This window comes from Cannabis sativa, chromosome 5 (assembly GCF_029168945.1).
Source record: "Cannabis sativa cultivar Pink pepper isolate KNU-18-1 chromosome 5, ASM2916894v1, whole genome shotgun sequence".
Classification (NCBI taxonomy): domain Eukaryota; kingdom Viridiplantae; phylum Streptophyta; class Magnoliopsida; order Rosales; family Cannabaceae; genus Cannabis; species Cannabis sativa.
In genome coordinates this window covers 56,837,895-56,909,983 of record NC_083605.1, presented here as the reverse complement: position 1 = coordinate 56,909,983, position 72,089 = coordinate 56,837,895, and the positions used below count along the sequence as shown (strand labels likewise).

At 32.8% G+C, this 72,089-nt stretch overlaps 1 protein-coding gene and 1 pseudogene across 1 annotated transcript; both read left to right on the top strand.

Annotated features, from left to right (window-relative positions):
* The first annotated feature begins 30,920 nt into the window (after window positions 1-30,920).
* On the top strand, window positions 30,921-36,974 carry LOC115716314 (DEAD-box ATP-dependent RNA helicase 5). Its single transcript, XM_030645074.2, has 13 exons — window positions 30,921-31,592; window positions 31,672-31,796; window positions 32,439-32,546; window positions 33,022-33,102; window positions 33,883-33,961; window positions 34,474-34,559; window positions 34,637-34,693; window positions 34,782-34,849; window positions 35,176-35,244; window positions 35,370-35,463; window positions 36,044-36,208; window positions 36,363-36,455; window positions 36,622-36,974. The coding sequence occupies exons 1-13, from the start codon at window positions 31,070-31,072 to the stop codon at window positions 36,715-36,717; spliced, it is 1,644 nt and encodes a 547-aa protein (XP_030500934.2). The 5' UTR covers window positions 30,921-31,069; the 3' UTR covers window positions 36,718-36,974.
* An 8,637-nt stretch (window positions 36,975-45,611) lies between these two features.
* LOC115717865 (disease resistance protein RPM1-like) lies at window positions 45,612-48,750 on the top strand (annotated as a pseudogene).
* The last annotated feature ends 23,339 nt before the right edge of the window (window positions 48,751-72,089 follow it).

Genomic DNA, 72,089 nt, shown 5'->3' with positions numbered 1-72,089 from the left:
TACTTACAGACTCAGTCAATTGATTTTAATTAATCAACTATAATTCTAAAATTAGACTATGTCTTATTTAAGAATTTTCACTAAGTAAGGGCTTAATTGTGAGGAAAAGAGGTTTTGGGGTCAATTTGTTAATTGAGAGACTTTGCATGGTCTAATTAATAAATTACATAAATGGAAATTTTATTTAGTAATTAATTATAATTATTAAATAAATAGTTTTGGCATTTATAAGATTGAATCGGAAAATATGGTATTATTAAAAAGAAGAATAAGTGGTTGAAATAAAGTAGCAAAATTGTAACTAGAAATTGGTCCACTTATTGTATACGGCCAAGAGGTATTTTTTGCCCAATATTTTATTCTTTTTTAATCCATATAATTCAACCCTAAGCCCTAGTTGAAACACTATAAAAGGAACATGATGCTCTCATCTCATCCACTTTTGACACTTTGTCAAACTTTTGTCAACTTGACTATTCAACCAAACCTAGATAAGAGAGTTCCTTCCTTAGTGATTCAAACCTCCTTCATTGTTCTTCACTTATTCGAACCCTTAGTGATGAGTGCCATGCCCACACATAGCAAGTCAAGTACTCAATCATAGTGAGTAAGACGGTGGTAACCAAACCCGAAGGAGAGAAAGAGATCTAGGTTCAGATCTTGATAATGCTCTGCTACAGAAAGGAATCAAGGGCTTGAGATCTTGAACGGAAGGAGTCATATTATTCAACTGCAATCAATGTAAGGTTTTCTTAAACCCTTATGTGTTTAATTTCATTGTTTTAGAGAATTCATATTTAGGATGTTAATTTAACATACTTGTTAGTAAATCTAGATCCTGTAAAATATTTCTCAATCTTATAAATGCCAAAACTATTTATTTAACACTACTAGAAAAACCCCTTTTTAAGTCCATCAATATTGGACTAGATAAATTTTTTGAGTCCTTTTTGACATAAAAGGAGTACTTTTCTAGTTCAATAATATTAGACTAGGAAAATATTTCTAGTCAACCAATGTTGGACTAGAAATGTTTTTCTAGTTGGAAAATATTTCTAGTCTAACATTAATGGCCTTAAAAAGCGGTCACCCAACATGAAACTTATTATTGGACTAGAAAAATATTTCTAGTTCAGCAATATTGGACTTGAAAAGCGATCCCACGCTGGGAACTCCTTTCTAGTCCAGCTAAGTTGGACTTGAAACTAATTTTTTTCTCTAAATTAAATGCTATAAAATTAATTTCATTTCTTTATTTTCATATTAAATTATAATTAATTAATTAATTATATTATATAATATAATATATATATATATTTCCAATAAATTATTTATAATTATCTTAACTCGATTAATACACATAAAAAAAGAATAGAAATTTTAAATTATTATAGATATCTTAAAGTTTACAATATTTGATAAAATATATATATATACATAACAAAATTAACAAACAGGACAAAGTACTCTTACAGTAATTAACTTCCATGGCTGCCTCCTTGTTAATTTCACAGACAGGACAAAGTATTCTTACAGTATTTGACACCAACCAATAGCTGAATCAACACTATTTATCATTATTTCAAGAAAAAAAGAATACCTTGTCAAAGATCAACAAAACCAATACAGATATTTACAATATATGAAAGAGAGATTGAGAAATAGAGAAACTCCCTTTAATCAAATACAAGTAAAAATGTAAAAAAATCTCACTCAAGCATCATCCCACGCTTGAAATTCACAATTAACTTCAATTATACATTTTGATGCTAATGAATCATAGTAAATGATTTACAGAATCCACTTTTTAGGATTCAAAATCACATAAAGATTGTTAAATAATAAAATTAAAACTTACCAAATTTGGGTGCAACGAAATCAAACTCTAGGCAGTTTGAGGAGAGAGTTTGATGGGCAAGAATGAATTACTTAAACCATAGGATGAGGAATGATTTGGGCTTGCTCTCTTTGTGAAAGAATGGCGACTTTATCTCTGCTCCGAGGTCGTGAAAGGAAAAATGAATAGAATAACTCTAGGGACTTAGAGAGACATAAGGGATTTCTGAACAATAGAGAAATAAAGGAAAAAAACATAATAAAAAAAAAAAGTAGTTTAAAACAAAGGAACATTAAAATAAAAAATAAAATAAAAAGAAGCAAAAAGAGACAAAGTGAAAAATATAGCGCCAAAAATTTGGCGGCTAAACCACTTGAACTTTACGGTTTGTAACACTTAACCACAAAAACTGAATTTTTGGCGGCTAAACTACCTAAACCTTGGTTCTGTTTTGCTCTGCACACCTCCGTCCAAAAATCACAGTTAAGTGCCACGGTGGACTGTCCACATGTACACACTTGTACACGTGGCAAATTTTTAGTGGTCCACGTAATATTAGTTTTAAAAAATAATTATAAATATTTAAAAAAAATTAAAAAATCAATTTTTTTTTCTTTTTTACTTTTTTTAATTTAAAAAAATTAAAAAATTAATTTTTTTTCTTTTTTTTCTTCTTCTTCTTCTTCTTCTTCTTTCTTCTTTCTTCTTCTTTTTCTGCCGACCCTCAGCTCCCCACCATCAAAATCCACCACCCACCCTCTCCTCGTGACCACTCCTCTGGAGGTCTGGCTGCCACCCAACTCCCACCGCTAGCGCCTACCGTCGAATCGGCGCTCTCGTCGGAGAGATCAACAGCAATGCCAATTTGGCAAATTTTACCTTTTTAAGGCTACCTCTAACTTCTTATATACTGTTACGAAAATTGTAAATAGTACACAAGCGCACGTAATCAAGTAGTAAACTCACACAGGTGAGGTCGAACCATAGAGAATTGGGGAGTACCACTAGACTAAATTTATGTTTCTGTTTGGAAAACAATAACTTTTATGATTAAAAACAGAACAATAATTTAAAGAAACTAAAATAGACAGATAAAGATTAATCAAGATGAGAAAATAGGGAAGAGAATCTTGTTGATTGGTTTACCCAATTGTTAATGCCTAACTGTTATCCTTTTTCTTGATGTGAATGACAGATATACAATTTAACGTAACTCTTTCCAAATCATTTAAGTTCTAAATCACATATTCTCTAATTAATCTCTTAATTAGAATCACATGTAATCAGCATTAAGCAATAATCTAATTGTCACATAGGTCACGCAAATACTTTCCTTTGACATAAAACCTAGATTATCCAATTTTAGCATTCTCAATTCTCACTTTTCAGATTTTGAATTGAGATCATAGAATATGTAAAAGGTAATCAAGCTTAAACATGGAATTAAAAACAAATATAGATAATTTCACAAATTAAGATAAAAGGAATGGCAATTGACATTAACTAGGGAAAACTTTAAACAACATTCATCATCTTCCCCAATTGAGAATTTAGTTCATGTTCAAATCCATAACAATCCTAAAGCATAATTTAACATAAAAGAAATAAAAGGGAAAGAAAAAAAAAACTGTTGGTGGAATGAATTCGGGTTGCCACTCTTCTCCTTCTGCCGTTTTTGACTGCTTTTAGGTCTAAAATTCACCTCCCCTCTTCTCTTTCTCGCAGTTTCCTTTATATTTTTTGTTCCAGATTTCAAAAGACGAAATTAGCCTCCAGTTGTACGGAACCTCGCCGCGGCCATGGGTTACCCCGCCGTGGCAAGTGTTGCTTTGGCCGCGGCGATGGAGTAGCTCGTCGCGGCTACTGGGCCAATCTCAAAAGCACCTTTCTACCAAATCTTGGCCGCGACCGTTAATAAATTCGCAGCGGCCAGAAGTGAACCAAATCTTGATTTTTCAATTTTTCTTGGCTCGACTTTGTCTTTTATTGTACTTTTGAAACCCCAAACGTCCACAGCTATGGAAAACTTGAAAACATAGAAAACAAGCGTAATTCTGTCCTAAAACATCGAAAAATGACTCTATTTGTGACCCAAAACATAGGCTAAAAATAGCCTAACAAATTCCCCCAAACTAAATCTTTACTCGCCCCCGAGTAAAACTAAAAACTGAAAAACAAAGAAACAACGACACAACAGAATATTGAGCCTCCAAATAATTGAACTACCACTACCACCTGTGCGACTTCAATCAATTGACTAAACCAGAATTTCAATTCAACCACTCTAGCAATTAACTCGGACGCAGAAGCTAGAAAATTTATTGTGTATAGATGCAAAACACTTCTTTGGAAAAATATATCACAATCAATCTACTCTTACCAACATTCTGCCAACCAATGTTCAATATGCTTGCATGACCTACCTCTCTCCACTAATGTCAACAACCCCTGCTCGGAATCACAAGGTCTTTTTCAGTTGAAATGTCATGGCTTAGGTGAAAGGTAGATAAAAAGTCATTTATGCTACATTATACCAGACGCACATTTTAACCCAACCAAGCACCCCCATAAACTCACATTATTTTTAACCCAAAGAAACTTGTAAGAGATGAGAATTTCCACTTTATGTGCCTACCATCATTTTTTCTCTTTTTGATATATTCTTCTTTTTTTTTTCGTTTTCTTTTTTTTTCTTTCTTTATTTATTTTTTTTAGAAGAATTTAGCAAATTTATTTATTTATTTATTTATTTAGAGAAGATAAAGACACTTCCTCATAACTTTCTAAAACTCCTATTTTCAAAATAATACCCACTCACTCTTCATTCTCCCCAAAACTTAATTAAAAGCATATGGCATAATAAGGTGTATTGGGAATGAAAGTAAGTAAAGGAAACAGATTAGGCTTAATTAAGTGGTTCAAATTTTGAAACAGGCTAAGGCTCAACCTGGGCTACACTAAGGACAAAATTTTTTCAGGTAAGCTTGAAAGGCTCAGTCGGTCCAAATAAAATTGCCTAAATCATTTTCCAAGGAACAATCATCAGGGATTTCACTTTAAGAGAGTAAGTCACACAAGTTCTATTCCATGTCAAGCAAACATTCCACAAACCCAAGTAGAACAAAAGTGATACTATCCAAAGATCAATAATTCACATCTATATGAAAGAAATTTTTTACAAGGCATCCATTTCAATCCAAATAATTTATGAATTAAGCACACGGTTTAAATTTCAATCCATTGCACAAATAAACAACATCAGTTCAATCAATATACCGGCTCAATTATCAACACATGAAAATTAAACAAAAACTAAACTAATCAATTAACTAAAAACAAAGACAGTAAAAATATAAACTTACCTGAACCCCCATCAGAAGGGGTTTGGTGGAGGTGGATGGTCATAAGGATAAAAATGGGGTGGATTCACCAAGTAATTAGGCTCCTCAATCCCGATATTCATCCTGGTGATAAGGGAATTCAGCTGCTGCACTTGATTCTCATCAAAGACACTCCTTTGCGCCATGTAAGTTTGCATGTGAATGTTTTGTTGAATAAGATAATTTAGTTGGTCATGTGTGTACTGCATGGCTGGATTAATAGGGCCAGTAATACGTTGTGGTAACTCTTCAACATGCTCGTCTTTGCGTTCGAGAGGACGTCTTAGGGCTTCTTGCTGTGGTGGAGTAGGTAGTTGGCCATGTGGATGTGGAGCTTTAAGTCTAAGCACCGTTCCAGCATCAATCATGCGCTGTGGAGGAACCTTCGTATCATAGGAATATTGCGGCACCCCATATGCCTCACACAAATCAGTGATAATATCAGCTAGACCAAGCCCACCCCCAGAGGCTCCTTGAATCATCAAGTTAAAGCTATGTCTAGTGATATCCCCCACATTCACATTAAATCCCTTCATAATGGCATAGACATATTTTAGTCTATCCAATTGAGCATCAAAAAAGTGCTTGTTGGGCACCAACCTAGCACTCACAAAATACAACCAAGCTTTAGCCACCGAGTTCAACTCACACGAGTACAACCGATAGGGTTTCTCATTATACTCATGAAACCTTGATAACTCTATGGTATAGAGTTATTTTTTTATGCTTTTAAACTGAAAATATTGTGAGGAGAGTAGTAAAAATGTGCTTAGTTGTTTAATTTTAAGTAGTTTTAGTTTAATTTCTAGTTAGGAAGCTAACTTTTGAGTCTTGTAAAAATTATTGTGTTAATTGTGTTTTTTTTTAATTAAATGTTGCTTATTTGTTGTGGGAAAGAAGAATTAATTTGCTAGGAAAAAGGAAGTGAAGCAAAGGAAAAGTTTGAACAAAAGCTGAAAACTGGGCAGAAATGCTGAAGCAATGCTATAGCATTCTGGGCAGTTTGGGAAGAAACGTGGAAAAAGTCTAAAAAACGACTTTCACTTATCCACATCAGCAAATTCGTCCAAGTCACTTAAAATGCACCAGCTGGCTGCTGTGGAAGAAAAAAGACAAAACCTAGTGGGCCAAAGTGGAAAAAGATTGGGCTTCTATTTTTAGGGCATCATTTTGTACCCTAAGGACCCAACAACAAAAAGAGGAGAAAAGGAAGTACATCAACATCTTCTCCATTACGTGAGCTGCCATTTTTTGAAGAAGAGCTTTAATTGCAGAAAGTACAAAGAGAAGAAAGGATAAGGGGGACCCAAGTGCAAAAGAAGAGAACGACACAAGCTTTATTTTGTTTGCATTTCTCTTCCCTTTCCTTTTATATTTTGTTCTTTTCTTTCTTATCTTTGAATATCAAAAACTTGATAAGTTGTAAAAAGGGCAGCAACCATGGATGAGAAATTTCGAATTTGGATTGTAATTTTTGTGTTGAACATGAGCTAATTTTCTTAAGGCTTGAGTAGCTATGAACTCCTATGTTGGGTATGATTAATTTTTAAGCTTACTTTAGCATTTTTTTTGCTTTTTTCATTCAAGTGAGTTTCATTGAATTTGAGTTGTTATTCCTTGGCCATGAATAACAATTTGCTAAGCTAAATCTTGTACCGGAAGGGCTAGATCTAGTAGTTCAACTTGAATGGAGCAAGTGAAAAACTTAGATTTAGGTTTTTCTTTGTAAGTGGAATAGGAATATTTCATTTACCTTGCATAACTTATAAAATTAATGTTTGAATAGTGTTCTGCTTGCTGGTTTGATATGGGAATATATTGAGCTAAATGGTAGAATTAAATTTGTGAGTGTTGGAAAATTCTCACAAGCCTAGAGGAATTTTTTGTTATCTCTGTGCAGAATGCTAGAGTAATGCTGAACCGATGCTATAACACCTGGGAAAAAAACCCGACTAGAAGGAAATAGCTATTCAAGCCATTTTTACCATATTACACTTTTTATCTTGCAATCAATTTTTCTAGCAGCAGTAGTTTTAATTTTAGCAAGTTTAATTCATGTCATTTTTAATTTTGAATCATTACTCAACCATTTGCTTGTTATTTCCTTTTACTTTAAGTTGAAATTAGTTGGTTTTACATCAAACTTTGTTTGCAATCCCTGTGGATACGATCTTACTTATCACTTTATTACTTTTGTGACTGCGTATACTTGCGTATATAATTTTCACAACAAGTTTTTGGCGCCGTTGCCGGGGATTGATTTAGTGAAATTTTGTTTGTGGAACTTAATTACTATCAATTTGGTATTTTTTTTATTTTATTTGTTTAGTTTTATTTTCTTGTTCTATTTTACGTTTTGTTTGTCTTGTTTTGGTTTCTTTTGCAAGGTACTTGAGATGTCTCATCGACAAGTCCTTACGAATTTTGTTCAACATGACTTGGAGCCCTTGTATGAAGCATGGTGGAGATACAAGGTATTTCTAGTGAGGTTTCCATATCATGGGTTGTCCAAAGAGTGTCAATTAGAAATCTTCCTAAATGGGTTGAATCCAAGCACAAGGGAATGTAGAAAGAGGAGATGGTACCACCAATTTCTACCAATTATCAATCAATGAAGCCTACTGGATGTTGGAAGACATGGCGGAGTACAACAAATGGTGTTGTAATTGTCTAAACAATAACCATATTTGGGAGGACAACTACTATAATTTGGACCTAAATTTTGACACTTACACTCAAGGGCCAAATGATGAGATTTTGGAAGATTTACAAGAGTTCAACATAGATGAAGATCCTCACCAAATGACTCAACCAAGCTCATTTGAGGTATTGATGATGGAGTTCATGGCGAAAAATGATGCCTTAATTCAAAGCCAAGCCTCATCCTTGAGGAAATTGGAGAACCAAATTGAGCTTTTGGTCGATGAGTTGCGTGATAAATCCCGTGAAACTTTGGGTATTGATATGGAAATTTCAATGGAAGAAGAAGAAAGTGAAAATGTCATTTTGAGGAGTGGTAATGAGTTGGAGATACTTGAGGAAAATTTTGAGCAATTACAAGAGCTCACTTCAATCCAAAGTAGTGAAAAAAAAGATAAGGAAGCAAGCATTCCAAGTTGGTCAACATTTATTGCTGCTCATAATGTTGTAGCATTATCACAGCAAAACTGCCCAGTTTTTGAAAAAATTCAGCAAGAGCATTTTTGCATTCCTCAAGTCAAAGAGCTCATGGTAATGGAATATTATGTTTATGAAGATCCTTTTTGGCCACCACCTCCTCCTCCACCATTGGCATGGTACCTTGGCATCCATCATGTGCATTCATCGAATTCAAGTCCAGTTGAGCATTTTGCCTTTTCAATTCCATATCTCGCCAAGCTTGAGGGCATCCACGACAAAGACCCATTTGTGAGGGCATATGCCACTCTCTATGGGCGAAAGCCGCTCTTTGATGAGTGCTTCTCAAAAAGTCAAGCTGACGACTTTAAATCAAGCGCTTCTTGGGAGGCAACCCAAGCTTTCTAAACTTTGTCTTTATTTTGTTTCAAATTCAATAAACATGCAATGTTAAATGGCTTTGACAATTGCATTGTAGTTTTTTCTCTCTCTTTCTTTTCTTTTTCTCTCTTGTAGGTGCAAGCATAAAGTCAAGTGGAATTAGACGCACTTATGGAGGTTGACACAAGCAAGTTTGCAATCATTGACTAGGGGAGTTCTTCTTTCACTCTTATTTATTTATTTTTAAACTTGCTTACACATATTTGAGAATTTGGTGCTTAAACATGTTTTGGGAAACTAAATATTTTTTTTCTTTTCTTTTAATTTGCTTGTTTGAAACAAAAAAAAAAAAATTGAGGCATATGTGCTTTGGTTTGGTGATTTTTCACATTCTAATACATGATTGATAGTGTGCATAGCTTGTTGAAAAATGTGAATATTGTTTGAGCTTGTGACTAGTTCTTGTGTTAGTTTCATTTTGATTGAGACATGTCCAATTTTGAGCACAAATGCCTTAATCATTTAATTGTGTGTGATTTGGTGAAAGTTTGTGTAAATATAAGATTTTGTGATCTCACAAGTCTTAGAATTTGTTTAATTCTCTCTTGAGGCGAAATCCTAGACTACACTAAACCAAGGACATGATTTAGGCTATTTTTTAAACCGTTTGAGCCTTTCTAGCCAACCATGGTCTTATTTTATCCCTAGTCACCCTCTTTGAGCATAATTAATCCCTTTAGTTTTTTTTTTACCACATGTAAGCCTAGCCAAATATAAAATTTTCCACCATATACCTGTTGGGTTTTATGCCCTAAATAAAACTCATTTCATATAATCAAATTTACTTATTAATAAAGATCATAAATAACATTTTATGTTGCATGGTTCACATGATTTATTTCATGATTATATGTGTATATAATGTATGAATTCTTTTTAAGTCCAGAACATATGAGTTGGTTAAAGATTATAGTGTTGTCAGCACAGTGGAATATAATCTTTATTATATGTTCAAAAGTTGATTCCCTGATTTGTCAGAACACTGAATTTAGACTGACATGGTATAATCAGCGATAGGTATTCTTACACCTTGGAAAAGTGTTATGTCCTTTCCAGGACATTGGCAAAGTTTACCAGTATCGGATGTATGGAGTATACATTGGAATGGACCGATATTGAACTTTGAATTAGATTTTGAAACTTACCGTAAATATCTATTCAATTCAATATCATAAGTTGATCCTAGATCACATGATCGAAATCCTGATATGGTTAGGCTCAATTTCAAGAGTGTTACTCGTGTTCTTTGATTTGTTAGTTAAGCCCAGTTTTGTATCAGGGTAATACGTACATTTTGGGAACACGGTAATACAATTGAGTGGGGGAGCGCTAACATAAATATGGAATCTATAGCTTCTATTTGGCAAATAGAAGTAAAGGATGATTTCCTTCGAGCTTAACCAAACGAAGATAAATGGTGGAGATCTCATTTCACTTAGGTGAAATATCATTTATACAGGGTTAAGTGTTTTAAGGATAAAATACATTGTAGGGTGTTACGGTAATTTAATCCTGTACAGTGTAAATCATCTATATAGAGGATCATTGATCACATTCGGGTTATAACAATGGATAACTAATGACGTGTCTATATCGTGGAACATATAGAGCGTTTCTATATGACTGAGAGTGCAATTCCAAGTTCTAAGTGTGGATTCAATGAGGAATTAATAAGTTAGGGAATTTACTTGGTAAATTCGGTTCGACTTATTGGAAGCTCGGTTATATAGACCCATGGTCCCCATACTAGTTGAGGCCATACTGCTTGTAAGACTCAGTTAATTGATTTTAGTTAATCAATTATAATTCTAAAAGTTAGACTATGTCTACTTTATGAATTCTCACAGTTTAAGGATGAAATCGTAAAGAAAAGGGTTTCTAGGTTTAATTATTAATTAAGAGACTTTGTATGTCTAATTAATAATTATTTTAAATGACAATATTATTTAATAATCTATTTTAGTTATTAAATAATTAGTTTTGGCATTTAAATGATTAGAATTGGAAAAATGGCATTTTTGGAGAAATTGAAATAAAATTGAGGAAACTGCAAAATCCAAGTGAGGCCCATATTCCCTCTATGGCCGAAGCACTCCCTTTGTGTTTCCCAATTATTATTTTATTTTTTAGTTGCCATGTAATTGCTAATCAAAGCCTAGCTATGATAGGAAAGTGGTGGATCACACTAAATAAGGCAGTTAATCAATTACACAGTAATTAAGGAAACTGTTTTATTTGGAAAGTTGTGCTCTCCCTTTTCCCTATATAAAGGAACCTTGCTCTCTTCTCTTGCACATCAATATATGAATGCTATCAGCCACGAAATTGAGAGAGAAAAATAGAGAGAAATTTCGAAATCCTTGTGAGATGAGTAGTGCCCACACACATCAAGTGGTATCTCAATCATAGTATGGAAGACTATGGAATTTCTGCATCAAAGAAGGAGAAAAGAAGATCCAGGTTCAGATCTTGGTGATGCTCTGCTACAGAAAGGAATCAAGGGCTAGAGATCTGAACGGAAGGAGTCATATTATTCCGCTGCACCCACTGTAAGGTTTTCTAACTTTATATGTGTTTATTTTCATTGTTTTAGAATTCATATTAGGTTGTTAATCCAACATACTTGTTAGTAAATCTAGATCCTGGTAAAATAATTCCCAACAATACCCTTTGAGCACCTTATTATTCTAAGATTTTGTTTGTTGTGTCATGAAGGGGATGGGAGGGGTGCAATTTTGGTAGAGTGGTAATTGGGTGAGTGTTTTCATTGTGGTACTTTATTATTCTCACCATTGGGGACAATATTGAATTTTAAGTTGAGGGAGAGTTAACATATTTTGTGTATATTGCCATTATTATATTTGTATTGTTAGTTATTCCAAAATATAAAAAAAGAAAAAAAAAAGAATGTTTAAAATTACACACCCCTTGCAAAAAAAGTGTGTTTAAAATTAAGTTTGGGGTGTGCCACCCCTTGCAAAAAAAAAAGAAAAGAGCAGGATTTTTTTTAGAAGCTTGAAGTCTCGGGTGTTATAGCATTGCTTCAGCATTCTGGAGCAGAGACACAGAAAAAAAATGCTATCCTAAGGCATTGCTATAACTCCTGGGAGCACGTTAATTTGAAAAATTTTGGGGCAATAAATAATGTCAATATTATATTCAAATTTTTTGTAGGATATTATTTGAGGAAGTAAGTGTGAAGTCTCATTTTAATCTTAGGAAAATTAAGGTGTTTTTAGGTGATTTGAGCCAAAAATGACTTCTCTTAACCACCTTCACCTAAGCCTTACATTACAAGTTTGAAAAAGTCCTTTTGATCTTTTGTTTTTATGTTTGTTTACATTAGTGGAAAGAGAGTTGAAAAACAAACCTATGAGACTTTGTCATTTTAGAGATTTTCTGCTTAATTCATATTTGCATAATTTGATCTAAATTGCAAGCAAACTTTTGAGAAAAGCCATTTCACACACACACACACACACTTGGAGTAATCAAAATTGGAATGAAACTTGTTCTTGATTTTTTCACAATCATTGGACAATCTTTATTTTATTTTTTCTCTAAGTTATGTTCATTAATCAATCTTTAAGGAAAATGAGAAGATCACCAACCTTAGTGTCATATTTGCCTCTTGTTTTATTTTGTTTATTTTTCTTTTTGCTTAAGGACAAGCAAAGTTTTAAGTTTGGGGTGTGATAACTCTATGAAAATAGAGTTATTTATATCTTTTTGGGCATTAAATTAGTTTTGTTCTCAAGTATTTTTAATTTATTTTAGTGATTTTATTTAATTTTACTTAGTTTTGTATAAATATAAGTTTTAGTATTTTTAGATTAATTTTAGCTAATTTTTGTAATATTTTATCAATTTTATTTAGTTTCCCATTTTAAAAATATTATTCTCAATATTGTGTATATTTGATAAGAGATCAAATGTAAAATTTAGACTTATTAAGTGTCGAAATGGTAAAATAGAGAACAATTTGAATTAGGTGGTTGATATAGTTGATTAAGTGTCAAATATCTTTTTCCAAGTCCATTTTATTTATTAATGGGCTAATATGCTTTTAGTGTGATTAAAGGTTTACAAGAAAAATACAAAGCAAAGAAAAGACAAATGAAAAAAATGGGCTTGATTATTGTTTTGTTTTGTAAAAGGGTTGCATTGGAGGGTTTCATTATCATTGCATATATATCTTTATATATTAAAAGTGCCTATCTAACGGCATTTCTTGCTTTAACAGAATATACTTAAAAATAAAAGAATATTCTCTTAAATTTAACGATTACGTTTGATCTCCCGTTAATAAATAAATCCAATAATTAAACCCAAAAAATTAAACAATCTTTTAAATATTAATAATCTCTTTTTAAATTAAAAAAATCATCTTACCCACATCTTTCTCTAACAAATTTATCTTGGAAGAATATTAATAATTTTTTTTATTTATCTTTTAAAAAAGAAAAATATGGATAAAATGTCTAGAAAAGATAATATAAATGTGAGACTGAGTATTTACCTTATATGTTTGTGCTTATTTTTAGTTTTATTTTTAATTTTACCACCAAGAGGAGAAGGTTGAAAAATATTAGAATATGAAAATATTATTGGTGCTTATTAGTAATTTGCAAAGAATGTGAAAGTCTATAAATATATAGTTGTGTAGCTATTATTAGATATGAAATGAGATAATAGAACTTTTTTCAATTAGAAGATTAATGTACATTTTACTATTAATAACATACATTATTATAACACAATTATCTTTTACTTACTAAATATACTGACACATATTTTATTTTTATAAAACAAATCATTCAAATAATTATACTATTTTAATTATTAATTAAAATAAAAAACTAAAATATTAAATAAAACTAACACTACGTGGCTTGACACGTAACAATCACCTAGTATATATATATATGCATAGATGAAAAAAAAAGAGAAGATTGAAGAGGCGGCTGGTCTACTCCAACAAAAAGAAGAAAATGAAGAAAATGAAGAAAAAAAAAAGAGAAAAAGATAGTTTTATTTAGGATTTTTATTTAGCATTTTTATTTTGGAGATTGGCAAAAATCAAGAGGAAGAAGAAGAGGATTTTGGCAAAGAAAGCTTGGAGTATTGTGACAACTCCAATATGGATTTTTCTTTTTATCCTTCTCTTATTTGGAATTTTGTAATTTTTGCACAATCTATTATGAGTTAATTTCTCTTTTTGCTAGAATTATTTTATTGACTTGAATTGTGATTTGATATTTTATTGCTATGTTTTAGTAAATTGGTTTTGTTCATTCAAGTGTGTTTATTGTGCAATTGCTTACTTTTGCTTGATCACCATTAGTAAGTAGTAGCTAATCTTGATTTTGGAAAAAATAGGGTTAGTGGAATTGCTTGAATGATGCATGAATATCACTTTAGAAAAATGTGGTTTGTAAATGGCATAGGAATATGTTATTTACCATGTATGACTTAAAGGAATTGTGCTTAAATTGGTATTCTTAAAATTAATTCGGCATAGAAATATGTTAATTAATTAGAGAATTAAATCATAAACACTTTGGAAAAAGGATTATGACATTTTAAATTCCTAGTTGACATTATCAATTTACAACAATACTCATTAGCATCATTATATCAACTTTGCATTTTTAGGCCAATTTAATAATTTTAGCTTGTTTTCTTCGTAGTTTGTGTTTGTTAATTTTTTTACATATTCTCATCACTTTATTTTATTTTTGTTGAAACCAATTTGTGAGTAATTAGTTTTATAAATTAATTTCTAATTTTCAATCCCTGTGGAGACGATACTCGATTTATCACTTTATTACTTGTTACGATTGCGTACACTTGCGTATACAATTTTTCACAACAAACCTTAATCCTAGAAAACCGAAAGTCTCAGTCATATCAACATAATCCAACTCCCCTTCTTCTTCAAGCATTTTTAGGCTTTGCTCTTCAAGGGTAAAAGTTTGTAGGTGAAAGATGGCATGGATAGCTCTAGTAGTGACTGAAACATCAACACCCCTAACCATTACTATGTCATTCTTCCTCTCGGGCCAGTTAGCAAAAAATTCTAGGGCTAAGGTTTGGTTGACTCTCTCATAAACAATCACAAATTGCACCCATCCCCGTTTTTCAACCTATTCCCTTATTTGCGCAAACATTGGATGACAAGGAGCTCTGGTGTCACCAATATCAATACCCCTATTATCAATTAATGCCCTTTTCTTCAATTCTAAATAGCGTTCTTGGGCTTCGGTACTTACGAACCTTGCCCTATCTACATTTGATCGCCCTGGTGACCTTTGAGGGTTGGATGATGAGGCAGCTTTCTCACTCACTCTTGATCTCTTAGGTCCCATTTTCAATCAATTCTCCTAACACTCAAGAAAAATTTCGCCAGCACTTCCCCTTAATTTTTCTCTTTCCCGGGTGAACACCCAATCAATAATCACTCAATTTTTTTTCAATCACAAACAATATCTCCACATCAATATGCAAGACAATAACAAAAATACACAAATCCTTGCAAGATTCTCAAAAATTCAAAATTATCTAAAAATTTAATAGATAATCATGAAAAATTACTTACATTGATGAGAATCTCCTTTACTCCACCTCCATTGATGAAGATGTTGGGTTTTGTGCCCTAAATAAAACCCATTTCAATATAATCAGATTTACTTATTAATAGAGATCAGAAATCATTCTATGTTGCATGGTTCATATGATTTATTTCATGATTATATTTAATGTATAAATTCTATTAAGTCCATAACATATGTATTTGTTCATGATTATAGTGTTGTCAACACATTGGAATATAATCGAGATTATATGTTCAAAAAGTTTAATTCCTTGATTTGTCAGTTCACTGGATTTAGACTGCATGATAATCAGCGATAGGTATACTTACACCTTGGATAAGTTTATGTCCTTTCCAAGGCATTGGCAAAGTTTACGAGTATCGGATGTATGGAGTATACATTGGAAGGGACCGATATTGAACTTGGATTAGATATGATAAATTTAATGTAAAATCTATTCAATTCAATATCACCTAGTTGATCCTGGATCAAATGATCTTAATCTTGACATGATTAGGTTCGATCAAGAGTGTTATTCGTGTTCTTTGATTTGTTAGTTAAGCCTACTTTTTGGCCAGGGTGATACGTACATTTTGAGAACATGATAGTACAATTGAGTGGGAGCGCTAAACATGTATGGAATTTATAGCTTCTATAGGTATTTAGAAGTGAAACGATGATTTCCTTCAAGCTTGGCTGAATAGAGATAAATGATTGAGATCTCATTTTAGTGATTATATTAGTTCACTAAAATATCATTTATAGGTGGCCAAGTGTTTTAAGGATAAAATACATTGAAAGGGTGTAACGGTAATTTTATCCCTATGCAATGTAGATCATCTATAGAGGATCATTGATTATTGGGATTATAACAATGGATAATTAATATCGTATCTATATCGTGTAATATATAGAGTGTTCTATGTAACTGAGAGTGCGATTCCAAGTTCTATGGTGGATGCAATGAGAAATTAATAAGTTAGTGAATTTACTTGGTCCATGGTCCTCATACTAGTTGAGACAAACTGCTTGTAAGACTCAGTTAATTGATTTTAATTAATCAATTATAATTCTAAAATTAGACTATGTCTAGTTTATGAATTTTTCACTATGTTATGGCTTGATTGTGAAGAAATAGTGTTTTGGGGTTTATTTGTTAATTAAGAGACTTTATGGAGTCTAATTAATAAATATTATAAATGACAATTTTATTTGATAGTTATTTTAATTATTAAATAAATAGTTTTTCCATTTATAGGGTTGAAAGTGTAAAAAGTGGTATTTATGAAAAATAGGTAAAATAGTTAGGAAAAATGACAAAACCCAAACTTGAGTGGGGCTCATTAAGTGGCCGGCCATCAAGTGGTTTTTCACCCTATTTTTATCATTCTTTTATTCCTAATAATTCAACCCTAACCCTATTGAAGATAGTATAAAAGGAAGGTTATGGTCTCTTCATCCAACTAATGCCTCCAAAGCTAAAAACCTAGCTTTCTGATGAGACCTCTTCCTTCTTCTTCTTCCTCTTCAATTTCGAAACACTAAGTCTTTCTTCACAAAATAAATTCAGCCATAAGTGATTGAGTAAGTGCCCACACACATCAAGTTGGTCCTCAATCATAGTGTGTAAGACTGTGAAGAATCCAAACATAAGGAAGGAGTTTTGGGCTCAGATCTTGGTGATACTCTGCTACAGAAAGGATACAAGGGTTAGAGATCTAAGCGGAAGGAGTCGTTTAATTCTGCTGCACCCAGTGTAAGGTTTCTCAAACTTTATACGTGTCTATTTACATTATTTTAGAAATTCATATTTAGGATGTTAAAGAACATACATGGTAGTAAATCTAGATCCTGGTAAAATAATTCCAACAGAAGACATTGTAAACTCTTGAGGTAGAAGGTGATGAATAGTGGATTTTTTTTTTTTTTGAAATTGGAATTAGGGATTTTGAGTGTGGTTTTTTTTTAAAAAAAGAGATGAATTGATGAGAGAAATAGGGTTTGGAGTGATTAGGGATGAATGATTAAGAAATAAATGAAAGAGAAGTGGTTTTTGTGAGATGAGATTGAAGATTTTTGGTGATGGTGATGAAGAATTCAGAGTGGGGGTTTTAGGGTTGAAGAAGGGGTGTTTTAGGGGTTGAAAGTCGAAATACCCCTTTTATTTGCGCCTGGGCCATCTCGCCGCGGCCAAAGTTGGCCTCGCCACGGCGAGATGGCAAAAAATTTAAGACCCTTTCTGTAAGGTTTTCGTCGCGGCAAAGGCTTTATCTCGCCGCAGCCACTGTGGCCTCGCCGCGGCCACTGGGCGAATCTCGAAAGCACCTTTCTGCCAAATCTTGGCTGCGGTCGTTAATAAATTCGCCGCAGCCAGAAGTGAACCAAATCCTAATTTTTTAATTTTTCTTGGCTCGACTTTGTCTTTTATCGTACTTTTGAAACTTCGAACGTACACAGCTATGGGAAACCTGAAAAACATAGAAAACAAGCGTAATTTTGTCCTAAAATATCGAAAAACGACTTTATTTGTGACCCATAACATAGGCTAAACATAGCCTAACATATACTAAAATAGTTTATTTATTTGTACTAAAATGGCACTTTGTTTGGTTTATTTACAGGTTTGATGGAGATTTAATGGAAGCTCTTTTTGGATGTGTTGCAACAAATAGAATATCCCCAAAAGGAAACGAAGCACCAAAAGCTATAAATGCTCCCTCACCTTAAGTTTTCATACTAGACAACCGAAAATCACAGAACATAGCCATAATTCTCAAGTCACTCTACATTTCCAAAAGAGAAATCATTGATTCTCTCATGGATGGTCATGGTTTAAATGCTGAGACGAGAGCGCCGATTCGACGGCGGGCTCCAGCAGTGGGAGTTGGGGTGGCAGCCGAACCTCCAGAGGAGTGGTGACGAGGAGAGGGTGGGTAGTGGATTTTGATGGTGGGGAGCTGAGGGTCGGCAGAAAAAGAAGAAGGAAGAAGAAAGAAGAAGAAGAAGAAGAAGAAGAAGAAGAAGAAGAAGAAGAAAAAGAAAAAAAAATTAATTTTTTAATTTTTTTAAATTAAAAAAAAAAGTAAAAAAGAAAAAAAAAATCCGATTTTTAATTTTTTTAAATATTTATAATTATTTTTTAAAACTAATATTACGTGGACCACTAAAAATTTGCCACGTGTACAAGTGTACACGTGGACAGTCCACCGTGGCACTTAACTGTGATTTTTGGACGAAGGTGTGCAAAGCAAAATGAAACCAGGGTTTAGGTAGTTTAGCCGCCAAAAATTCAGTTTTTGTGGTTAAGTGTTACAAACCGTAAAGTTCAGGTAGTTTAGCCACCAATATCCCAAAAATTTGAGTGACCCGCTCAATATTTTTGTGAGGAATGAGGTGTTCATTCTTTGTCTTAGTTTATATTTGAGGCCCAACATCTATTTGGCTGGATGTGAGGCAAAATTCACGTCCACCTGTGCTGAAAGAAAATCATATGCCACCTCCAGCCCAAATGGACACATCCCTCTCTTGGAAAAAAAAAAGCTCTTTTAATTTTTAACTTATTATGTCCTAACATATTTTTCTAGTCCATTAATATTGGACATACTATGTTTTTTTCTCTAGTCCATTAATGTTGGACATGAAATTTCTGAAGAAAAAAAATTCCATGTCCAACACTTTTTGTTGGACATGAAAAAGAGACATAGAAAGGGTTATTTGTAGTAGTGTAATAATTATAATTAATTATCAAATAAAATTACTATTTATATTATTTATTAATTAGACCATACAAAGTCTCTTAATTAATAAATTAACCCCAAAACCTCTTTTCTTCACAATTAAGCTCTTGCTTAGTGAAAATTCATAAATGAGACACATTTTAGAATTATAATTGATTAATTAAAAACCAATTAACTGAGTCAGCAAGCAGTATTATCACAACTAGTGAGGGGACCATGGGCCTACATAACCGAGCTTCTAATAAGTATATCTAGAATTTACTAAGTAAATTCCCTAACCTATTAATTCCTCCTTGCGCCACTATAGATTCAGTATCGAATTGCACTCTCAATTATATAGAACGCTTTATATATACCAAGATATAGATACATTATGATTATTCATTGTTACAATCCTAACAGTCAAAGATCATTTATAGATGATCTACACTGAATAGGGAAAAATTTACCATTCTACCCTTTAATGTAGGGCTGCACACGGGTCGGGTATTCGGGTTTTCGGATGGTCGGGTTTGGGCTTTCGGATTTTGGGTGTTTAAAATGTGTAACCGAACCCAATTTTCGGGTGGTCGGGTCCATCGGATTTCGGGTCGGGTATGGCGGGTTTACTATGGTCGGGTTCGGATTAATACCCGAATCAATATTTGCATAAAAAACTTCTATGGTTTGGTGTCATTTCACTGTCAATGAAAAGTACATATATGAACCACTACCAATGTCAAAGAACAAAAAAAAGTACAAATAATATTATAATAACATTTTTATTTTTATTTTAATGAAAATATTATTTAAAAAATAAATAGTAAAACAAACTTAGTTTCCCAATGGACTTAGACGAGAGAGGAAGATGAATAATCTCACTGTTTGGTCTGTAGACTTTAAATGCTTCGTTTCCCAAGGTGTTATTTTATTTTAATGAAAATATTATTTAAAAAATAAATAGTAAAACAAACTTAGTTTCCCAAGGTGTTATATATCTATTCTATATAAAGTGTGCCTATATAACTAAAATTCTTGGTTTATGAGAAATTCATGGGTGATTTTTTATTTTTATTTAATAAAATATTATTTATATATAATAAAATAATAATAAAACAAATCCTATTAATATTTGAATTGATATTTGAACTGATATTAAATATTCGAGAATCACAACCCATTTAAAAAGAAAACACAAAGGTTAATTCATTGTTTTTTTTACTTCTTTAAAAAACCTCATGATTTTTGAGATTGATTATTGTCTCAATCGTACCTCTTTAAAGGTCAATTCATATTATGGTGACAGTGAAAGTTTTATTCGGATATTGTATACAATTAATATAAGGGCAACTCCAATAGTCAAATTAAAATATAGTATCAAAATAATACTAAAAAATATATAATTTTAACATTAATTTTTTCTTATATTCTAATCACAATACTAAAATTTACAATAAAAAATATTCTTTATTACTATACTAATTTATTAAATTATCTCACATTATAATATTTATATAAATATAAAAATTTAATCATAAACACAATATTTTAATATTAAAAACTAAAAAAAAATAGTCTATAGTGTCTCACTATTCAAATATCATAAAATATTTCACTTATTCAAATCACATTAAAAAAAAAACTAATATGAATTTTAAATTTTTTAAAAATTCAAGATATTTTCACACTTAATATTTTTCAAATATTTAACCCAAAAAAAAAATAAATAAAGAACAAAAAAATAAAAAAAATCTTAATATGCCATAGAATAGAAAGATCAGGTATATATATCAAAACTAACAGCTCGGTTCATATTACGACTTCTATAGAGACAAGTATAAAAAAAAAATGAAAGGAAAATCATTAATTTGCTTCTTCTTCTTCTTCGTATTGTTTTCGAAGAGAAAAAGAAAAGGTTATCTAATTTGTATAAATTGTATTGGTATTACAAATATACAATACTTTAAATTGTATTGGTTCTACAAAAATACATTACCTTTTTTTTTCGAAGAAAGACATTACCTAAAACAAAAACTAAATATAACAATACCTTAAATTGTGTTTTCACATTTATTTAGTCTGAGTTCACATTTATTGATTCACTACATATTTTGTTTTATAATTAATTAATTGTTAATCAATTTTTTTTATGTATCTCTATAATTTCTATTTCTTTTATTAATGTGAAACTTTAGCCTTAATTAGTTCCCTTTTAGCCTAATAAAATTAAGCCAAATCTACTTCTCACTTCCCTTTCATTATATTTTAATTGATGTTTCTTTACGTGATTCTTTATATATTCTCTATATATTTTTCTAGATATTTAGTCATTGTTATTATTAATGATTTAAAATTGAATTATTGATCTTAGATATTAATTGATAATCAGCATTATTATAATTAATAAGATATTGATTACATTTTATGGCTCTTTTTATTGATTACGTAATCATTACTATATTTTTTATTTTGTCTATCTATTGTTTTATTTGAAAACAGGTGAATAAATGGCTACAATATACACAACAATTAAGGACATCACTCCAACTACAGAAAGTTGGAAGATTGAAATGAGAGTGTTAGAAAAATCTGGAAAGCGGACAAGCAAGAGTTCACCACTCAAATATCAAAAGCTTATGTTAGCAGATAAAAATGTATACAATTAGTTTATTTACCGTTAAAATTGTCAATACTCTACTAATAAATGCTATATTTTCCGAATTCTGACTATAAACACGCTGCAACAGATTATTATTTCATAAATATATTTTTTTCCTTAAAAATGAACACAGGGTAATGATGTTGAAGCAATAATATTTGGCACTGAAATTGATGCTAGAGAAAACACTTTGGAAGTGTTCCACACTTACTACATCAGCAACGCCTATGTAAAAAAAAACAGCCCCACCTTTCGATAAAAAGCAAGACTACAAATATTCTTGGACAGTGAACTCAAGAACAGAAATCGAAGAAATCCAAACAGAAGACAACCAGGTATCAACACCAAACTATGATTTCATTCCGTTTAGCAACCTGCATACACCTAAAGAATTCAGCAAACCAATAGGTATTTACAATTTGATTTTCATAAATATATATTCCTCATTGACTAACTATTTAATATTTCAATTTATTAGATATTTTGGCTATTGCTCTCAAAATGAACCCACCAAAAGAAGTCAACACTCCCTATGAACTACATACAATTCAAGAGATATATTTAATTGATGAAAGGTAAACTATACATTTAATCTACCACTATAAATACACCCTTGTGTTCATTTTTATTGCGATATATTAAATACTATTTAACAAAATTTATGCTAATACATTTTTTTTTCTTTACAAAGTTGTAGTTTCAAACCAGTATGTTTGACGATGTGGGGGCATAAAGTCCACGATGAATGCTTACAAATAGCAGAAGTAATCGAAGACAGACCCATAATATTGGGATCAAAACTAATTGTTCAAACCAAGAGAGGTTATTGCATTAATTAAACTACTGATATTTAAAAGCAAAAATTCAAAAATTCAATTAACACATACATTTTGATTTAGGGCTGTCTCTATCGTCACGCGACACGAGTACCTTCAAAATCAATCCTCAACTCCCAGAGGCAGAAGCACTGAAGGAATGGTAATACTCATAAAATCAAATACACATACTATTATAGCTACACATTTTACAAAAAAAATTAAATTTTTGTATACTATATTTATAATAATACTTACTCTATTTTAAGGGCGGAGAGTAACGAAACAGAAATTAAAAACGCAGTAGAAAACTGCTTGACATATGAATCTTCTCCAAAATCTTTTGTTGGATTACACGAAATAGTGACTAACATCCAAATTTCAGAGTTGACGAAAAATCTGCAACTGAATGAGGTAAAAACTACTATAATATTTACTTTATAAAACTTTCGTTTCAATATCTTACTATTATTAACACCATTTGATTTGGATGTAGAAAAAATATTTTTGGATTGAGGCGGCAATAAAAATAACTGATACTCTCCAGAATTTTTATTACATGTCATGTGACGCATGTCATAAAAAAATAGATTTATACAATTGCGATGAAAAAATCATATGTGACAAGCCAACATGTGGCCAAGAAGGATTTCCTACACTACGGTATATTACAAAAAACATATGATGTTATTGAAATTAAGTTAAAATAAAAAAAAAATATACTAACAATCTTATTATGCATTTTACAGTGCTATAGCATATGTTGAACTTGATGACAATACAAAGAGCCTATCTGCTGTCATGTTCGCAGATATTGTGGAAAAAATATTTTCGTGTAATGCTGCTCAACTAATGAAATATACTAATATATTGCAAACACTAAGCTTTCTTAAACACTATAATATTTTTAGTTTATTTTTGGATTAACTTAAGAACATATTTAAATCATTAAGCTTTCTTAAACACTAATATATTGCATTCAGTATTTAATAATAATCTCACTTTCAAATAACATAGAAAAAACCTAGCATAAAATTTAGTATACGTGCCTCGCACATAGTTTTTTGCTAGTATATTTATATACTCCAATACGCTCAGGTATGTTTATTTGGTTTTTTAAAAGAAAACTTAGTTTCCCAAGAAAAATGACTTGAACTTTGTTCAGTAGCTATTTTTATACCCACGTGCATGATGATTATGACATACTTTTGTAGGTGACACAGTTACAAAGGTGAAGATAGATAGCCTCTCTTACACATTTTTATTTCATAATAAATGAAAAAACTGTACCTTCAGCTTTCCTATTACGAAAATCTATGCGATTGTGCCTAATTTTCGGGTTTCGGATTAACACCCAAATTAATATTTGCATTTTATTAAAACCCGAACCCGACACCCGTGTGTAGCATTTTCGGGTTGGACCCGACCCGACCACACGGGTTTTTAATTTTTCGGCTTATTTCGGCAGCGGGTCGGGGCGGGTTGCCGGGTTTTCGGGTTTGCGGGTCTAAATGTTCAGCCCTACTTTAATGTATTTTATCCTTAAACACTTAGCTACCTATAAATGACATTTCAGTAAACTAATATAATTACTAAAATGAGATCTCAATCATTTATCTCTATTCAGCTAAGCTTGAAGGAAGTTATCGTTTTACTTCTAAATACTTATAGAAGCTATAGATGTCATGTATATGATCAACACTCTCACTCAATTGAACTACCATGTTCCCAAGATGTAAATATCTGCCAGAAATTGATTAGCTTCCACGAACATCTTATAATACAACTAAGTTAAACCTAACCATATCAGAATTAAGATCCATAGACCTAAGATCAAGCAATGATATTGACTTAGAAAGATATAACAGTAAGTTTATGATATCTTATTCAATATCAATATCAGTCCATTACAATGTATACTCCATACATCCGATACTGGTAAACTTTGCCCATATCCTGGAATAACACTTATCCAAGGTGTAAGTATACTTTATCGTCGATTATCATGTTAGTCTAAATCCAGTGAACTGACAAATCATGGGAATTAAACTTTTAAACATATAATCATGATTATATTCCACTGTGTTAACAACACTATAATCATGAATAAATATATATATGTGTTCTTGACTTAATAAAATTTATACATTAAATATAATCATGATAAATCATAGGAATACATTTAATATAATCTACGTTGCAGATTATCATATCAACTAAACACTGTGTACTGATAAATCATAGGAATACATTTAATCACACAATCTTGATTACTTTCCACTGTGCTGATGACACAATAAATAAGAATATCAATGTGATAAGGATTTGGATGAATTTCTAAATCAAATAAACATATAAATGATCACATGAACCAAAAATATACTGAATAAGTAATGAAAATAAATCTGATTCTTTATTGATAATTGAATAGAAAAGATTACATTGAAAGAGAATTTTATTTAGGGCACAAAGCCCAACACAACACTAGTACGAGACAAGTACTTAGTGCATGTGGTACAGGGATCGTACTTTTGTTAAGAACATTCTTGATCATTTGAAACCTTGTAAATAGGTGTATGGGCGCCTAAATACAAGTTGGTATTATGTTATATGTTTGTGCTTTTCTCACTGAGTCTGTCGACTCACAGATATTATTTACATGTGTAGGTAAAGGAAAGGTAAAGGCTGAGCACCAGTGAGTCCAGGGCTTGAGGATGATTGTACATATCAAGATGGTTAGACTTGGAGAGTTCGGTCTCGGGACGACTTAGGCCTTTATTGTGTAGTCACAGAGTGACATGTTTATAAAATATATTTTGGAGTTTGTTGTAAACTTTTAAGATGGGATCCCGACTTTTATGAACGGTTATATATTTATAAAAGTTTAAAGTTTAATCAAAAGTTTAAATTTGACACAATTTTTGAGAAAAAAATTTATTAGCAAAGGTGAGCATAGTAATTAGAAAATCATGTAGCGTGCCGAAGAAAGTAGGGCGTTACACTTTCCATCTCTCTCTAGGTCTCATATTTCCAGAGGTTGTCGTAAGTCCAGAACTTATTTTTACATTGATCCATCTCCTAGGGAGATGAATTCAACAATATTTAGTGGCAGGAGCCTGCTCCACCTCTTCAACTTCTTTGTCAATTTTTGCTACTCACCTCCGAGTTCTTCTAGAAATTATGAAAGTTGAAAGAGAAGGTTCCAAGCAGTTACTTACCCAATAGCAAGGGCGAAGGGAAATCCTCCCCTATAACAGCTTCGAAGAGGTCCCCACCCGATTCACTACCCATAAATAAAATCCTCAGGGATCATTTGTTCAAAATTATGAGGGTTCCAGATAATGGAATGAAAATTTTGCTAGCATTTTAGTAGCAAAATATTATTTTTCAAAATAATGCAATAAAAGAACTCGACTTCTACCGATTCCCAGGGCTACCCAAGAAGCTATTGAAAATATTCTGTGGCCTACAACAACAATATCCCGGTTACAAGCCTAAAATCCTAATTCACAAACAATAGATAAATTGGGCCAAAGCCTTATATCCTGAACATGCAACATGATTCAAAAATTAACGAGGAAAATTTACCCAGTGAAGAATTAGACGACGACTCTAAACTTGAACAAAGGTGTGACATGGGAGAACACACGCTGATGTCAATTGAGGGCCTTAGGGAGACTCTCTCCACAACAGGTTGGTCCAAACAGTCAAACCTTACTATAATGGCGTTGGTGCAGTCGAAAAAAGAGTCGATCTCGAAATTGAAATCCAGGGTAGAAATCTCTTCTAGTGTTAGAATTGTATCACTGGGGGTGAAATGTTTGGATATTCTTGAGCCCTAATTTTTAAAAGAAGAATAATGCAAAATTCAATATCGTGCTCTATAGTGATTTAGCTTAAGTTTTATTTTAGATTGAGTTTTACTCTAGGAGACTTTACGTTTAAAGACAAGAAAATTCAAAATCTAGGAAAAAATATGAAGTCTGGCATTTGGAAGTATTTATAGTTGCCAAACACGATTCGTGTAAATTTTCAATCCACGAATGGGATAGATCCTCTAAAAATATAAAATTGATCTAACGGCTAAGGGAATTCTCCAACAAGCATTTAATACATTCTTTGGAACTGAGGCAAAAATCACATGATGTTATTCTATTCGAAGCTCATGCAGGAGTAAATAGCCTTCAACACGTTTGAGTTTTCGTGCACACTTCATCAATCAAACAAATACCTCACGAGCCAAAGAAGCACTGCCACGTTAGATCCTAAAAAAGCAATTAAATAAAAATTGTCTCCTATAATCAATTTAATTTGAAAAACAATAAAGGTTTCACCTTTAGCCTCCACCTGTCCACCCATGAAGACTGAAGCAAGCTTCCACAAAATCGCAACATTCTAGAAGCTTGGGGCATAAATATTATCCGTGTTTCCGACAAGAGACACGTGGACACATGACAAATAATTAAAGCCCATCAGTGGGCTAACAATGACAAGGATTGGACTAAGCCCAATATTAGTTAAACCTCTCGGAAGGTAATCATGTTTCTCATCCAGGTGAGTCTCCGCCAAGTATAACCTGCATTCAGAGGACTTCTAGCTCTGTGTAGTCAAAAGGGTTTGCCAGCGTGTTCCTAGAAGTAAATTATAGTTTTCCTTTTTCCAATCCATGCAAAATTAGGAAATTACTTTTCATAGATCTCGGACAGAGAACAGTATCAAGCTTAAAAGGGAAACCACATAATTGAAGATCAAATAATTAATACATAATTAATTACCCACAATCAAAGGACATAGTATGAACAACTATCACCGTGATCAAACTGCCAAGTTCGCATACAGTTGTCGCCCCATGGGCTGGGCTTTCTATTATAAGTCCAGCGTATTGTATTATTTGCAAAACCCCATAAGAGGGAAAAAGGTAACTAAGTATAACCTCTATTACTCTATAAATACACAACAAATCCTTCATGCAAAGGGTTAGAAATTCTTAACTCACAAACTTGAGAAGAGAATAGAGAAAATATACTCATTGTAATCTTTTTGGCTTTTCTAGCCCAACAAACAAATAATAAAATTGACTCGTAGACTAAGGCTCTTTAATGCTCAAACTACGTAAAAACTCTAAGTGTTCTCTTTTGGTTTGTTTCTTTTGATTGTTTTTCCTTAGTTCTTATATTAAATAATTCGTTTTCCGAAAATCTTGATAAGCAAATGTTAAATAAGATTTAAACAAATTATAAAACAGTAATTAATCACTATATTAGTAACTAAATGGTTTCATTTTGGGAAATAGAAAAAGAAATATATGCTTCCCAAATTATTTTGAAATGTTCACATTGGAGAGTAGATCCTAATGACATTTCTTTTAGGCTCAATTGAGTAACGATGTGACCAGAAATTATTTTTAAAACTTAGAGAGAAGAGAAAGAAAAAAGAAAGAAAGAAAATGAGTTAGGTTAAAGAGAAGGGAAAAAGGAAAAAAAATATTAGATCACGTTAAAAACGGTATTGAAACATACCCAAAAAATAAGACTAAAAGTAAACATTAAATTAAATGGTCAAGTCATTTTTGACAATTAGATCAAAAATGAAGTACCAAATACAAAATATCTTAAAAAAATTATATATATATATATATATTCAAACTCAAGTCTTTAATCAAAAATAGTTATAGAACTGCTATTTAGTTTTTCGAAGATACTGAACCTAATTCTAATTCTGTTATGTGACGTTTGATTGGAAGTAATGAAATAGAATAAAATGGAAAGGAAATAATTTTTATTCCATTCCTTTGTTTGGTTGTATTTAAAACCATCAGAATACCATTCCGATGGAATGATCTTTCTATCATTTTGGTGAAATGACTATTTCATTTTGAAATGGAAGGAAAGACCATTCCAATACAAGATTTGAAAAAATTTAATATTTTTTTTTATCAATTTTTTTTATGCATTTTAAATTTTATTCCATTCCAATCTTATTCCAATTCTCATTTCTATTTCTATATTTAGTGTTAGCATATATTAATTCATTAATGGTGTGATATGTTTTCGATAGATTGAGACAGAAAATGAAATAAAATTTTGGAGATTTTAATCCAATTTTTTGGATTAATTATTAAAGTTTTAATTAGAACAATTACATCATTATTTTCTTTTTAAAGTAAATAAGTGCTAAAAAATGTTTAATATTTTCTTCTTCATCTTTCACCATTTGAATTTGTCTGTAAATTTATTAGTACTGTTTGACTGTTAAACTTAGAAGTATAAAATTTGTATAAACTTTAACTTAATTTTAACATTTAGATAACTTTTATATAATATTTTTTTTTGAATAAAAAGTACTTTTTAAATTATGGATATCATTTAAAAAAAGATTTGTTGTAAGTAAATTAAGACTTATATAAATTATTTAATTTTAAAAATAATTTTTTTTTTTTCAAACGACTTTAAAATTAAAAAATGAATTTTTTTTTTTTAATTCTAAAAGGTTTATAGAAACTAAATCAAGCCATTATCACTTGCCTCCTACTTTCTTCATCATCGATCTCCTATTCATTCTACGCGCCATTGCCTATTCTCTTCTGCTACCCACAATTGCAGATCGTGGAGAACTTAGCCAAATTTATTCAATTACTTCATGCTTTAGAGCAACAAGAAATTTTCTTTCACTATATTGTTATTGGCGATCAATCACTTCCAATCAGCCACCAGACTCCACATCGCTCTAGAATATGTGAATGGACTGAGAGGAGATATTTACATGAACTAGTGCGATATTTTCTCCTAGTGAACTGGTGCGATAATTTCTCTCTCCTGGTGCGATTTTTTTTCTCTCTCCAGTACGTCGAAGAACCTGCTGCGATATTGGAAAGTTTCTGTTTGTTTCCGTTAGTTTTTTATTTCACTTATTAATTCCCCTTTTATTAGTTTAATTCTATTTAGTGTTTTTATGGAGTTAAAATTATAAGGAGTACTTTCTTAATTTGATTTTATATGCTGTGATCGTGTTTATGTGTTGGAACTAATTAAGTTTCCATTAGTCTTGTCTTTTGACATGGTTCTTTAGTCTTTCCCTTTAGTTTTTCTGGTTCGATTCTTGTTGGTTCTTGTTAGTTTTTTGTTTATGTGGGGCGCTTTGACATGGGTTGTGTAGCTCGGAATCATCATGGTGCTATGGTAGAAGCATTCAAGAAGGGGGAGATTGGTTGTGTTCAACCCGAAATTGCTGAGATACTCGACATTAAAGAAGTTTTGAGTTGGATTGCAACTCATTCGTGGGATAGAGTCATGTTGGAAACGGATAGCTTGGTGTATGTCCAAGCGATTCAGAGCGGTATTTTTATGCCTTCACAGTTTGGTCTTATTATTCAAGATGTTTAAAATTTGCTTTTGGCTTTATCTTTTGGTGATTTGTGTTCTATAAAACGATTTGCAAATAAGGTGGCTCATTGCTTGGCAAGAGACTCTTGTTTCTCTACAGGTCATGTGCTTCAGTTGGAGGATTGTTCCTCTCTGAAGTGCGTGAACAAATTTATTAATTAATAAATCTTATTATTTTTATTAAAAAAAAAACAAACCATTATCTATTAGACTAAAATAAGAAGAAAGAGTTTTTAATTTTTATTTCAAAAAAATACCCATAAAATTGTCATATCTCACTCTTTGTTTGTCCGTTTTCAATGATTTAAGTACTGTTAGAAAGATCATTGAAATTCCAATTAGTGTTTTTATGGGGTTAGAATTTTTAATTTCATGTGTTGAAATTAATTAGGTTTTCCCATTAGTCTTGTCTTTTGACATGATTCTATAGTTTCTCTCATTGGTTTTGGTGTATTGGTTTATTGGTTTTTGGCGTTAGTTACTGGTTCTTGGTTCTTGGTTTGTTCGGGTGTCCATGGCGTCGAGTAGTTATCAACGAATGGAGGCAACGGAGAAAATAACATGGATTTTTATGCCAAAATGGCAAGTGCAACCTGAAATAGATGAATTTGTTGGCATAAAAGAAGCTTTAAGCTGGATTGACTGTGGGGACAATTAATTTTGGAAACTGATAGCCAAATTACGCTGTCATCCTTTTTTGGTCTATTAGTTCATGATGTTCGTACTCTTCTCTTATCTTCAAATAATGTTGAGTTGTGTTTTGTCAAACGATCTGCAAACAAGCTAGCTCATGTTTTAGCCAGGAATTCTTGTTTCTCTCCAGGTCATGTTCTTCAATTAGAGAATTGTTCCAACGAAGTGCCTTCTATTTGTTATTAACGATTGCTAATTAATAAAGTTGCTAAGTTTATTCAAAAAAAAAAAAAAAAAAAAAGAAGAAGAAGAAGAAGAAGAAAGAAGACTAAAATGCTAAATAGAGTAAAACATAGGGACCAAAAGGAAAACAAAATGAAAATAAGTCCCAAAACCCTAAAATATAGAATTAACAAAAACCCTCCTATCAGCCATTTCTCAAGCTCAACTCGCCTCGCCTCGCCCAACCCAGCCTAACCTCGACTCAATTCTAGCCATGGGGATGGGTCGTAAACAAAGAGAAGTAGAAGCCTGTGAAACCGCCATCGACCCTGAGCTCAAGGCTGAGAAGAAGAACAGGAAGAAGTTAAAAAACCATAGTATCGAAGAAGAGAATAACCATGCCCCAAAGAGAAGTCTTGAAGACATTAAATCCCAGGAAGGTTCTGATTCCAAGGAGTTAAACAAGAAGAAGAAGAAAAAGAAGAATAAGCATAAGAATGTGGATGAAAGTGAGAATGAGAAACAAACGGAAGTAGAGGAGGAGAAGCCAGAGAGAAATATCGTTAATGGCGGTGGTGAAGTAAATGTTCCGGTCAAAGATGAGATTGTTTTGGTTACTGGGAAGGACGCTGAAGAAGCCAAATACGCTCCTTTGAAATCCTTTAAGGAGGCGAATCTGCCCAGTGATGTTCTTCAGTGCTGCCAGAATTTCGACAGCCCTTCTCCGATTCAGTCTCGGGCATGGCCTTTTCTATTGGACGGTCGAGATTTTATCGGGATTGCTGCAACTGGGTCGGGTGAGTTTTCTTCATTGGGTTTCTTGGTTTGGAGTTTCTTATGTTATGTGTGGTGAATCTTTTGTCATTTTCGGTTTAGGTAAGACTTTGGCGTTTGGGGTACCGGCAATAATGCATATTATGAAGAAGCGGGATGGCAAGTTCTTAAGAGGGAGGACTCCGCTTTGCCTTGTAATGTCACCTACGAGGGAGTTAGCTCAGCAAGTATGTGTTCTTTGATACAAGTCATTTATAGGACATAATGCTCTGATACATGTTTTTTTGTTAAATAAATATTATGGTGTTTCGTTGTGAGTACTTAGTTCTAATGCTAGAAAATTTCTTCGATATATAACATGGTTTGTACATTAGAATGTGATGAGTTTATGCATCTTTGAAGAGAAGTTGAATTAACGTATTCACTTATTATTATTGTTATTTGCATCTTCGAGTGAAACCAAACAGTTTTTGCATAAGAAAAGCTTTTGGTGGTGAGATAAAGCTGCTTGAGCTTTGTGTTTAGTTACAGATTCTAATGATGGAAGATCACTGATGCTACCCAGTTTCATGTTCTTTCAGCACGGAGTATTTAGCATAGTTATCTTGGGTTAGAATATTTTCAATCCTTAGATAGTATAGATACTCTTAATGATGTCAAGTTGAACTATTTTGAATTTGTCTTTTTGTAAATACTGGGCTAAGTTTATTGTTTGCGATTTCGAGTTGATACGAGCATCAGCATCAGCTTTAGTATCTTTCCCTTATTATTCTTTTGCTAATTCTACATGAACTGTACTTTCTTCTCATGATACGTTGAGATTTATTTCTGAAATTTGATGATCTTTTGGTTTCTTGTGTGGGTGGCAGATTGCAGATGTTTTATGTGATGCGGGGAAGCCTTGTGGTGTTACTTCAGTAGTCTTGTATGGAGGGACATCCAAAGAACGTCAAATAACTGCTCTGAAGTCTGGTGTTGTAAGAAATGCTGCTCTTTTATCTTTTCATCTTAAGAAGATAATAGTCATGTTTTAGATGACTTATCACACTATCATTTAAGATGTATCCTTATAAACTTGTATGCTGACCTAGGCTGGCTGCAATTGTTAAATAGTTTTAGCTTTAATCTGGTTTTTGTGCACAAAAGTAGATTGAAGGCTACACCTATCTTCTTTTTCTTCCTGATTCTAATAATGGAAGCTAGAATTTATAACAATTTAAGTAATTTTCAGCTCGAATATATTGTTTTTCAAAATTTAAATAACTTTCAGGGATATCCTTATTTATTCTTGAAATTTCTTTATTGTCTGGAAGGAGATCTTCTCTATCCATCACAAGCTTTGTGCATTAGAGATGGCATCTTTTGGCTGTTCATCTGTAATATTTTTAAGAGAAAGAGCAAATTTTTTTGCTTATATCTGGAACTTAATTTATTAAAATTATTCTCTTTCAGGATATTGTCATTGGAACTCCTGGTCGTTTGAAGGATCTGATTGAGATGGGGTTCTGCTGTCTTAAGGACGTAACTTTTGGGGTAAGTGGAAACTTATATTAAGACATTCATATAAGTTGCCCTTGAGTTTATGCATTCTGAAATGTTTCTCTGGGTGTTCATGTATCTTATGCTTTCATTGATATTATAAACAATCTATGGCATGTTTGGTGTGCTGCAATGGGTTTTGTAATGGAATGAAAGTATCTATTACTATGTTTACTTTATCATTTTAGTTGTAAATATAATCTTCTCCCATTGTAATCCTTAATACATTGGATATTGTAATACTCTTTACATCTATAAAGCGTATAAAAATCAATTTAATATAAAATAATTCTAATACCCTTATACATTTACTTTACCAAATTAAAATAGTGATATTTTTGTCAATGCACCATTTATTTTATTACATTTTCACACAAAACCCAACAAAATAATTTTTATTCCAATGTTTCTTCCAACATAAACCAAACATCATAATCAATTTCCCCTACCATTCTTATTCCATTCCATTACCATTACCATTTCTATTATTATTACAGTTCCATTACACCAAACCAAAAGCCACCTAATTGTTTTGATGGTCTTTTATTTTATCAATGGCAGTTTGTTTTCCTAGTAGTATGGTGCCATTAATACTATTACTGGGAGATCCACTATGTTATACTTTTCATTTTGTTAGTATGTTTTAAGTTATATGGTGTCTGCTTTTTTAGCGAAAGATTTATTTGTATATAATATTTTGATGGGGATTAATGAATATAGCTGTAGCAGTATTTAGTTTTAAGGAAAGTTAAAATGATCGGTTACTTTCTGTAGGTCCTTGATGAAGCAGATAGAATGCTCGATATGGGATTTGAACCAGAAGTTCGCTACATATTGAGCCAGACATGTTCAGGTGTGTGGCATATAATGTCTGTATTTTCAAGTTATCTAGTTGGTCAGATGACTATTGAACATGTTTATCTCCCACTTAAGTTTTCACGAATCACTTGTAATTTCTGTCTTTGTTGAACAACTTGTAAATGAATTGAAGTTTCTGATGACTATGAAAATATTACTGGTTGTATGTTAATCTCATGGTGGTTTTAATTTTTCATTGCCACTTCTTTTCAAGGAAAAGTTTTCTGGGTATTGTCTACAGATTAAATCAATCATTTGTCTGACATATATGGCATTTTTCGTCCATTGGAGTTTTTTGTTGAGGGATGTAGGAGATTATATATTACATTGAATAATATATTTTCTAATATCAATATTTTTTAGCTTTTACGTTTTACATAGAAATTCTTCTCTAATTCCAAGTACTTTTAGCTTTTACAATTCTGCATATGTTACTTTATTAAACCTTATTTTCATTTGTTTATATAGATCTCTCTCTTAATTTTGTTTTTCACTGTCATGGTGTAGTTCGCCAAATGGTGATGTTCAGTGCTACATGGCCGTTCGAAGTTCATCAATTAGCTCAGGAATTCATGGATCCAAATCCGGTTAAGGTGTGGAATGTTGCCCTTTATATCTTTAATGACAATTAAATAATTACCCTATCAAGTACTAATAAACATTGTCTCAGGTTGTTATAGGTTCAGAGGATTTATCTGCGAACCATGATGTTATGCAGATAGTTGAGGTATAAATTCTCAACACTTATGTTGTAATTGATGAAGCATTTTCCAAGTGTCTACTAGAATTAATGTGCCACCTTTACATATCAATAGGTTCTGGAGGAGCGATCACGTGATGCACGTCTGATTGCTTTGCTGGAGAAATACCACAAATCCCAAAGGTTTTTCCTATATATATATGTTTTTTTTTCCTCTGCTCTAGTTTACATCACTTTTGTATCTATGCTCTTGTCATTGCAAATGAATGAAAGGAACTAGCTCTTGTCTTCAATTTTTTGTTTTTAGTGTGCTTACCTGGTCCTCATACTGGCATTCTAGGTTGTAAATCTAATGATACCTCATCCTCTTCATTAAATCTACCTTTTTGTTTCCCATCACAGCGAACAATAATTAGTTTGTTCATGAAGAAGACCTCAAGTACTATTTTATACGGATAACCTTCTGATCTCATAGTTTTGCATTTTTTCTTTCTTTCTGAATTTATCAGCAACAGAGTGTTGGTATTTGTCTTGTACAAACTAGAAGCAACCCGGGTTGAACATATGCTGCAAAAAGGGTAAGTTCTTTATATTTACTACATAAGTTTGATGCATTTGGCCAAGTCAATAATTCCGAAATTGGTACAATATGTTGGTAAATGATCTTGTTAGTCTCTAATGGTATGTAAGATTTTGTTTCTAGGGGTTGGAAGGCTGTTTCTATACATGGAAACAAAGCACAGACTGAACGTACCAAGGCACTATCATTATTCAAGAATGGAGCCTGTCCATTGATGGTATGTTGCATTATTGTTTGATATCATTCAATACAATGATAAGGCAATGTCAATAAGATATATGCAGGAATTTTTTCCCCCTCATGTTTGAATAAACAGAATGTTGTCTTCCATTATAAAAAATTTGATAGCTGAAGTTTTTTCTCTCATCTTCTGTTAAATATATTTCTTTTGAACCATATCCCTATGTTCATTCCTTTTCCATTTTTTTTCTTTTCTGATACATCGGGGAATTAAACCCCCTCTTCCTTCCCCAAAACTCTAGTGTGAGGTAGCCTCTGAGTGGCCCCTTTCACATTTTATTGTAATGAATCATTAGTACCTTCCATCAGTTTAATTCACTATTGTTTCTGATTTATTGTTGGGGTCAATCAATTTGAGAACTATCTTATGTGTTTTTGGTGAACATTAGAATTTTCAGAGGTTTGTGATTTAAATGCATTAAGAAGATAGAAACATCGATACATAATTTGGTGGCTTCCTTCTGAGTTTTATATCTTTTGACATCCACTAAATTTGTGCTCAACAATATAATGTAACTGTATGTGTTCTGTCTCAAAGCTCAATCGTGTACATGCAGGTAGCAACAGATGTGGCAGCTCGTGGATTAGATATTCCAGATGTTGAAGTAGTTATTAACTATAGCTTTCCTCTGACAACAGAAGATTACGTCCATCGCATAGGGCGGACTGGACGGGCCGGTAAGAAAGGTGTTGCTCACACTTTTTTCACCCAGCAAAACAAGGTACTTTGACCATCTTACAAACTCGTTCAATTTAGACATTCATATGTCATATTGCACATTAGCTTAGAACTTCAATTATTTCAGGAATACTTGAATAATTATTCCTTCTGTGATACAAAATATTTTTATAAAAAAAAATCTGCAATCATTTCAGGGACTAGCTGGGGAACTGGTAAATGTTCTCAAAGAAGCTGGGCAAATTGTACCAGTTTCCCTATTGAAGTTCGGCACTCACGTAAAGAAAAAGGTGCATATTCTCTCTTCTTCAAAGTCAGATAATTTTCTTTCAATCAGCCGAACTTTGACTTTTTTAGTTGTGTTATTATAGATGAAAAAGAAGGAAAGCAAAGAAAAAAAAAAGGCCTAGTGTTTTCATAGCATATTAATAATAATCATTATTTGGAAAAATACAGGAGTCAAAGCTTTATGGAGCTCACTTCAAGGAAATTCCTGTTGGTGCTCCCAAGGCCAAAAAGATTACATTTAACAACTCTGACGATGAAGACTGAATATTTGATTCAATTAAACTCTTTGGCTCAGTAGGAAAATAGCCAAAAGAATATAGATATCCTAGTTGCAATTAGCCTTCCTAAATTCACGTTTTCTCCCCCTTCATATAAAATTTGCAATATTATGTTTCTGGAACTCATGAACTTAGCTTTATCAAAGCTTTGGTACGAATTTTGGCTGGCAAGTGTATTGTAATGTGTCCTGTTTTTATAATTTTTTTTTATATAATATATAAAAATCATTTTTTCTATCTTAATTGGAACCATTGCATTTGGTGATGTGCTTGTATAGTGAGCATTATGATATGACAGCTCCCTTAATGTCAATTACATTTGATTTTTTTTATTAGAGACTAGGGAATAGATCCGCGCTTTGCGCGGTTTTGAATAATTTTTTTAAAATTATACATTAAAAAAAATTAATTTATTAAATACGAATAAAATTTTAAGTTTAATAATTTATGAATTTAATATAAAATTATTATAATATATATTTATATAAAAAAAAATTATATGTAATTAGCAAAAATATTAATTATAATACAACAAAAATATGGATGTGTCTGGCATGAAGTTATTGATGATAATTAAAAGTTATCAAAAATATTAATTCTTTTTAAATAAGTTTAAAATTAATAATGGCATGATTTTTATATAATTTAAAAATATCATTTATTTATTTAATTATAACAAACTTAATTAATTTGTTAATAATAACATATATTTTTCTTCAATAATAATTAAATATTATATATTTAATTTTTTTTTTTTATAATTGGTGTTTTGGTATTTATACAAATAATAATTTTAATATTAAGAAATTAAACATTGTAAATTATTCAACATTTTTATTGAATGAGAGGTAAATATTTCAAAAATATTATTTATTAGTTCAAGATTATTATTCATAATTTGTAATCTTTTCTTTGCTATTATTATTTATAATATCGATATGAAACTTTTTTTTATTATAATTAATAGATATATTTGTCTCTTTTACTTTGTAGTTTCACATTTTTTTAACTATACGCATAAATTAATTAAGATACATACTAAATGCAATTATAAAATAAAAAAAATTACTAACATTATAAGTAAATGTGAAAAAAGTAATCAAATGTATAGATTTTTTATGGTAGATATTAATTTATATAAATTTAATCAAATTCAAAAAATATATATACATAACACCAAGGCAAAAGTGAAATATTCAATAATCTATACAAAATAAAAAATATATATTAATTTTTAGACAAATTGAAATGAATTTATAAATATTTTACTTATAACCAATGAATATACTCTCATATAGTTTAAAAATAATGTGACTTTTATGAAAAGAAAATTACTTAGAAGACATATTATTCAATATATATAATATTATAAAAGAAAACACAAACTAAATTTAATGAAATAAATAAATAGTACAAAAATAATTATTGGATGTCATCTTGATCATTTGATTTGTGTTATTATTTATATAAATATATAGATAGATATAAATATATATAAAGATACAGATTAAAAAAAATGAATTATATAATATATAAATTGAAATATAGAGATAATTTTGTATCAACTTTTATTCGTCTTTCTAAAAATTAGGATGTAAAATTTCTTTTTTTTTCTAAAATTTTAATTATGTAATTATAATTTTTTTATTATTACTATTTCTTAAATTTTGTTTGGTATTATCTTTTATATAGGAAAATAATAAATAGGATAAAAAATTAATATATATTGGAGAATTGATAAAATTAAATTAGTTAGTTAAAAAAATTAGAGAAGAAAGGGAAATCAATAAACACAATAAAAATAATAATAATAATAAATACAATGATTGAAATAAAAACAAAGTAAAAGAAAATTGATATTAAATAATCCATATTTGCTAAATTAATATTAGAAACTACATCTAAAATGATGGAGATTTATTCATTTTCGTTATATATATAGACATATTAATTATTGTACTTTTTCTTACCCTTATCCAATGTAAAATACCACAGAGTTTTATACTCTCATATCTCTCCTTATGTCAAAAATATGTGAGTTTTGAAAATAATAAAAAAACATCCCTTTCAATTCAAAAATCACATAAAAAAATTTAGAAAACAATCAATTTAACTTATATATGTATATAAATAATATTTATAAACAATAACTTCATAAGTTTAAAAATACTGTAATTTTTTAAGTTTCATATCATTCATTTAACTACCAAAACAAATATGAAGATAGAAATAGATATTTTACCTTAGCAACTTTAAAAAATTTGAGGCGGCCTTAAAGAATCAACAATTCTCTATTTAAGTTTAATATATATAATATACATCAGAACAAAAAGAAGAACTGTTATTATTAATAGTAATACAAATAAAGAATCAAAGAATATAAAAATAGTATCCATTAGAACAAAAGCCACTCAATATATAGGTGTTAATATAAGAAAATAAAAAGGAATGCTTACATGAAAATGGCTTTCAAAGACATACAGCATCATCCTCATTATTTCTTCATTTGAGTTTAGTATACATCTGAAAAGTGAGAACAAAAAAAATGTTAATAATAATAGTAATACAAATAAAGAATCAGAGATAGGAAAATAGGAACATATATAGAATATAATACACTCAAAATATTTTGCAAATATAGGAAAGATAAAAAGAAAATGTTTATACATGAAAACATCAGCCTTTTGCCTCAATTTATATATAAGGTTTCATAAAGTTTAATCACTCTTACTATTACGTTATTGAATGTTATATTCATATATTATAAATTTTTAAAATTTAAAATTCATTGCTAATTATTTTTCTGTATTAACTTTCATTCATTGGAAAATTATTTAGTTATTTGTAATTCATATGGTATTTATGATATGTATATATGCATTAAGCTTACAACTAAATGATATTTAATAATTTAGAAAGTTATTTGAAATCTCTTAACATAACATTATATACCATTTAAAGAAAAAAAAAGTTACATTGTATTGAAACGTTTGCATATGTTATTAAATTGTGAGCCCAAAGGTTTTGTAATTTGTAATAAATGAAAGCTAAATAAATTAATAGTGTGTGTTATCATCAAAATCCCTCTAATAACGTAGTGTGAGGCATTGATCAACCCAAAAACTTAATAAAATTAGAAAAATTAAAGATGAAAGATTAGGAAATAAGATTACATGCATAGGTTGCCACATAGACAATTTTGTGTATTCTTTTAAACATAATAAAATTAGAAAAAATTAGAGATGAAAGATTAGGAAATAAAATCACTGTACGTAAACAATTTTATTTTATGTATTTATATATATAGATACATAGATTATTGTTCTAGTAATTAAAAATTTGGTACAATACACAATTTTTTTTATGTGTATATAGCAAATAAATGTATAGTTATTATTTTATTATATATTCATTCACATAGTAGGATAGGATGGTGTGTAATTTATATATAATTTTTTTTTTATTTTTTTAGTATGCATTATAAATAACTTATATTAATAATTTTTGCATGGTCTCTACATATATGTTTCACTATATATATTATTATATATATTATGCATGATAATGGTCTCTACAAATTCATAATTGTTAGTAAAATTGGAAAAAGAGAAAAATAGATAATAGGAGATAATAAGAAGTTAAACATGCCACATCACCTCTCATAAACCTTCCTTTATATATATATAAATTGATAATAATAGAGATTATATAATAGTGTAAGTTATAGAAGGTGATATAATAATAGAGAGTACATAATAGTGTAAGTTATAGAAATGAAAAGACACATTAATTATTTGATAATATATAAAAAATTATAAATAAAGGAGAAAAGTTGAGAAATTGAGAAATCAAAGAAGAGGGTGAAAAACTCATACAAATTGCCACCTCAACTCCTTAATGCTTTCCTTTATATATATATATATATATATTGATATTTACGGCATGAATATTTTATATTTTTTTATTTCTTGTACTTAAATACCATACATTTTTTTCAACATATTAAATATCAAATGTTAGTTTTTATTTAATTTTGTAACTACCATTCTCTTAAATGCCAATTGTATTCATTAAAGTGATGTGTCAGTATATAATTGGTCCATATTCATTATTTTGATTTGTCAGTATATAATTTTGTACATGTTCTTTGAATTGTTAGTTAAGTCTACTTTTCGGTCAGGGTGATACATATATTTTGGGAACATGATAGTATAATTGAGTGGGAGCGAGCTTGGCTAAACAGAGATAAATGGTTGAGTACTCATTTTATTTTGCTGAAATATCATTTATACGAAGCTAAGTGTTTTAAGGATAAAATACATTGAAAGGATGTAACGCTAATTTAGTCCCTATACAATGTAGATCATCTATTAGAGGATCATTAATCAAATTAGGATTATAACAATGAAATTAATAGTGTATCTATATCGTGGAACATATAGAGCGTTCTGTTGGAAATTATTTTACCAGGATCTTAGATCTACTCACAAGTATGTTTATTAACATCCTAAATAAGAACTTTCTAAAACGATAAATTAAACACATATAAAGTTAAGGAACCTTACATTGGTTGCAGCGGAATATAATGACTCCTTCCGTTCAGATATCTAGCCCTTGATTCCTTTCTGTAGCAGAGCATTATCAATATCTGAACCTGGATCTCTTTCTCTGAATCTTTGATGCTGAAACTCCTTTGCTGATGATCTTTCTTCACGATCTTCCTCACTATGATTGAGGTATCACTTGATGTGTGTGGGCACTACTCATACACTAAGGATTTCGAAATTATCAAGGAAGAAGAAAGAAGAAGTGGTAGCTAAAGATAGGGAGAGAGAAGGCTCAGTTTTTCTGAATCAGAAGAAGTCAGAAGAAAAGTCTAATTTTTCTGAAGCCTTCACTATCTATTTATAGCATTCCACTAGGGTTAGGTTTGAATTATATGGCATTAAAATAATAAAAAAATCAATTTAAAAAACTACAATAGGTGGCCGGCCAAGCATTAGTGGATTGGGCCTTGGGTTTTGCAATTTTGCAATTTTAACACATTTTGTATCTGATTTTCTCAAAAATGCCAATTTCCTAATTCAACCATTTAAATGCCAATTCTAACTATTTAATAACTATAAATTGTCATTTATCATATTTATTAATTGAACCATACAAAGTATCATAATTAACAAATATGCCCCTATAAACTCTTTCTTTACAATTTCGCCCTTACTTAGTGAAAAATTCACAAATAGACATAGTCTAATTTGAGAATTATAATTGATTAATCAAAACCAATTACATGAGTCTTACAAGCAATATTATCTCAACTAGTGGGGGGACCATGGGTCTATATAACCGAGCTTCCAATAAGTAGATCAAGAATTTAGCACTAAAATTCACTAACTTATTAATTCTTCGTTGAATCCACGCATAGAACTTAGAATTGCACTCTCAGTATATAGAATGCTCTATATGTTCCACCATATAGACACATCATTAGTTATCCATTGTTATAATCCTAATGTGATCAATGATCCTCTATATGAATGATCTACACTGTAAAGGGATTAAATTACCGTTACATCCTACAATGTATTTATTCCTTAAAACACTTGACCCCGTATAAATGATATTTCAGCTTATGTGAAATGAGTACTCCACCATTTATGTTCGTTTGGTCAAGCTCGAAGGAGATCATCCTTTGCTTACTATTCGCCAGATAGAAGCTATAGATTCCATGTTTATGATAGCGCTCCCACTCAATTGCACTACCGTGTTCCCAAAAAGTACGTATCACCCTGACCAAAAGGTAGGCTTAACTAACAATTCAAGGAACACGAATAGCCTTTCAAGATTGAGCCTAATCATAACAGGATTAAGATCATTTGATCTAGGATCAACTAGGCGATATTGACTTGAATAGATTTTACGGTAAGTTTAATTAAATCTAAGTCAAAGTTCAATATCGGTACCTTCCGATGCATACTCCATGCATCCAACCTGAGCTTTACTTTAACCAATGCTCTGGAAAGAACATAACACTTCTCCAAATGCAAGTAAACTCTGTTGTAGATTATCATATCAGTAAAACCCTATGTCTGATAAATCTAGGAAAACTTTATTCACATAGTCATGTTTACTTTCCAATGTGTTGATGGCACAATAAACAGGATCAAGTATGTGAAAAGAGTTTCAGATGAATTTATACATTATATACATATAATCATGAAATAAATCATGTGAACCATGCAACATTAAATGTTATTTCTGATCTATATTAATAAGTAAATCTGATTATATTGAAATGAGTTTTATTTAGGGCATAAAACCCAACACGTTCTATATGACTAAGAGTGCAATTCTAAGTTCTATGCGTGGATTCAATAATGAATTAATAAGTTAGTAGATTTACTTAGAAAATTCTTGATCTACTTATTGGAAGCTCGGTTATATAGGCCCATGGTCCCTATACTAGTTGAGACCATACTGTTTGTAAGACTCAGTTAATTGATTTTGATTAATCAATTAAAATTCTAAAGATAGACTATGTCTAGTTTATGAATTTTCACTAAGCAAGGGCAAAATTGTGAAGAAAAGAGATTCTAGGTTTTATTTGTTAATTAAAAGACTTTATATGTCTAATTAATAAGTTTATTAAATGCCAATATTATTTAAGAATTAATTTTTAGTTATTAAATAATAGGAATTGGCATTTAAGTGGTTAAATTGGAAAATTGGCGTTTTTGAGAAAATGGGATGGAAAAATGACAAAATGGCAAACTTGCAAAGTGGGCCCAATCCACTATCCTATGGCCTGCCACACTTGTAGAATTTTACTATTTATTTTTCTATTATTTTAATGCCAAATAATTCTAACCTAAACCTAGGTGGTTACCTATAAATAGATAGTGATGGCTCACATTCACAATTAACCCTGTCAGATGAAAACTGAGCCTCTTTCTATTTACCTTAGCCACCACTTCTTCTTCTCTTTTCTTCTTAAATTTTATTCAGCCTTGAGTGAATGAGTGAGTGCCACGCACATCAAGTGGTATCTCAATCATAGTATGGAAGATTGTGAAGAATCCAATCAATAAGAAGGAGAATCAGCATCAAGGAAGAAGAGAAAGAGATCCAAGTTCAGATCTTGGTGATGCTCTGCTACAGAAAGGAATCAAGGGCTAGAAATCTGAATGGAAGGAGTCATTATATTCCGCTGCACCCAATGTAAGGTTTCCTAAACTTTATATGTGTTTATTTCATTGTTTTAGAATTCATATTAGGATGTTAATGAAACATACTTGTTAGTAAATCTAGATCCTGGTAAAATATTTCCAACAGTTATCCAGTCCCTTGACATAAGTTTTGGGATCCATGGCTCTTGCTTTACAGGTCCTATCCCCCATTTGACTCGTGGGCGCCTCATTGTGGAGATCTTCTCCCATTCTTTTGCGAATTCTGTTACCCGTTTGCTCCATCTTCATGTTCATAATCTTTGCCTCATTCATCTCATTCAGAACAACAGAAGGGAGATTATAAATGGCGGTTAGATTGGTCTCATTAAGATTCAATATATCATGCTGATAATTATTAATTTTAGGGATTATATTAAGGGTACCTTTAGATGGATTGTTGATTAGGTTTGATTCCCCTCTCTCTTTGATTCTCTGTTTTGCCACTTGCAGAGGACGAAGGTTGTGGTTTTCATGAATTTTTACATGATGATGTTGACTTGGCTCGTTGCTGCTTTTAGTATCAATCCTTCTCGTCGTATCTACTTTAAGCCAAGAACCATAAGTTGGCCCCAATTCCCCATCTTCTTGAGTCCTAGTGGCTCGAGGTTCATTACATTGGCGCATTTCATGGCCAATCCTTCCACAATTAAAGCACATATACGGTAGTCGATCATATTTAAATTGGAGCCAAATACGCCGTCCTTCATGGGGAAAGAGGTAACCTGGCAAGAGCTTGGATTGAATGGAGTTCCGAACTTTCAATTTGAAGAATCCATTAACAACAATTCTATTAACATCTGTTTCTTGAATGTCAGTAACTTCCCCTGCCATTCCTGCCAAACGGGCCATATTTAATTTAGTAATTGCTTTAATTGGAAGGTTAAGAATTCGACCTAAGATGGTGAATGAGTACAGAGCCGCTTCCCAATCCGTCAGAATGCCCTTCATCCTCTCCAAGATAAGGAAGCCAGCGTTCAGCACCCATGGAGATTTTCTTAGTATCCTTTCCAACGAATTGTTCGTAGTGAACGAAAGAACCAAGAACAATGCCGTAACTGTTACTTTCTTGATTTTTAAATTCCATTCGGTTTTCCCCAAATTCCAAAGTCTGCAGAGAATGTTCTTGAGTAAAGAACGGCTAAAAGGCTTCATGGTGCATAGCCTTCCAATAAGGCACGACTTGCCAATGTCTTCTGCCCCTTCCTCGTTTATTTTCCATCCTTCTTCGTCTGTAACCGTTAACTTGCTGGTGCGAGCGAGCAACTCCTCCATTTGATCCATGCTTTCCGAGCACATCCTCTGATTAGGCTCTTCTGAAGAGAGCATGGGAAAATCGCCAGTCGTAGAGAGAAAATCGCCTTCGCAGAGAGAGAAAGTGAATCTTTTTTATGTCTTTTTTGTTTTATCACAGCTTTTTCAAAAAGTAACTTTTAGCTTTTTCAAGCTGTACCAAACGGCCCCTAGTCTTTGTCTTTGAAATTTCTGTTTCTCTAACGTAGTTACGTAGAGCTTGGTATGGTGTTGTTATAGAGTTCCAAACGTGTAAAACAAACAAGTTGACCACGACTTATAAATTCATTGCAAATAGCACATCGCAACACCCTATGACGCGTTAAAAATAATAATAAATAGGCTCTCTATATTATATTTCAATGGAATAAATTGCTCAATATAATAACTATACCATACAACAACCAATGATTGTACAAACCAACTCATAAACCTTATTTTTCCTCATCGAAAATCCGTAAACAAAAATGGCGGAAAACGTGGTGTGCTTTCTGCTTGACAACCTCTCGGCTCAACTCGTAGACGTGTTTCGGCTCTTGAGCGGCGTTCGAGCCGAAGTACAATACATCGTTGACGAGCTGGAACGAATCAAAGGCTTCTTAAGAGTTGCCGACGCCATGGAAGATAACGATATCCAACTCAAGGTCTGGGTCAAACAAGTCAGAGACGTAGCCTACGACATTGAAGATTCCCTTGATGAGTTCAACTTTTGTTTTTCTAATTATTACCATGGCCGTGGATTTCACCCGTTGCTTCCGAAGCTTATCTACTTCGTCAAGAACTTGGGAGCCCGCCGTCGAATTGGTTTGGAGATACAAGTATTCAAGTCCAGAGTGGAGATTATCTCGAACGGTTATCGGAGATACCACATTGGAAGGTCAGGGTCGAGCTCGGGTGGTTTATTCCGGGGACGATTGGCGAGTCAGGGGGACGCGCTTTTGCTTGAGGAAGCGGATTTGGTCGGAATCAGTGAGCCCAAACGACAGCTAATTGAGTGGCTCACGAGGAATGATTCCGGACGACAAGTCATTTCGGTGGTGGGAATGGGTGGGCTGGGGAAAACGACATTGGTGAAGCAAGTTTATGAGGATCCGAGAGTGAAGAAACGCTACAAGGTTCACACTTGGATCACTGTTTCTCGGTCGTTCAAGACCAAAGATCTCTTGAAGGATGTGATTAACCAAATCTTCAAGGTTATCAGAAAACCAGTTCCACCTGAAGTGTCCACCATGAACAATGATCTTCTAAAGGAGAGTATAAAAGATTTACTTAAACAGAGGAGATATTTGATTGTTCTTGATGATGTTTGGCAGTTGAAAGCTTGAGATTCGATCAAACTAGCTTTGCCCAGAAACGACAAGTATGGTAGCAGAGTTGTGATCACCACTCGCAATGCTTAGATAGCTTCTGCGAGCTGTGTTGAAATCAATGATTGGGTTTACAATTTTGAGCCTTTAGGAGAGAATGAGTCTTGGGACTTGTTTTGTATGAAGGCCTTTTATTTTCACGGTGGCTTGTGTCCTCCTCATTTGGAAGAAACTTGTCGTTTGATATTGAAAAAGTGTGGAGGATTGCCTCTTGCAATTGTAGCAATTGGAGCAGTTTTGGGTGCCAAAGACATGGCAAGTAAGAATGAATGGTCTATTCTTTATCATAGTATTGGTCCTGAGATAGAAGAGAATTATAATCTTGATAGCATGAAGAGAGTCCTTTCTCTTAGTTTCAATGATTTGCCATACTACTTGAAATCTTGTTTCTTGTACTTGAGTATCTTTCCTGCTTTGCAAAACTTAGAAACTATGAGGCTGATTCGGTTATGGATAGCAGAAGGTTTTGTGGTTGAGAAAGAAGGAAAAACTCTTGAAGAAGTTGCTGAGGGTTATTTTAAGGAGCTTTTGGATAGAGGGCTAGTCCAAGTGGCTGAGACAACCAATGATGGAAGGATCAAATCATGTCGGGTACATGATCTTCTAAGGGAGATTGCCATTTTGAAGTCTAAGGATCAAGATTTTGCTGAAATAGTCAAAGAGCAAGATTCCATTTGGTCAGACAAAGCTAGGCGCTTATCGATCTTTAACATACCACAGAATGTAGAGCACAAAAAAGTCTCCAAACTTCGTTCATTGCTTATATTCCTAGAAGAAGATTTGGCTGCTGAATTTTCATTATCAGCATTGTTTCCTTGAAGTTTTAGGCTGCTCAAAGTATTAGACTTGCGAGGTGCATCATTGGAGAGTTTTCCAAAAGAAATAGTTAAGCTAATTCATTTGAGGTATTTAAGCCTGAGGAATACCAAGGTAAACCATATTCCTAGCTCTATTAAGAAGCTTCAAAACTTAGAGACATTAGACCTTAAACAAACTTATGTCACTGAGCTTCCTGTTGAGATTATGAGTCTCAAGCAACTCAGGCATCTCCTGGCATATCGATATGAAATTGAGTCTTATGCACATTTTGACTCCAAGTATGGTGTAAAGGTCCCTTTAGGAATAGGAAGTCTTCAATCACTTCAAAAGCTCTGTTTCATAGAGGCAAATCAAGGGAACGGTACTTTAATGATAGATTTGGGAAAGATGAAGCAGCTAAGGAGATTAGGAATCGTAAAATTCAGAGAAAGAGATGGAATTGCTTTGTGTTCTTCCATCGAAAAGCTCACGAAACTTCACTCTTTGTCTATCACTTCTGAACAAAAGGAGAATGTGATTGATCTTCAACAAATTTCTTCTGCACCCGAGTCACTACAAAGGTTGTACTTGGCTGGGCGTTTAGAAAAGTTACCTCACTGGATAAACTCTCTTCAAAATCTAGCATTACTACTCTTAAAATGGAGTAGGCTAAAGGAAGATCCTCTAGTACATCTTCAGAATTTACCTAATCTGGTTCATCTTGAGTTTCTTCAGGTTTATGATGGTGATAGCCTGCATTTTAAAGAGGGAGGCTTCCCAAAGCTAAAGCTATTAGGTCTTGACAAATTGGATAGACTCCAATCTGTGACCATGGATAATGGGGTCATGCCAAAACTTGAGAAGTTGGTTATACAACGCTGTAAACTCTTGAAGAATGTGCCAACTGGAATCGAACACTTGAGTAACTTAAAGGCGATTGAGTTTTTCGACATGCCTGATGAATTAGTCATGAAACTACGTCCAGATGTTGGAATAGATTACGAGAAGATTACTCATGTACCAGCGGTATACTCTTCTTATTGGATAGATGGTGGTTGGGATGTATATTCTATTGAGAGGTTCAGTGAAAGAGAGAGCTCTCAGCCAGGTACTGCTGCTGCTGCAGCAGAGAGGATGAGAGACCAGAGGAGTACTGTATGGAAGGTGTAAATTTATGTACAATTTGGATTTGTTTTTTTGTTTGTTTCTAATACATACATATACTTTATTTAAGTTTAATTAATACGGATTGTATGTATACATTATTTTAAGTGCAAAAAAACTTATTAATATTTTCTTCTACATTTTTAAATACAATTAGAATTTTTTTTTATTTTTTTTAATAATATATATGGTAATAATTAAACATAAATGTACCTAGTACTTACCATAATTATAATAATAAAATTATTTATGAAGTTATATATATATAATTTTTATTTCATAATTTATTATTATAATAATTTATATTGAAATGGATAATAAATAATTATTTTTTAACACAAAATTTAGTATGTTTATTTTTAAATTTTAATTTAGCTTGTAAAATTATTTGTTTAGTATTTATTAATGAATATGTGATATTATAAATAATGTATAAAATAAACTATATTACTACATAATATAATTATAAACATTGATTAGAATAACATAATAAACATGCATCTAAATTTTATTGGTTTTTTGATGCTTTTAAAACTATAAATAAACACACTTCTATAATTTAAATAAAATAATGTTTATAGTTTTGATATTATATTTCTATAAAAAATTAATTAAATCATATTTATTCTAAATAAAATGAATAATAAATATTTTTTTTCTTATTAAAAATTTATTTTCTTTATAAATGTTAGAACTGTTTAATATTTATTCATTTAATTTTACAAATTTGTTTATTTTGTGTTTTCATAAACATTTTTAATTATTAAAAACTTCAAAATCATTGTTAAAATAAACATGAAGTATTATTATTATGAATGGCACACATGAATCACAATAATATATAATACACATTTTATTGTTTTTTTAAATTATATATAAAGACACTTTTAAAATTTATATACATGTTTATAATTTTAATATTATATTTCAACATAAAATTAATTAAAATATAATTATTCAAAATAAAATGAATAATAAACATTTTAAGCAAATTATTGTGTTACAAAAGTCTAATTATGGTAATTTGACTCAGTAATAAATCTAATATAATTAAATTAATAATTTGTATAATTTTATGTAAATATGTTTTTAAATATGTACATTTTTAAAATTGATTTTTTTTGCACATTTTTTGTAATAAAATTATTTTTATTGTACACTAATGAAAAAAGCCCTAATTTATACAAAGGTAAAATGATTAAAATGTAGTAATATATTTTATTATGTGATAATATATATTAAGTGTTTGGTAAATAAATTGTGTAATATATGCTTTATTTTACCTAAAAATTGTAACCTACACTTTGTAACATAGAGAGGAGTTACAAAATTAATTGCTTTTGTAACTTATATTAGTTGATCACATTTTGGTGTAATAAAAAAGATGTTATACAAAATTGATGATAAGATTCAGAAGTTATGAAATATAGTTGTTACAAAATAGATTAATATTCATTTATATGAGAGAAATGAGGTGGTGTGTGTGAATCCTAAGTGTGATCACCTAAAACACTATGTAAAGGAGTCTAATGTGCTCATTTGTGTGAGAACTAAGTTTCTATAATTCTTAAAATTATTTCTATGAGAGTTCTCTTAGTTCTTAGAGATAGGGGAAATAAGCATTTAAACAAAGGTATAATATCTTATTTAAGTCATGTTGATGCACGTTAATTTACACTTAAAGTTGAGTGAGTGTATATATAATGGCTAAAGAATGTAACTATGATTAAGGCTGTTCATTTAACCCAGTAGGCTGACCAACCCGGCCAACCCAAACTGAAAATGGGCAGATCAGCACGTTTAATAGTGGGCCGAAACTAGAATGGGTCATAAATATTACAATCAGTACATATTGGGTCGGAATTGAGTTGGCCTCTTTGGGGCCAATCAACCCAACCCAGGTCGTGGTGACTTAATAAAAAAAAACTTTTATACAGATATATAAACATATTTTACTCTCTTCCCCCTAACCCTAACAGTTTCAATTGCCTCCCTCTTTCTTTTATCAAAAAAAAAAAAAAATCCTTAATCGCCTCCCTCAATTTCTCACTATCTCCTCTAAAATTTTATCGATTCACCATCAGAACTCACACACACACTCACAGTCCAGCTCACAACTCCTATGAATCTCACAAACAAATCAAGAATATGTAAAAACAAACCACATGAAACCTCACCTCTTCTCACTTCCAAAACTCATCAATATATCAAACTATTAAACAAATACATATATATGGTAATCAGCTGCAGCAGTCATTTTATGCTTTATTCTTTAGTGATCATTTGTGTTGATTTCACTTTTAGCCAACGACAGTGAGTCTTTTTGATAAGCGATAAACGATGTGTCGTAATAAGAATATGTAATAAAGTAATAATAATAATAATAATAAGACACAGAAATTTTATAGAGGTTCAGCCCCGAGCAGTTCGGTAATAGCCTAATCCTCGTTAGTTGTATTGACTTAAGAATAAGGAAGAAGATTCTTTTTCTTATAGCTCTTACAATAATATCTCTGAATATATAATTCTTAGATAGCGTTATCTTATAGTATTTCGGCGTATGATCTCTATTTTATAGTTTTTCGATCGATCCTTTACCCAGTGAACATTCCTCACTATTTATAGGGCAGAAAACTTGAGGAGGAGGAGATTCCTCTCTCGTTACAATGCGCATAAGCAGAAAGATCGTGTGATCAATGCTGAATGCTAGGATCGTGGGATTGAGGCTGAATACACTAAGAGTGGAATCGTGTGTATGCCACATCCGCGCAAGTTGATCCCTGAGTTATAGGGATTGAGCTGGTGACTCACGAAGTGCTTGGTTGAATTCGCTAAGTGTTGCTCATTCTGCACGGCTCGTGAGTATTCCATTATGGATATGCCAGCGAGGCATCCTGCTCGGCATGTTGATCCGACCAGGTGCTCTAAGTAGATGCCACGTGTCACTATTCTTGTGATGCCACGTCAGAGTGCCAATTTTGGGATAACATTTGCCCCCCAAGTCTGTGCGGGACCTCCGAGGTTGCGTATAGACTTATTCCGAGCTGGCTCTGCCTTTGAAAGGGGACACGTGTCGAGCATGACTGTTCAAGACTCGATGTGAAGCTGACTGGGCGTCTCTTCGGTTTTCGACTTATTAATGCTCTGACAATTAATATTTTAAAAATCCGAATTTCTCTCTCCACGGCTGACGGTTGCACTCGATTATTTTGATTTCCCATATTCGCTTTCAAGGCGGGAAGTCGAGGCGTCTAAGGTTCCTTTATGTTCAGTTACCCTTTTGCCTATAAATACTTGGAGTACTGGCACATTACCTCATTTCATCACCCTTCGTTGTTAAGCAAACTTCAGAGCAAAAAGAGAAAGCTTTCTGGCTTCAAAGTTGCTGAAGAGTTCACAGACGATTTCTGGCTTGCTTGAACCTGGACACTTGAATCTTTGAGTAAGTTTCTGACTCCCTTTATGTTTTTCTTTTGCATGCTTGTGCTTTAAATGTGACTTTGCTGTAGAAAGAACACTATAGGAAACCCTAGGGTTTGAAACTTCTGGGACTCTTCTTTTCCGTGTCCTTGCGTTAGCTTTCAGCCGTAAGGCTTGTTTTAGAACTGCATTGCGTCTGTTTTCCATTCTGCTTTTTTCAAGCTTCATGAACTTTTTTGCCCTAACTCAAGAAAAACTTTCTGACTTCTTGAGTTTAGACTTTTCTTCGAACATGATCGTTCTTTAATCTATTGGGTACTCCTGGTCAGCATATTTGCTTGTTTTTTCGCTTGATACTCCGTCCAACACTCATCTTGCATGTTGTCTTTTGTAGATGAACCCAGGTGAGTCTTGGGAGCCCGAGCATCAAATCGACCAGGAGCTGCTTCAACTTCTGCACGAAGTCCACCCTCGTCTTTATGCTAATCTTCAAGAGAAGGATATTCTTTTAACTCCGTGACCAGCCATAGAATGATGGTTCGTACGGAGAAAACTACGCGTCTGGCTGACGCTTCTGATCCCCAGGTGGCTCGGCTTGCCACTCTGCCCGACGCCGAACAGGATTTGGCGATCCCAATGGAGGAGGACCGTGAGGGGGACGCTGAAGTCCAGGAGATTGAGGAGCTGGACGAGGCGCGTCCGGGCAGCCCTCCTGCTGCTGAGGGAGAGGGGGAGATTGAACCCCCTAACTATGGGGAGTACAATGAGGCTGGGCAACCACTTGATGCTGACGGGGACGTCCTGGTTGCGGGCGTTGATTACTTCACCGAGGACCTTGCCGAGGCGGTTCCTTACAAGAGGCAGGGTGCCTTGGGCGCCAAGTGGGTGAGTCCTCCGTCCAAGATTTCGGAGGCACGCCTCCGTACTCTCGACCAGGACGGATACCTGGGCGGGCTGTACTGCTTCATTCCCGCCCACGACAATCGCGCTACTAACCCTGATAAGGGGATGTGCGCCTGGTCGGGGGCTCACGGCCACAAGGGGCGCTGATGCCCTTGCACAAGTACTTCCGGGATGTGGCAAACTTCTTCAGCCTCTGTCCGGCTCAGATTACTCCGAAGGGCATTAAGTATTTGTCCGCTCTCTTCGTCCTCTACGCTTCCCAGGGATGGGGCGCTCCTTCTCCCCACGAGGTCGCTTGGTTCTTCGACCTGAAGTCTACCCCCAAGCAAGGCAGGTCGGGGTATTTTTACTTCTCTCAGCCAGGCTTCAAGTGGTTGAGCGGGACGGACCACAAGGCCATCAGCAAAATAGGGCATTTTGTTGATGAGTACTTCATGGTGAAGGATCCGAACATCACCCGGACTCGGTTTCAGCAGATTCTGACATATCACCGTCCTCCCCTCACCCTTACTCTTAGGGATAGGGCTCAAAAGCTTGCCCGGTTGCCGGTGGAAGACAGGGATATAATCCAGTTGACCTCTGATGCAAATCTGGTGCAGTACAGGCTTTACCCAAAGGACTTTTCTTCTAAGTCCGTAACGGGGAAGAAGGGGAAATCTGTTGCTGCTCGGCCTGAACGAGCTCATCAGGAGGATGAGCTCATTCAACTTAAGCGTGAAGCTAAGTTGAAGGGAGGTGCCCGGGCAAAGCAGTATGCTCAGGAGTCTATGAATCCTGAAGATGAAGCTGAGGCTGAGGCTGAGGCTGAGCAGGTGACTCCTTTGAGGAGGAAGAAGAAACTCCCGGCCACGCCCAGGCCCGTTGAACATGCCATTCGCATAAGGGAGCCCATTTCACCTGTTCGGCCATCCCATCCTTATGCTGGAAAAGGGAAGGCCGTTATGGCTGAGATAAAGTCGATGTCAGGTGATGATGGACTTCTAACTTTCTGGGCGGGCAGCAACTCTGCGCTTTACTTCTTTTTCAGCTTCTTGACTTTCATACTTTGTATTTTTTTTGCTGGTTTTTGCTAACCATGCTGTTTTTGTTCTATGCAGACATGTCTCGGCAGATGATGGACGCCTTAAGGAAGAGGATGAAAGGAAGCTCTAGCGCCTCCCCTCCAGCCAAGAAGTCTAAGGCCGGAGAGGGGTCTTCAGAGAAGAGGCCTTCTGGAGAGGTCATTGACCTTTTTGAGGAGCTGACTACTGCAAATCCTTCCACTCCCATATCTGCCAAGTCTAAGGAGTCTGGGCCACCAACATCTTGTTGGAAATTATTTTACCAGGATCTAGATTTACTAACAAGTATGTTGGATTAACAACCTAATATGAATTCTAAAACAATGAAAATAAACACATATAAAGTTAGAAAACCTTACAGTGGGTGCAGCGGAATAATATGACTCCTTCCGTTCAGATCTCTAGCCCTTGATTCCTTTCTGTAGCAGAGCATCACCAAGATCTGAACCTGGATCTTCTCTTTTCTCCTTCTTTGATGCAGAAATTCCATAGTCTTCCATACTATGATTGAGATACCACTTGATGTGTGTGGGCACTACTCATCACTCAAGAGAATTCGAAAAACAGAGAAGAAAGAAAGAGAGAGAGTGGCGGTTTCATAGTGTTTGAGAGAATAAATTGTAAAGTGTATCTCAAACCTAAAGCCTTTACCTTCTATTTATAGAATACCACATAGGGTTAAAGTTGAATTATTTGGCATTTAAAAAATGAAAAATAAAATGAGAAATAGGGGTAAAGGTGGTCGGCCATGTGTTGAGGAAACACAAATCCTTCCACTTTTCCAACTTTCCTATTTCATCATTTCTAGTTTCCCATTTTCTCAAAATTGCCAATTCTCTCTTTCAACTTCATAAATGTCAAATCTAATTATTTAATAACTATAATTAATTATTAAATAATATATTTTCATTTATTTTATTTATTAATAAAAACTAATCAAAGTTTCCCAATTAATAAAGATACCCTTTAAACTCTCTATTTACTGTTTTACCCTTGCTTAGTGAAAATTCATAAAGTAGACATAGTCTAACTTTTAGAATTATAATTGATTAATTAAAATCAATTAACTGAGTCTTACAAGCAGTATGGTCTCAACTAGTATGGGGACCATGGGTCTATATAACCGAGCTTCCAATAAGTCGAACCGAATTTACCAAGTAAATTCCCCAACTTATTAATTCCTCATTGAATCCACACTTAGAACTTGGAATTGCACTCTCAGTCATATAGAAACGCTCTATATGTTCCACGATATAGACACGTCACTAGTTATCCATTGTTATAACCCTAATGTGATCAATGATCCTCTATATAGATGATCTACATTGAAAAGGCACTACTGTTACCGCTACACCTTCAATGTATTTTATCCTTAAAACACTTAACCCTGTATAATGATATTTCACCTAAGTGAAATGAGATCTCCACCATTTATCTTTGTTTGGTTAAGCTCGAAGGAAATCATCCTTTACTCCTATTTGCCAAATAGAAGCTATAGATTCCATATTTATGTTAGCGCTCCCACTCAATTGCATTACCGTGTTCCCAAAATGTATGTATTACCCTGACACAAAACTAGGCTTAACTAACAAATCAAAGAACACGAATAACACTCTTGAGATTGAACCTAACCATATCAGGATTGAGATCATTTGATCTAGGATCAACAGGTGATATTGAATTGAATAGATATTACGGTAAGTTTTAATATATCTAATCAAAGTTCAATATCGGTCCCTTCCGATGTATACTCCATACATTCGATATGGTAAACTTTGCCAATGTCCTGGAAAGGACATAACACTTTTCCAAGGTGTAAGTATACCTATCGCTGATTATACCATGTCAGTCTAAATCCAGTGTTCTGACAAATCAGGGAATAAACTTTTGAACATATGATTAAGATTATATTCCACTGTGCTGACAACACTATAATCTTTAACCAACTCATATGTTCTGGACTTAAAAAAAAATCATACATTATATACATATAATCATGAAATAAATCATGTGAACCATGCAACATAAAATGTTATTTCTGATCTTTATTAATAAGTAAATCTGATTATATGAAATGAGTTTTATTTAGGGCATAAAACCCAACAAACTCCCACTTGCACTAATATAAAACAAAAAGTGCATTTCAAATAATCATTAACACATTGATATACAAATCAAGTGTAATAGTAGTAAACTCCTCGTAATAGGATCTGACAGGTTGAATTAAACACAACCTCTTCTCCACCATTACTCTTCCTTAATCACAAAATCCTTGATAATGTGAAATTCCTCTCTATATGTCTACTTTCTTGGGATACTGGATTCTATACTTTTGGGCAACTACTCTTTGGTTATTCAGGAAGTAACCCTAGTAGTTAAGGCAAGTTGGAACAGTGCCACAAAAGTATAGAACTTTCCTTAGACTGAATAAGTATCTTTCCTGCAACTTTTAACATTCAGTCTCTCTCTGTTAGACCAAGAGATTTCAGATAGGTTTTTACACTTCTCCAAAATCACTACTCCACCCCCAAAGTAATCACCATCTCCGAAATCTGATGTGGTGTAGTCTAAGAGTTTCAAACACACCCTTATCGACTTACATATAGTTCCTCTTCTTAATCTTAAAAATTTACTTGATTGTCTTCCAATGTTCCTCTCCTGGATTAATCTGATACTTACTCATTACTCCCACTCAATAGCAGGTGTCTGGTCTAAGGCATACTAAAGCATATCTGAGACCTCTCACTGTTGACTTAAGAATTCTTTCATGGCTTTATCTTTTCTGGAAAAGTTGCGACTTTTCCTTAGATAAATAAAATCTATCTCTAAGAAGTTGTGAAGCTTCTATAGATTTCCATTAGAAAGAAAATGCATCAGCATCTCATGCTTGCATTAGAGTAAGTAATTACCAGGTATACCACAAGCCATAGGTTTAGATAAACTCAAACCTATAATACTAGAAACAGGAAGTTTTGTTAAGTCCATTTAATAGACTTACTAACGAAAATTTCCTTTCATGTCCTTGTAATAGAAAACTTTAGGTTACTCCATGTGAATGGATCAAACCATAGTTTTATTGGCTTTCTTCTTAGTTTCTTATCTTGACAATCCATTACTTGTTTAAACTCACAATGGATTTTAATCACTAGTGTCTTCCAAGTTATAAGAAGGTGAGTTGCTAGAAACTCTCCCACTACAACAAGGTACCGTGAATTATGTCTAAGAAAACTAAATGGTATTGACCTCTTCGGTTGTGATAAGACAGCAGAGGCAGTGGGATCATCTTGTAAAATAAGATGATAGAACACTTTTGGAATCAAGAAAAAAATATCTCCTTTATTTGCTACTTTATTTTCAGACTTAGTCATTTTCTTAGAAAAGTAGTATTTGTTTAAACAAACACTTTCTTATCTAATGACTATGGGATGTTTCACCCCTAATCACTTAGAATAGCTAACAAACATGCAAACCAAGGTTAGCAGTTCTAGCTTTTCTTAAGACTTCGATTAGGTCATCCATGAATCTAGTAATGGTTTACATTAAGTATACAACCATTGCATCATTCTGAAATTTTATTACCATATAAGGATTTAGGCAACGACTAGTAACTAATCATCAATATGCAACTCGAATTTCTGGGGAGGTAAGTTTGGATATAATTCAAAATCAAATTAATGATCTTTGAACTGCATATCTACTAACTTTTTCTCCACCCCTATCAGTTCGCAAGATCTTTAACCACTTACCTTCACCATTGCTAGAAATTCATGAAATTTTTCAAACATTTCAAATTTCTTTTGCATAAGGTAAAATCTAGAGTGATCGTTTTAAGAATACAACGAAAACTCATATCCACCCCTGAATGTACATCCATCTGCGAATGAGATGAAATTACTTTCAGTGGATATAGGCATATTAACTCTTTGCAGAGAATGATCTTGTCAAAACCACTATGAACAAGATACAAATGCCATAGATTTATAAAATATGTGGTTGTATCTTTTGATGACTTACTTTAGTTACATCAAAGAGTTCTTAGAATAGTGCAAGTGGATTCTGGTCACAGAATACTAAACTCATACAGTTTGAATCCATTGAAAGAAAATGGTTATTAAACACTTGTGAAAGTGTAACTGTATTGTATTCTGGAATTAGAAATATAAGAAAATTTCTTGGACCACCACCACTAATCTAACTCTATGATTTGCCTATACAAGTAGGAGATATCTAAGATTGAGGATTTATATCATTTAGGGATAGAATTCCAGGAATATAATCATATGCGTCATCTAATTTCTTAAGAGAAAATATGACTTTATATGATTTATAGACCATTCATCCAATGATATGTCATTAAGCTAATTCGAAATGAATAAGCTAAGAGGAATTAGGATAATTTCGTTTTAAATAAGAATCCAACGATGCTCCGATTAGCGAGAGTCAAAGTAATCTTATTTATACAATCTTCTTGTTTCATATTGTAAAATACTAGTCTAAGGTGTCATCAATTGATGAACAATTAGATGTTGCATATACAATATTTATCTTTCGAGATCTAACACTATTATGTTAGTCTAATGGTGAAAATCCATTAGGGATTTATCTCATTAGAAAAACAAATCAAGTTAGACCAACAGTGAAGATTCAAAATTAAACTACAATTTAATAACAGAAAATAACATGGTTCAATACAAATTCATACACAATTCAGAAATTATCAAGCATATATTAAGTAGAAATGACAAGTGAAAATACTAAACATACAATCCTAAATAATTTCCAAGGTTTTCAACAAACTGATATCAGTGTCCCGTTTAGGCGAGAGTCAAAGCTACCATTCATTGAATAGAGTTGTCAGCTCATCTAAAATGTTCAACATTCTAACAACCTTTTATTCGATCAAGATGTGAATCCGCGTTGTCCCGTTTAGGCGAGAGTCAAGGCTATTCTATCTTTTGAGCTTCCACCATTGTTTCATATTCTTGCAAGTCTTATACAGTCGCCACCATTAGGGTGAGCATAAACTATATAAAAAACTTACAAGATTACTTATCTTTCGAGATTAAACGGTGCTAACTTGCAAATGAACATTCCTCCATTAGGGAGGATTACTCACTAAAACAATAGCTATGTAAAACCAACAATGGAGATCGAATATCCTAATAATAATAAAGCTCATTATTTAATGAAGGGTTGTATTTTCTTCTAATATTTATTTTATTCAATTAATTTTAAATATATATTTATTTAATTAAAATTTCCAATTTAGAATGAAAATTCCAAATATAAATTTTAATTTAATATTTATAAATTATACTTAGATGGATTATGAAAATAACGTGAATTATTTCCATCTTAGTAATAATTTCCATAAATATTTAGAAAATTATTCAATTCAAGTTGTTTCAAAATTAATTTAAATTAATTTACAACTCAAATTTAATTTTCTATAAATATATATTGCATTTTCGAAAATGCTTTAAAATAAAATAAAAATAAATCCTGGAAAATTACTCTAATTTTATGTTGGCCCAAAATTAATAAAAATTAATTTTCAACAAAAAATATAATTTTTCTATTTAATTATATATCTAAGAAAAATTTCAAATATTTAAGTATCATGATTAAAAATCAACTTAAATATTAATTTCCTATTTAATTAAATACACTAGAAAAATACTTCAAGCAAAACAGATAATATCTATCTAGACTTTCATAGACTAATTAATTCTATTTCTAATTATAATATATTTTAGTTCATTTATTTTAATTAATCATTAAATGAAAAAATCACTGATTTAAGTTGGTCCAAAATTAAATAAATAATTTTTAACTTTAATCTATTTTTCAAATAAAATTCGAAATTTCTACATTAAAGAAATGTAATTTCGAAATTTTGGGAAATGATTAATAAAATAAAATAAAATATATTTTGAAAATTATTCAAACTTAAGTTATTCTGAAATAAGATTCCAAACTTAAAATAATTTTCAACTTTAATTAAATAACATGAAAATAACAATATTAAAGTATCATGATTAAAAAATCAACTTAGATATTGAAATTTTCAATTTAATTAAATGTATTAAATTCAAGAAATAAATAATTAAGTAAAGAGGAAACTTAATTATTAATTCTAGTTTAATACTAGGAAAATATACTAAACTTAGATTGTACCAAAATTAATTATGAGACAATTAATTTCACAATCAATGATATTTTCCTATTTAATATTAGAAATAATAATTAGTACTAGAAATAACTATCTAGAATATATCATTAACTAAGTGTTTTTCTAAAATTAACTTTAAAATATTACAATGAAAAATAAATTTCATATATTTTAAAAGTTAATTATGTTGCTAATTCAATTTTAATTAGGTTAGACTAATATAATTAACCTAATTCAATTATTTAAATAAGGCAAATGGGCCTTCACAATTGGGGTAGTTCATGTGAGGGGGAGCTGGGTTCAGTATGTCGTACCCACTTCTATGGCCCCCAACTCTCACACAAGGCCCAAAAGAGAGGAATTTGACCTTTAAATAAATAATTGTTATTCATTGAATAAGCCCAAATCTAATTGGACCTAAATAAATTTACTTATGTCAAAATTTATTTTAGCAACCTAGTCCATTTACTTAGTAAAAACTTAAATGGGCTTCCTATATGCATCTAAGCCCAAAAGCAAACATATAGGCTCACCAGGTCAAATGATTTGGATGAGCCCTATCATGTTACTAGGTTTACACAGATGAAAGAAGTACAAAATTTACCTGTTACAAATTATTTATAAGATCTATCGTCAATTGAACTATGATTAAAATCACATCATTGGATCATGATCTGTCAACAAGTTAATCATAGCAATTTAGATCAGATAAATAATAGGTTTGTAAAAAAAAAAATTTGAATAATTAATATTAATAAACAAACATTGTCCATGTAACAGATGTGAAAATAAGATATTAATATAATTAAATTATTATTCTTAAACTAACCAAATAAAGGAAACTAATTTTAAAATATCTAGGTTTATTTGAATCAAATTAAATTAAATATCTAATAAGATCAATGATTTGAAAGGAAAGAATCTTCAATATTATTTTCAGATCTTATAATTTAATAAAATAAAATAAACCAATTTTAAAATAGATTTGGTTAGATAAGTATTATTTTAGGAATAAAATAATAAATGAATAATAATTACCATAATTATATGTCAAAATATCTCAAATTAAGCAATATTCAAATCTCTACAAAAATATCTATGTTATTTAAATATTTAAGATATGATTTATAAATTTCTAATAAGGAAAAAAAATGATATATATTAAAAAAATATTATTTTTAAACTTATAATTTATAAATAATTAAATATTTAACAAAATAACAAATTTTTGAATTATGGTAAGTATATCTATAAAAATATCTATGTTAATTTCAAATTTATTAATTATTTAATTTGTCATATAAGATAATTTTAATATAATATTTTAAATAAAAAGACAAAGTTATCTTTTAATTTAAAATATCTTAAATATCAAAATATTTAATCTTATAATTAAATAACAAATAAATATTAAAGAAGTTAACAAATATTAAAATCTGACCATAATAGGAAATATTTAAAATTGGAAACATTCCAAAATAGAAATATTTAAAATTGGAAAAATTCCAAATTGAAAATATTTAAAATTGGAAACATTTCAATTTAGAAATATTCAAAATTTGAAAAATGAATTTTGGGAAACAATCCCATGAAAAAATTGGATTTTTGGGGAAAAACCCCAAAAATCGCAACTTTTTGGGAAACTGCTGCCCAGGAGGCTGCATGCAGCAGCCCAGGAGGCTGCCAGCAGCCCCTTACGCGCGCGGAGGAGGGGCTCACGCCGAGGATCTTCGGCGCCTGCAGCATGCCTGACCGAGAAAACTCGGTCAGCTACCGGGTGCGCACGGGCGGAGGTGCAGGGTGCACACGGGCTGGATGCACAGCCCACACGTGCGATTGAGCACCCATGCATACCCGAAATTCAATTTTTCCAAAAATCATAACTTTTTCGTTTTTCATCGGAATCGAGTTCCGTAAAAACAAAAATTGCTCAATTTTTCACAAGGAATCCAAATAAAATATTTTTAAAAATCGAAAAAATATTTTTCATGGAAAACGAAACTGTACAACATCAACATTCATCAAACAACACATAAACCAACATGAAGCCATCCAAATCAACACAGAAACATGCAATCATTGTTTTAATTCATATTACATGAAAGAATATCATTACCATGGCTCTGGTGCCAGTTGTTGGAAATTATTTTACCAGGATCTAAATTTACTAACAAGTATGTTGGATTAACAACCTAATATGAATTCTAAAACAATGAAAATAAACACATATAAAGTTAGAAAACCTTACAGTGGGTGCAGCGGAATAATATGACTCCTTCCGTTCAGATCTCTAGCCCTTGATTCCTTTCTGTAGCAGAGCATCACCAAGATCTGAACCTGGATCTTCTTTTCTCCTTCTTTGATGCAGAAATTCCATAGTCTTCCATACTATGATTGAGATACCACTTGATGTGTGTGGGCACTACTCTTCACTCAAGAGAATTCGAAAAACAGAGAAGAAAGAAAGAGAGAGAGAGTGGCGGTTTCATAGTGTTTGAGAGAATAAATTGTAAAGTGTATCTCAAACCTGAAGCCTTTACCTTCTATTTATAGAATACCACATAGGGTTAAAGTTGAATTATTTGGCATTTAAAAAATAAAAAATAAAATGAGAAATAGGGGTAAAGGTGGCCGGCCATGTGTTGAGGAAACACAAATCCTTCCACTTTTCCAACTTTCCTATTTCATCATTTCTAGTTTCCCATTTTCTCAAAATTGCCAATTCTCTCTTTCAACTTCATAAATGTCAAATCTAATTATTTAATAACTATAATTAATTATTAAATAATATATTGTCATTTATTTTATTTATTAATAAAAACTAATCAAAGTTTCCCAATTAATAAATATACCCTTTAAACTCTCTATTTACTATGTAACACCCCGATTTCCCGAGATGTCACATAGGATAGTCCGTATAAAACAATTTAATAAGATAAAAACAAACAAATACTTCTTTATTGAAAAATATTCAAGCTTGAGATCTCATTGTTTAAAACAAAATTCTTTTAGTACTGTAAACTTAAATAAGAACTAGTTAAGTCAAAATAATAGTTCCAAAATGTTTAGCAGTAAAAAAAAAACATTAAAAGCAAAATACTGTGCCAGCCCCCTAACATGCGGTCCACGCCTCGAGCTCTTCATTCTCACTGCTTAGCCTTACCCTTACCTGCACACAGAGTACCCGTGAGCTAACGCCCAGTAAGAAGAGCTATGTAGGACATAACCCTCCTAACTAGTTACTTGACATAATTTGCTCTTTAATATTAATCAACAGTAATTCACATTCCATAAATATATCCACAACGCATGTTGTTCTCACATGCACCAATCATGTCTCATATCGCACATTATACTCACATACGATAATCAACTATACACTCATGTTGATCAGACATGAGGTAAACTGCCCTGCCTTGTGTTATTCTCACACTTGGCATCCAACAGGGTAATTAATTACCATAAGTTGTACTCACCCATGATAATGTTATAACCTGCAAGTGTTATGCTCACACAAGCAGCAAGACCCTAATATTATTCTCATGCTAATGATGCTCACAAAATATAAGGAAATCACAACACTATCAAATTAAATAACAACCAACCCAAGTTGTATGCATAACATACACCCTGTGTACAGATGTCCACTCTTCTTATCTCAGTTGCTAAGACCACACTTGCTACCTCGAGCACCTCAACGAATTTCCTTGTTGAGAACAAGATCCTAGACATTCATTAACACAACAATACACTCAAATTACATTCAAGTATGAATCTCTAAACTCATACAGAAACTTACGTAAAAATACGTAACACATAGGTCCATTTCACTTGCATGACACACCATACATAAGCATTTATTATTTTGATTCACCCAAACATATTGCATGGACTCAAACAAACATTCTTAACGTAAAACATGAATTCATACAACACATTTTTACGTAAAATTTACTAAAATACTATTTATTCTTATTAAAGTCCAAATAAATAGTTAATTAATCACCAATAATTATAATAAATACCTACAGCAACCAATAAATAATAAAACCTATTCCATTTGATATCATAGGCAGTAAATGGTATTATAAAAATACATTTTACTATTTTAACAACACTTATCTATTTTTCATAATTAACTTAAGCATTAATTAAGTAAATTCATGAAAAATACCAAAATTGATTAAAAACTGAATCTAACTCTTCTAATACACTTTATAATCGTAATAGGTCATAAATAATTTTCTTTGAATTTTCTAAGCAACCTAGGTATTTTTCATAATTAAAATAAGAAATAACATCAATAATTCATGAAAAATACATAATCGCCTGAAAATTCAATCTACCAATTTTATAACCGTTTATATATCATAGTCCATCATATAAAATAAATCTAGATTTTTCTGAGCACCCTAAGTATTTTTTCATAATTAATTTAATAAATAACACAAATAATTCATGAAAAATACAAAATTAACCGAAATTCGAATCTACCAATTTTTCAATAGTTTATATCTCATAACTAATCATATAAAATATATTTAGATTTTTCTGAGTAATCTAAGTATTTTTCATATTTAATTTAACAAACAAACCAAATAATTCATAATAAATCAAATAATTGCAAGAAAATTATCAAACTTCATAGTAGGCCTAAGAACACCTAGCACAAGTCAAGAACTGAAAGAAAATCGAAAAATAACCTCCAGAAACCCCTGAACGGAGTGTCGCCGGAGTTCTCGTCGGTTTCGTCGCCGGTAAAGTGTAACTTTGTCTCCGACTGCTCTTGAAGCGTCGTTTCGATTGGGGAAGCTCTCCACAATGCTCAGGACCTCAAAACGATCAAGAAAAGTGGTCCGAGAAGGCAGATCGGGGTTGTCTTCTTCGTTGCCGGTGTACCGTCTTTAATGGAGTCCAAAATTTTGGATTTTCGTTTTGGACGTTAAAGCTTCGTTTTCTTACGTCAAAAACAATCCTTAGGGTCCCATGCACTCAAATATAACCTCCCTTGACCCAAGAACAAGCTTTAACACGTTCGAATTCGAGTCCGTAACTAAGCCGCACCTTTGAAGCTTCAAAAATGGGGAATCTGAAAACGACGACTTCCGCCCCTTATACCACGTTAAAAAGCTTCCTTAGGTCGTATACAAGTGATCCCAAACCCCCACGTTCACCCAGGTTTCACTCCGCTTGAAGAAACGAAAATTTTCGGTATCGTATACGCCGTATACGTGCTCTCTCTCTCTCTCTCTCGTTGGTAGTCTGTTTTGGGTGTACGAAAATAGAGTTTAAAACCTAATTTCTATCGTGTTTAAACTCAAGCAAAATATCGCATTGAACCGAAGTGGAGCGATTCCCATTCCACAAAATTTGGCATTCGGTTCGTTCCGTTCGTGTATATATCGTAACAGTTAATAATAATAATCATAATAATAATAATAATAATATAATAATAATAATAATAATAATAATAATAATAATAATAATAATAATAATATGTTAATAATAATAATAATAATAATAATAATATACCCATATAACAATATCCAGACATATGTATCTATTAGGCATTATGCACATGCCAATAAAATCAAATATTATATCATCATAAAAATAATCCCATACATATTTAAATCCATAAATATGTAAAATAAAAAAAATACTCTCAGCTAAATAAAATTACAAAAATACCCTTTCGGAGTTAGCGGATATTACAATTATCCCCCTCTAAAAGAAAATTTCGTCCCGAAATTTTACTCAAATAATTCTGGATATTGTTCTCGCATATCAGACTCTAGCTCCCAAGTAGCTTCCTCAACCACGCTGTTCCTCCATAGGACTTTCACCAAGGCAATTGTCTTATTTCTCAAAATTCTATCTTTTTGATCAAGAATCTTTACCGGACGTTCATTGTAGGACAAATCTTCCTGCAAACCCAGTGTTTCATAGCTCAAAACATGCGATGGGTCTGACACATATTTCCGGAGTTGAGATACATGAAATACATTGTGCACCCCAGATAATGATGGCGGTAAAGCTATTCTATAAGCTACACTGCCCACTCTATCCAATATCTGAAATGGACCAACATATCTGGGACTTAGTTTCCCTCTCTTGCCAAATCTCTTCACCGAGAGTCCTTTTCGTGGTGTCACTCGAAGAAACACATGATCACCCACTTCGAACTCAATGTCCCTCCGCTTCAGGTCTGCGTAAGATTTCTGTCTGCTCTGAGCTGTGATCATTCTAGCCCTGATCTTCTGAATAGCTTCGTTGGTGTGCTGAACTGCATCTGGCCCTAGGAGTTTGTTCTCTCCCAACTCATCCCAATGCAGTGGAGACCTGCATTTTCTTCCATACAACATCTCATAAGGTGCTACCCCGATAGTAGACTGATAGCTGTTGTTGCAAGAAAATTCAATCAAAGGCAGGTATTTGCTCCATGATCCTTGGAAATCTATCACACATGCCCTCAACATATCTTCCAAGATCTGATTTGTTCTCTCAGTCTGACCATCTGTCTCTGGATGATATGCAGTGCTGAACTTCAATCGAGTTCCCATTGCTCTCTGTAAGCTTTCCCAAAAAGACGAAGTGAACCGAGCATCTCGATCACAAACAATAGAATACGGTGCCCCATGTAATCTCACAATCTCATTCACATAAAGTTCAGCAAAATGGTCCATGGAGTAAGTCATGCGTACTGGTAGAAAATGGACAGATTTTGTATACCTATCGACGACTACCCAAATGGCGTCATGCTGCTTTGTAGTCTTAGGTAACCCAGTCACAAAATCCATGGAAATCTCTTCCCACTTCCATTCAGGGAGCTTCAGTGGTTGTAACAATCCCGCTGGTCTTTGATGCTCTGCTTTAACTTGTTGACATGTTAAGCATTTGGCCACAAATTCAACTACATCCTTTTTCATACCAGGCCACCAATACAATGCTTTTAGGTCATGGTACATTTTAGTGGTCCCGGGATGAACTGAATAAGGTGTAGTATGAGCTTCTACCAATATCCCCTTCTTGAGCTCATCATTATCGGGCACACAAATTCGTCCCTTGAACCGAATTAATCCTGTGTCTGATATTTCATAATCTTTGGCGTTACTATTCAAAATTTCTTGCTTTAGTTCACTGAGCTTTTGATCTGTCGTCTGCCCCTCCTTAATTCTTTCTAACAAAGTGGATTGAAGTGTGACCTTTGCAAGTTGCCCTGTAATAAACTCTATACCAGCTCGTTCCATGTCTTCCACTAATTCCCTTGATACTCCTTGTAAAGTGGAAACTAGTCCGGGACCTCTACGGCTGAGTGCATCCGCTACCACATTGGCTTTACCGGGATGGTACATTATCTCGCAGTCGTAGTCTTTGACTAGCTCCAACCATCTCCTCTGCCTCATGTTTAACTCTCTCTGGGTGAAAAAGTACTTTAAACTCTTATGATCGGTGTAGATTTCACATTTCACTCCATAGAGATAATGACGCCAGATTTTTAGTGCAAAAACCACTGCGGCTAACTCTAGGTCATGTGTCGGGTATCTCTGTTCGTATTCTTTTAATTGCCTTGAAGCGTAAGCAATTACCTTCCCTTCTTACATTAGAACACAACCCAACCCTTGTTTAGATGCATCACAATATACCGCAAATTGTCCCTCTTCTGTTGGTAAACTGAGGATTGGTGCTGAGATAAGTCTATTCTTCAACTCTTGGAAGCTTTGCTCACACTTGTCTCGACTGTGAAAATTTTAGATTCTTCCTAGTTAATTCGTTAAGGGTGTGGCTATCTTTGAGAACCCCTCAACAAACCTTCTATAATAGCCTGCTAAACCCAAAAAGCTTCGAACCTCTGAGGCGGTCTTTGGTCTAGGCCATTCTTTCACTGCAGCAACCTTGGCAAGATCTACTTTTATTCCCCCGTTAGTGACAATGTGGCCCAAAAATGCAACCTCGGACAACCAGAACTCACATTTTTTGTACTTGGCATACAATTGATGTTCTCTCAGTCGCTGCAAGGTCAAGCGTAAGTGCTCCTCATGTTCCTCCTCTGTCTTAGAATAAATCAATATATCATCTATGAATACAATGACAAACTGATCCAGATATTCCTTGAAGACTCGGTTCATGAGGTCCATAAAAGCTGCTGGGGCATTTGTAAGTCCAAATGACATCACCATGAACTCATAATGCCCGTATCTCGTTCTGAAGGCTGTCTTCGGTATATCTTCATTTTTGATTCTTAGCTGATGATACCCTGAACGAAGATCAATCTTAGAAAATACCTTTTTCCCTTGAAGCTGGTCAAACAAGTCGTCAATCCTCGGTAATGGGTACCGATTCTTTATAGTCACCTTGTTCAGTTCTCGGTAATCTATGCACATTCTCATAGTACCGTCTTTCTTTTTAACAAATAGAACTGGTGCGCCCCACGGAGAGTAGCTAGGTCTGATAAACCCTAACTTAAGCAATTCTTCCAACTGTATTTTGAGTTCTTTCAATTCCGATGGTGCCATCCTATATGGTGCGCGGGAAACTGGTGCTGTTCCGGGCACTAATTCTATCACAAATTCGATTTCTCTGTGTGGTGGTAACCCGGGTAACTCCTCTGGAAATACATCAAGAAACTCAGCAACTACCCGTGTTTCCTCCGGCTTTCTTTCAATTTTCTTGGTGTCATCAACCACATTAACTAGATACCCTAAGCACCCACGCTGCAATAGTTGCCCAGCCTTCATTGCCGAAATAATAGGAGTGCGGGGTTTCTTTCCTACTCCCTGAACTCGAAAGTCTCTCCATCTTCTGGTGTGAAAACAACTTTCTTTTGCTTGCAGTCAATTGATGCTCCATATTTGGTAAGAAAATCCATGCCCAAGATTACATCAAAATCAAATAAATCTAATACAATCAGGTCTACAAATAATTCTCTACCATCTATCCTGACAGGTATACCCCTAAGCCAACTTCTAGAGATTACAACCTCCCCAGATGGTAACATGGTCCCAAACCCCACAGTAAATAATTCACTCGGTGCATTTATATGATTTACAATTGTGCTAGCAATAAAGGAATGAGTTGCACCAGAATCAAACAAAACTTTACAAGTGGTGTTGGCCATAGGAATCTGACCTGATACAACCGAAGGACTGGCCTCAGCTTCTGCTTGAGTGATGGCAAAAACTCTGGCTGGAACATACTTGTCATCTTTCTTGCGCTGTTCCCAGTCTGTCCCCACAGTGGGCAATTGCGTTTGATGTGTCCTTCTTTTCCACATTTGTAGCATGCTTTTGCGCGACACTCGCCGAGATGACGTTTGGTACATTTAGGGCATTCTGGAATGTTTCGCCCACTGCTGCCATTAAATCGTTGGTCGTTATCACTTTTGTACCTCTTGTCTTGACTTGGCCGGCCTTGACCGGTCCTGTCCTCGTTTCTTGTGGTCATTAGAATTGGCTCCACCTTTCTTCGATTCTCTCCTGGCAGCATTTTCCTTCCAAATTTTGTTTTCACTCCGCTCCGCCGTAAGAGCCATTTCGACAACTTGAGCATAACTGAATTGACCCCTTGACACAATTTCCACATCTCGAGCAACCATTGGTTTCAGGCCTTCCACAAATCGATGTGCTCGCACTCTATCAGTAGGCACCAGATCTGGAGCAAATTTCGCCAATCTATCAAATTTTTGTGCATACTCAGTCACAGTAAGACTCCCTTGGACTAACCCAGTAAATTCATCGACCTTTGCTGCTAGAACTGCTGAGTTATAATACTTCTCATTAAAGACCCTTTTGAAATCGTCCCAGTTCATGGTATCTACATCCTTTGTTTGTTCCACCACCTCCCACCAGATACGAGCATCTTTCCTCAGCATGTAAGATGCACACTTCACTCGGTCATTCCCATCCACCCTTAGCATCTGCAAAATGCTTTCTATGCTACTTATCCACTCCTCAGCCACTACCGGGTCTATGCCTCCCTCAAACTCAGGTGGGTGTTGTTTTCGAAATCTCTCTGCTAACAACTCATGTCTAGCCTCTGTAGCAGGATATACCACTGCAGCTGGTGGGTCTCTATTTTCTGCATCTTGCCTTATTTGACCGGCGGCTCCGGTTGACGTCTCAGCTGACGAAGTTCTTCATCCTGCCTATGAATGATTCCTTCCAGTGCGGCAATGCGCTCTTCCCATCCCTGTGGTGCTTGAGGTGGTTCATTGATCCCTCCATCATCTCGGCTTTGGCCTTGGCCTCGACCTCGACCTCGACCTCGACCCACTCTAACTGACCTTCTAGGAGGCATTTCTAAACTCCTGAACCACACAAACCAATACACATCAAGATCATTTTGATCATCAATTTTACATGAAAATAATGTTACCCTCTCGCATGCAGAAATTTAAGGCAACTTAATTATAAGTAATAACCACTTACAGTACAGTGAGTCGAGCTCGTCTCATGGCGGTGAACTTTAGATGTTAGGGCTAACCACATTCTTTAGGACCGTATTGCTCTGATACCATAATGTAACACCCCGATTTCCCGAGATGTCACATAGGATAGTCCGTATAAAACAATTTAATAAGATAAAAACAAACAAATACTTCTTTATTGAAAAATATTCAAGCATGAGATCTCATTGTTTAAAACAAAATTCTTTTAGTACTGTAAACTTAAATAAGAACTAGTTAAGTCAAAATAATAGTTCCAAAATGTTTAGCAGTAAAAAAAAAATTAAAAGCAAACTACTGTGCCAGCCCCCTAACATGCGGTCCACGCCTCGAGCTCTTCATTCGACTGCTTAGCCTTACCCTTACCTGCACACAGAGTACCCGTGAGCTAACGCCCAGTAAGAAGAGCTATGTAGGACATAACCCTCCTAACTAGTTACTTGACATAATTTGCTCTTTAATATTAATCAACAGTAATTCACATTCCATAAATATATCCACAACGCATGTTGTTCTCACATGCACCAATCATGTCTCATATCGCACATTATACTCACATACGATAATCAACTATACACTCATGTTGATCGGACATGAGGTAAGCGCCCTGCCTTGTGTTATTCTCACACTTGGCATCCAACAGGGTAATTAATTACCATAAGTTGTACTCACCCATGATAATGTTATAACCTGCAAGTGTTATGCTCACACAAGCAGCAAGACCCTAATATTATTCTCATGCTAATGATGCTCACAAAATATAAGGAAATCACAACACTATCAAATTAAATAACAACCAACCCAAGTTGTATGCATAACATACACCCTGTATACAGATGTCCACTCTTCTTATCTCAGTTGCTAAGACCACACTTGCTACCTCGAGCACCTCAACGAATTTCCTTGTTGAGAACAAGATCCTAGACATTCATTAACACAACAATACACTCAAATTACATTCAAGTATGAATCTCTAAACTCATACAGAAACTTACGTAAAAATACGTAACACATAGGTCCATTTCACTTGCATGACACACCATACATAAGCATTTATTATTTTGATTCACCCAAACATATTGCATGGACTCAAACAAACATTCTTAACGTAAAACATGAATTCATACAACACATTTTTACGTAAAATTTACTAAAATACTATTTATTCTTATTAAAGTCCAAATAAATAGTTAATTAATCACCAATAATTATAATAAATACCTACAGCAACCAATAAATAATAAAACCTATTCCATTTGATATCATAGGCAGTAAATGGTATTACAAAAATACATTTTACTATTTTAACAACACTTATCTATTTTTCATAATTAACTTAAGCATTAATTAAGTAAATTCATGAAAAATACCAAAATTGATTAAAAACCGAATCTAACTCTTCTAATACACTTTATAATCGTAATAGGTCATAAATAATTTTCTTTGAATTTTCTAAGCAACCTAGGTATTTTTCATAATTAAAATAAGAAATAACATCAATAATTCATGAAAA

What these genes read in the sequence shown, in the direction of transcription:
- LOC115716314 (XM_030645074.2), top strand. Translation starts at nt 31,070, where the DNA reads ATGGGGATGGGTCGTAAACAAAGAGAAGTAGAAGCCTGTGAAACCGCC. An exon ending in CGAGGGAGTTAGCTCAGCAA is followed by an intron (nt 31,797 to 32,438) that starts GTATGTGTTCTT and finishes TGTGGGTGGCAG; the next exon opens with ATTGCAGATGTTTTATGTGA. An exon ending in AAATACCACAAATCCCAAAG is followed by an intron (nt 34,850 to 35,175) that starts GTTTTTCCTATA and finishes TGAATTTATCAG; the next exon opens with CAACAGAGTGTTGGTATTTG.